Source organism: Ictalurus furcatus, chromosome 12 (assembly GCF_023375685.1).
Source record: "Ictalurus furcatus strain D&B chromosome 12, Billie_1.0, whole genome shotgun sequence".
Classification (NCBI taxonomy): domain Eukaryota; kingdom Metazoa; phylum Chordata; class Actinopteri; order Siluriformes; family Ictaluridae; genus Ictalurus; species Ictalurus furcatus.
Genome location: NC_071266.1, coordinates 10,306,911 through 10,375,276, shown reverse-complemented (window position 1 = coordinate 10,375,276; position 68,366 = coordinate 10,306,911). Strand labels below are relative to the sequence as shown.

The 68,366-nt window shown below is 37.6% G+C and overlaps 4 protein-coding genes and 4 non-coding genes across 8 annotated transcripts; 5 read left to right on the top strand and 3 right to left on the bottom strand.

Annotated features, from left to right (window-relative positions):
* The first annotated feature begins 7,911 nt into the window (after positions 1 to 7,911).
* Positions 7,912 to 12,696, top strand: coq7 (coenzyme Q7 homolog, ubiquinone (yeast)). Its single transcript, XM_053638742.1, has 6 exons — positions 7,912 to 8,067; positions 8,388 to 8,566; positions 9,035 to 9,149; positions 9,888 to 10,027; positions 10,717 to 10,785; positions 12,166 to 12,696. The coding sequence occupies exons 1-6, from the start codon at positions 7,986 to 7,988 to the stop codon at positions 12,241 to 12,243; spliced, it is 663 nt and encodes a 220-aa protein (XP_053494717.1). The 5' UTR covers positions 7,912 to 7,985; the 3' UTR covers positions 12,244 to 12,696.
* An 11,631-nt stretch (positions 12,697 to 24,327) lies between these two features.
* Positions 24,328 to 34,056, top strand: notum2 (notum pectinacetylesterase 2). Its single transcript, XM_053638803.1, has 12 exons — positions 24,328 to 25,925; positions 27,242 to 27,524; positions 28,093 to 28,145; positions 29,645 to 29,740; positions 29,869 to 29,929; positions 30,013 to 30,089; positions 30,771 to 30,870; positions 31,609 to 31,797; positions 31,902 to 32,002; positions 32,295 to 32,442; positions 32,648 to 32,695; positions 33,024 to 34,056. The coding sequence occupies exons 2-12, from the start codon at positions 27,262 to 27,264 to the stop codon at positions 33,328 to 33,330; spliced, it is 1,443 nt and encodes a 480-aa protein (XP_053494778.1). The 5' UTR covers positions 24,328 to 25,925; positions 27,242 to 27,261; the 3' UTR covers positions 33,331 to 34,056.
* A 7,510-nt stretch (positions 34,057 to 41,566) lies between these two features.
* ccr7 (chemokine (C-C motif) receptor 7) lies at positions 41,567 to 43,415 on the top strand. The gene is made up of 3 exons (XM_053638845.1): positions 41,567 to 41,656; positions 41,906 to 41,946; positions 42,180 to 43,415. Exons 1-3 carry the CDS (start codon positions 41,641 to 41,643, stop codon positions 43,221 to 43,223), a joined length of 1,101 nt encoding a protein of 366 aa, XP_053494820.1. The 5' UTR covers positions 41,567 to 41,640; the 3' UTR covers positions 43,224 to 43,415.
* An 8,539-nt stretch (positions 43,416 to 51,954) lies between these two features.
* LOC128616253 (cytochrome c) lies at positions 51,955 to 53,850 on the top strand. The gene is made up of 3 exons (XM_053638833.1): positions 51,955 to 52,058; positions 52,971 to 53,145; positions 53,271 to 53,850. The coding sequence occupies exons 2-3, from the start codon at positions 52,977 to 52,979 to the stop codon at positions 53,414 to 53,416; spliced, it is 315 nt and encodes a 104-aa protein (XP_053494808.1). The 5' UTR covers positions 51,955 to 52,058; positions 52,971 to 52,976; the 3' UTR covers positions 53,417 to 53,850.
* A 12,000-nt stretch (positions 53,851 to 65,850) lies between these two features.
* On the bottom strand, positions 65,851 to 65,922 carry trnad-guc (transfer RNA aspartic acid (anticodon GUC)). Its single transcript has one exon. It is a non-coding gene; the product is annotated as a tRNA-Asp (tRNA).
* A 1,465-nt stretch (positions 65,923 to 67,387) lies between these two features.
* On the bottom strand, positions 67,388 to 67,459 carry trnad-guc (transfer RNA aspartic acid (anticodon GUC)). The gene has a single exon. It is a non-coding gene; the product is annotated as a tRNA-Asp (tRNA).
* Positions 67,460 to 67,666: 207 nt separating this feature from the next.
* trnad-guc (transfer RNA aspartic acid (anticodon GUC)) lies at positions 67,667 to 67,738 on the bottom strand. The gene has a single exon. It is a non-coding gene; the product is annotated as a tRNA-Asp (tRNA).
* A 328-nt stretch (positions 67,739 to 68,066) lies between these two features.
* Positions 68,067 to 68,138, top strand: trnad-guc (transfer RNA aspartic acid (anticodon GUC)). Its single transcript has one exon. It is a non-coding gene; the product is annotated as a tRNA-Asp (tRNA).
* The last annotated feature ends 228 nt before the right edge of the window (positions 68,139 to 68,366 follow it).

Sequence of the window (68,366 nt, the reverse complement as noted above, 5' to 3'; positions counted from 1 at the left end):
TTTGTTAATCTGGTTTGCTAAATTCCTTTTTTTATTAGCAATGTTCATTTGCTGTAAAGCTATTAGCAAACCACTAACAGTTACACCAGAAAGACATTGTTAATTTTTGGGGGGTTTTTTAATCTGCATTATTACAGATTTTATTACAGATACTTCCTGATTTTCCTTGGAGGTGCAGAGCAGGGTTTTGGATTGTGTAAAACATCTACACACATGAAATATTTGTGCACATACAGTAGTGCACATAATTATGCAGGTCTAATTTCTCGCTTGCCCTGTAATTGCACTGAATCCCTAACAAAATAACAGGTTAAGCATCAAATCAAAAATGCCTTCTCTCCTTTTTATTACTCTGTATTACACAGACTATCATTTGTTTGTCTTTTGGCTCATTGGGCAATGAAATGTGTCTGGACGTGAAAATGTTGCACGGGTCCCGTAGCCAAGAGCAGGTGGAAACAAGATGAGGAGAAAGTGTTGAAGTTAAAGCAGACGAGACAGACGAGAGGTTGTGAGCTTCCACCAGATGCATGCCGAATTCCCTCTGTCTCTGAGCGCAGCCTGTTTTGAACCACTTAACAAGGGATGTAGATGAAGAGACACGCTTTTTATTTTTCAGCGTAAACACTGGCATGGCCAGTAAAGTGTATCTCTGTCTGTCTCGCTGACTCTCTCACCCTAGGCTTATGTCTTATATAGCAGGCTATAAAAAGAGCTTGGTGGTTGCAAATTTAAATCAGAATTTAGAGTTTGGTGGTGTTGTTTTTACAAGTCGAGGGGACACAACACGAGGAAACAATTAAATGGAAAGTTCTAGACCACGATTGGACGGATTGTACCGATGTATGTACTGTTGCATAAATGAGAAGACCCTCCTCACATTGTTCCAGCATAGTGTCTACACCCTGCTTCGTTTTCTGTTGCAAAATACGCAACTGCATCTAGACACTGGCAGCTCTGTTTCTCAATGTGTGTCCTTAACCACCCAGATGACCACCAGACCTTAACACACACACACACACACACACACACACACACACACACACACACACACACATATATATATATTATATATGTGTGTGTGTGTGTGTGTGTGTGTGTTAAGGTTTGTGAATACTTTCTGGACGCACTGTATATATATATATATATATATATATATATATATACACACATATATATATATATATACACAGTGCATCCGGAAAGTATTGACAGCGCTTCACTTTTTCCACATTTTTTTATGTTTACAGCATTATTCCAAAATTGATTATATTCATTATTTTCCTCTAAATTCTACAAACAATACCCCATAATAACAATGTGAAAGAAGTTTGTTTGAAATCTTTGCAAATTTATTAAAAATAAAAAACAAAAAAAGCACATGTACATAAGTATTCACAGCCTTTGCCATGACACTCAAAATTGAGCTCAGGTGCATCCTGTTTCCACCGATCATCCTTGAGATGTTTCTACAACTTGATTGGAGTCCACCTGTGGTAAATTCAGTTGATTGGACATGATTTGGAAAGGCACACATCTGTCTATATAAGGTCCCACAGTTAACAATGCAAGTCAGAGCACAAACCAAGCCATGAAGTCCAAGGAATTGTCTGTAGACCTCCGAGACAGGATTGTATTGAGGCACAGATCTGGGGAAGGGTACAGAAACATTTCTGCAGCATTGAAGGTCCCAATGAGCACAGTGGCCTCCATCATCTATAAATGGAAGAAGTTTGGAACCACCAGGACTCTTCCTAGAGCTGGCCGCCCAGCCAAACTGAGCGATCGGGGGAGAAGGGCCTTAGTCAGGGAGGTGACCAAAAACCTGATGGTCACTCTGACAGAGCTCCAGCGTGTCTCTGTGGAGAGAAGAGAACCTTCCAGAAGAACAACCTTCTCTGCAGCACTCCACCAATCAGGCCTACATGGTAGAGTGGCCAGAGGGAAGCCACTTCTCAGTAAAATGCACATGACAGCCTGCCTGAAAGACTCTCAGACCATGAGAAACAAAATTCTCTGGTCTGATGAAACAAAGATTGAACTCTGGCCTGAATGGCAAGCGTCATGTCTGGAGGAAACCAGGCACCACTCATCACCTGGCCAATACCATCCCTACAATGAAGCATGGTGGTGGAAGCATCATGCTGTGGGGATGTTTTTCAGCGGCAGGAACTGGGAGACTAGTCAGGATCGAGGGAAAGATGAATGCAGCAATGTACAGAGATATCCTTGATGAAAACCTGCTCCAGAGCGCACTCGACCTCAGACTGGGGGAAAGGTTCATCTTCCCACAGGACAACGACCCTGAGCACACAGCCAAGATAACAAAGGAGTGGCTACAGGACAACTCTGTGAATGTCCTTGAGTGGCCCAGCAAGAGCCCAGACCTGAACCTGATTGAACATCTCTGGAGAGATCTGAAAATGGCTGTGCACCGATGCTCCCCATCCAACCTGATGGAGCTTGAGAGGTCCTGCAAAGAAGAATGGGAGAAACTGCCCAAAAATAGGTGTGTCAAGCTTGTAGCATCATACTCAAAAAGACTTGAGGCTGTAATTGGTGCCAAAGGTGCTTCAGCAAAGTATTGAGCAAAGGCTGTGAATACTTATGTACATGTGCTTTTTTGTTTTTTTATTTTTAATAAATATGCAAAGATTTCAAACAAACTTCTTTCACCTTGTCATTATGGGGTATTGTTTGTAGAATTTTGAGGAAAATAATTAATTTAATCCATTTTGGAATAAGGCTGTAACATAACAAAATGTGGAAAAAGTGAAGCACTGTGAATACTTTCCAGATGCACTGTATGTGTGTGTGTATATATATATATATATATATATATATATATATATATATATATATATATATATATATATATATATATGTGTGTGTGTGTGTGTGTGTGTGTGTGTGTGTGTGTGTGTATATATATATATATATATATATATATATATATATATATATATATATAAACACACACACTTAAGCAGACAAGATGTATATACAGCGTTCCCAACGTTCCTTTCCTTCACACACTAATATAATACGAGCAATGGTGAAACGTCTGCTGCCGTTCACAGTAACACAGTCTAAACATCTGGTTAACCCTGCTGCACACAAATCCCCTTTCATGGCAATAGAGAAGATTCCAGAGGTTTTCCTCAATGTATGCTTTGCAAAGAATGCTGCATGAATATTTTTAAAAGACCTTTATCTGTGTTCATCTGCATTGCTCACACAGTGACAGTTCGTAAACTGTTGTATGTAGTGAACCGCATACAACACCCATTGAGAGCAAACATTATCATAGCGGTTGCATAGAATGACATTTTCATTCGTCCAGCATCACCACCACACATCTCCAGGGTCCCTAGTTCGATCTTAAGCTCGGATTACTGTCAATGTGGAGTTTTTGCACGTTCTCCCAGTGTACATATGGGTTTCCTCGGGATTCTCTGGTTTCCTTCCACCTTCCAAAAACACATTAAATGGACAGACCATACTAAATTGTCCCTCATACCCAGAATTCCCAGAAAAGGCTCCGGATTCACAATGACCCTGACCAGGATAAAGATGTTAATGACAATAACAATGATCTTTCTCTTAAGCCCTTTATTGTATAATTGCATTTTATCTTGCCCTGTGATGGAGTGGTGTGCCATCCAGGGTGTGTTCCCGTCCCATGCCAGAGCTCCAGGCTCCGGATCCATCATGACCCTATGCAGGATAAAGCAGTTACTGAAAGTGAGTGAGAGAGTGATTTTCCAGGCATATGACCCAAGCCATTTACACAGTATTAAAATGTTGATTCAAAATATTTTGTAGCATATAAACAGCACTTTCTCTAGTTTTCATTCATCTCAGAATTTCCATTCATCTCCAGAATCAGGATAAAGCAGTTTCGGTGAATGAGTGGCAAAGTTCATTGATACCCCCAAAGAAATTTTGAATCAATGCAAACAAATTAACGAGCGAGGAATGTAAATCTGTATAATACAATATGCAAAGCATGTGAGACTAAGGAGTTAAAAATCTTAGCCCCTAATCACACATGATATCTTTGGATGCATGTTTGCAGTGTGCCTACTTAGGGATTTTCAAGTCTTTTCGCATTATAAAGCCAAACTCCAAGTCTGAGTTTTGTATCTCAATTCAAAGTGCAAGTCATGTTTAATTTTTTTTTTCATGACTCAAATCTGAATCAAGTCCAAGTCACGTGACTCCACGCCTCTGATGACTGCCCACATAAACTTGGCTAATAGTTAAAAACAACACGGCTAATACTGTACATATGGAACTGAATACACCAACGTCTGTGTACGTCAAGGCAAGACATGTTACGTCTCTCAGCAGTGGGCAGACACATTGACTCACATTAGCCTGGGGCTCGTGGTCAATGCGCCACCACAGATATTTTCTGTCTGACCTGAACCATGAAACATCAGTGAAGAACGCATTGTCTCCTTCTACCAAGCGCATCCAGAAAACGCAACAACAAACACACCAAATATTCCAGAAATAGCCTTCAGAATCTACTGTATTGCTGGTACCAGATGTCAAACCATATGTTTAATAATCAGTCATACATTTGGATTCTGCCTCACTGTAAGTCACTTGGAATAAAAGATTCTGCCACATGAATATACACTATAAAGCTAAAAGTATATGGACACCTGACAAATCACACCAGTATGTGCTTTTTGAACATCCCATTCCAGATTTATTCCCCCTTTGCTCTTATAATATTTTCCACTCTTCTGGGAAGGCTTTCCACTAGATTTTAGAGCATGGCTGTGGGGATTTGTGATCATTCAGCTACAAGAGCATTAGTGAGGTTGAGGTCATGCGCTGATGTTGAGTGAGGAGTCTCTAGTTCCAGTTCATCCAAAGGTGTTCAGTGGGGTTGAGGTCAGGGCTCTATGCAGGACACTCGAGTTCTTCCACTTTCTTCCAACCTTAATACACCATGTCTTCATGGATTTTGCTTTGAGGCATTGTCATGCTGGAACATGTTTGGGCCTCTTAGTTCCAGTGATGGGAAATTGTAAAGCTACAGCACACAAATACATTCTATACAATTGTGTGCTTCCAAATTTGTGGCAGCAGTTTGGGGAAGAACCACATATGGGTGTGATGGTCAGGTGTCCACATACTTGTATACTTGTGAATTTACATAAAATATAAATTTGCTATCTGATTTGATTCACAGACATCTATGTTCCCATTATTGGTAGACATGTGTCTATGTCACATTGTCACATTTGTGTCACATTTGTCACTATGTCACATTTGTAGTTGCAAACATATTTTTTATTGTGACACAAACATTAAATAAATAAATAAATAATCAGAACTGTGTTGTTTGCAAACGTACAGCAATCACCCCACCCCCTCCACATTATGACAATGACAGTATGCTTTGTTGAGTGGTTATGCATTCTTGTTACAGCCAAAAGTTTAGCACCCAGCTGTAGAGACTGCTGGGAAATGCACACGACGTCGCTGAATTCTCATAGACATTTAATGGAAAACAACATAACAATTAAACACGTCTGCTAACACTCACTGGCCACGCTAAAAACAGCGAACAGTTACACTTTACTTCCGACTGCCAACTCCACACTCTGTCTCACAACACAGGCCAGGAAACGAAGGTTAAGATCGCATACATATACATACACACACACACACTTACAGTACGGCTTCTTCATACCCTTTTCAATGATAAACTCTCAATAAAATAACATTAAAACAAACTTTTTTTGGTTGTTTTTTAAAATTATTTTCACCAACCAACAAACACAGCATGTCGTCTTCAAAAAGTACACAGCTAGAGCACAAATAACAAATGTTGTCCATGGAAAAAACCTGCACACCTACACTGTGAACTAACAACGTAGGAGTGTGTAATGAAGCGTGTAAATGTACACAGTGTTTAAAATCCCCAAAACTGCTGTACCTGATCTAGTGATAGTGACATCATACTACGAAGTCAGTGTCACTGCTGTGCTGAAAATGATCCACCAACCAAGTAATATCCAGTCAGCAGTGGTCTTATGGTCCATTTTCACTAATATGGTAGAGAGGGCTGACTAATATACATCTTAATATTAAGAGATTTTTTTTTAAACAGCCTTGGTGGTCCTGAAGGGCAAAAGTCAACTTTAATATAAAAACGGGTGTCAACTGGGTGTATGCAGTAATTGTTTTGTGCTGACACACATGACAGCTTTTAGGGACTGAAGGGACACTATTATCTCTGTCTTAACAATTTCTGACATAAATGTTGGCAGGAATATTTCAGCTTTTACTGTGAAATTTGGTCAAGGGGGATATATATCTCTTCTGTCTTTATCTAAATATGAGAACAAATGAAACTGTGTATGTATGTATGTGTGTGTGTGTCTGTGTGTGTGTGTGTGTGTGTGTGTGTGTGTGTGTGTGTAGAGAGAGAGAGAGAGAGAGAGAGATAGATAGATAGATAGATATACAGTATACACATACATACATTAAACAGTGGCTTATAGGTATTTACTGCATATAACCGCCAAAGAATAAGGTCATGATATTTAGAAAAATATCACAAAAAGTTACACATAAATTACCTTATTAAAAAAAGTTATGCGTGGCTAGCTTTGTCGCTTCACAGTGCCATGGTCCCTGGCTCGAATCTGAGCTCGGGTTACTGTCTGTGTGGAACATTTCATGTTCTTTTGGGTTTCCTCTGGATTCTCCGGTTTCCTCCCATCTCCCAAACACAGCTGGTAGGTGGATTGGCCACAGTAAATTGCATTTGTGTGATCGAGCGTGCGTGTGTGTGTGTGTGTGCCCGTGCATGGTGTCCTGCTGGACTGGTGTCTAATCCAGGGTGTATTCCCACCTCACACTCTGTGTTCCTGGGACAGGCTCGGGATCCGGTATAACCCTAACCAGGATAAAGCGCTTACTGCAGGTGACTGGATGAATATGTTGAATATTGTCGGAATGAATGACACCTCTATCTATCTGTCTGTCTGTCTATCTTTCTATCTATCTGTCTGTCTATCTATCTCTGTCTATCTATGTATCTGTCTGTCTATCTATCTATCTATCTATCTGTCTGTCTATCTTTCTATCTATCTATCTGTCTATCTATCTATCTGTCTGTCTGTCTGTCTGTCTATCTATCTGTCTGTCTTTCTATCTATCGCTCTCTATCTATCTATCTATCTATCTATCTATATGTCTGTCTATCTATCTATGCATCCATCCATCCATCCATCTTTTATACCGCTTTATCCTTTTCAGGGAACCTGGAGCCTATCCAAGGGAGCATCGGGCACAAGACCGGGTACACCCTGGACAGGGTGCCAATCCACCACAGGGCACAATCACATGCACAATCACATACACATTCATACACCCATTCATACACTACGGACACTTTGGACCGTCTATGCATATCAACATTTGATTTCCGGTCTCCTGCTGTTTTTATCTACTGCTTCTTTCCTGCTGTACTGTAGTGATTTTCTAATAATAGTAATAAAATTTTATAAAGTTGGTTTTTACTGTAGGTTCTTCAAATTAATTATTTAAAAAAAACAAAAACCAAAAAAACAGTGGCTCTAACGACCTCGACATTTTGTTGCTGGCTGTATAGGAGCTCCAACCTGTACAATGCTGCCACCTATCGGCACTATCGCTATTGTTACGAAGGGGGGAAAAAAAAATGCAGACAGTATATTAAATTACAAAAAAAAAATCAAATATTACACAAAGGCAATCTTAGTGGTGGTGAAGTTCCGTAAATTATAGTAAAACCAGATAAATTATAAAACACAGATTAACCAGAGACGGGGCGGAAGAACAAAAAAGTTCCCCTTTTTTAGGACGACGCGCAGTGATTACGTCATCTAAAAAGCGCCTAAATATTGCATATACAACCTTTGCTTAACGGAGCTTAGTTTCTTAAAAAAAAAATTTCCGACTAGTGTCTAGTCGTTATGCAGAGAGCTACAAACTGCGTTTTAGGACGTGTTTTTTATACGTTAAACGTAGGAAATGTTCCTGCTGTCATTAACCGAGGTAACTGTCAAACATGAGCAGTTCAGTGTGTTAGGACTCAAGCCGTGTAGATTAATCAGTATTAATACAATAAATTGTTAATTAATACAGCATCAGGTTAATGGTCATAAAGAGCATTTATCCTCATCAGATGAGACTCTGAATATATTTAACATCTTACCAAAGTTCAATATAGTTTCTGTCCTTTATATATTTGTCATATGATTGTCTTGACCTCTGCAGAAACATGGCACCAGTCTCGTTTTCTGTGTGCATTGTATGATATGACTGCTATATGTAATGTATGTACTCTTAGCTCATTGTGTGTGTGTTTATTCTAGTAAACATCCCCCTGGTATGCAGAAAGTACAATACACTTCCTCCTCCCCGGGACAAAGAGGAGAAAGCCATGCTGGACAGCATGCTACGGGTGGACCATGCCGGTGAATACGGGGCCAATCGCATCTATGCTGGACAGATGGCTGTTTTGGGTAGAACCCAGACAGGTCCGGTTATCCAGGTATTCAATAGTTTAAGGGACCGTGGAGTACTTTCCTTACCTAAGGAGAAGACACAGCTGTGGAGGACGAGAAAGGATGTGAAAAGAATGAAACCGACTTCCTAATACACCGACTGTTTATAATGGGATAGGTTTACCCATTAGCAATGAAATGACCATTTCTTGAATTTCTAAGGCATGGGATGTAACTCTAGTCAGCATGATACAGCACGTAGAAGCGTTAGAACCGAAATGGCTCAAATTAAGGGTGCCGAGATCTTCACGATTTTGCGTGTCATCCAAGCCCCTATCTCTATCCTATCCTGTCAATAATAATACTATAATTACAAGTCATTGATGATTGATTAAAAATATAACTTGCCACCATGCACCGAAGGCACAAACTAAACCAGCATTTGTGTTGAATACAATATTTGTTTAATGTTTAATTTTCAAATATCGAATCACATCAATTTCTGTCATTTACAGCACATGTGGGACCAAGAAAAGATGCATTTGCAGAAGTTTAATGAGATCTTGGGGGAGAACCGGGTGCGACCAACACTCATGCTGCCTTTGTGGAACGTTGCAGGATTTTTACTTGGTCGGTTCGATTCTCACTCTTTACTTATTCTGGATCGATGCAATTTCATGACCTTACACTGTAGTCCATAAATAATTTAACGGTGAAATGGTGTGTGTGTGGTGTTTTGACTTGGAGATGAAATAAAACATTCACTAATAATATGAAAACATTAAAGTATCCGCCTAAATATGAGCGTCTCCATGCGTCATCTCACAACACAATTTTGTTAGAAATCCAGTTATATATTGACTCTTTATGCATTTTGATGTATCTAAATTATTTCTTTCTATAGTCTCTATACTGTTTATTTCCAGTATATCCACATGCTGCTTTACAAACAGTATACTAGTGTCTGTCTGTCATGAACTGCACTATCTTTTCCATTATTTAAAGTGACTATTTACAGCCGCTGTAATGTAGGTGATAACAGGAAGTAACTTGTTTACTCACATTGCACAATTTGAAATGTCACTATAAATGTATAAAAAGTACCCCATCGCTGATTATTTACCGATAACAGCATGTCCCCAAGTGTTTTATTCCTTACTTAGAGTGTATATCTATAGATGTGCCTACTGCTGAGTCTGGAAATTATTGAAGCAGATAAGGAGAGCAGACAGCAAAATCAGCAAACTAAATGCTAAATTATTGAAATATTACTAAAGGAATATACAACATTTTAACGGTATCTTGTTCTGTGTATGTGTATCATCCTGATTAAAAGTATAATTAAGATGTGTGTGTTTGTGTTTGAAGGAGCCTCTACAGCACTTCTGGGGAAAGAGGGTGCGATGGCCTGCACTGTGGCGGTGGAGGAGAGCATCTCTGAACACTACAACAACCAAATCCGAACATTAATGGAGGCAGATCCTGAGAGATATGAGGCGTTATTACAGGTATGAGACAAATCTCTAAAGCCGGCTTGCTTTACTCTGTGAGATTTTGGCATGACTTTGCTGCTCCAGAGAAAAATCACACATCATAAAAGAATTCTTTGGTCGTCAGATTAGCTCTGCGTTCTTAGAACATGTAACATGCTGCTGACTTAGTGTTGTTGCCACCAAAGATGGCCGACGACAAGCTTCTGCCAATGTGAGGAATTTTAGATTAAAACCTCATAGAGTGAGCGCTGCTGTGACCCTCGTCTAAAACCCACCAATGGGTGGATGGCATAGGATGTCACCAAACTCACTGGATGGCTACAAATACATAAACGAAGCACACTAATAGACAGAAAAATATCCTTATTACATCAAGAACGTTCAAGGATCACACTGATTGATGACCTAAACAGTAATGACATTGTTTTCTTTAATCAGAGGTTTATTGTTATAGGATCTTGGTCATATAATCCGACACAGAGAGCATGTTATCACAAATCTGGTGTAGAATTTTACTGGGATCTCGTACAGTGTGACAAGTAATAGTGTTAAAACACTAAGGCTTAAATCGCACTGTGTAAAACCAGCCTTAGTTAGCGAACACCTCAATCTCTGTTCACTTCTTAAAGCTGTTTGTGTGCATGTATGTGTGTGTTTGCAAACTTTAATGAACATTAACCTTGACCTGTTTTTATCTCCATCAGCTCATTAAAGAATTCCGTGACGATGAGCTAGAGCACCACGACACTGGGCTGGAACACGACGCTGAATCGGTGAGTCACGGTACACGAAACATGCCTTCAGTATCAGTTCTCAATCTCCATCATTTTCTTTTCTTTCTTTTTTTCTCTTTAGAGTTTTTGCCATCCTTTTTGTTTAAAAAGTACTTGATAATTCAATTTATTTGCATTTATTATAAAGGAAGGCCCCTCTGAGACTGCTTATTTTAAGAGTGGCTTAACAACAATGAAACAAACTAATAATAAGGAAATACAGTATGTTCACTTTCATTCACTTTTTATCCAACATGATCAACAAGCGAGACAGAATCCAATCTACACATTTAGATAATTAAACACGAGCATACAGGCTGCTATGAATTAACATGGGATGTTTTTCAGTCACTTTTTTCTTTTTCTTTTTTAATCTCACTACAAAAAAACAACACTCCATGTCTAAACACTTTCTCTGATCCAGTAACGAATCCCAAATAGTAAAACTTTTTAATATTATTTAATTAAACAATGAAACGGTTTCAAACTAGATGTTACTTGAAAGATGTCTTGGGTGATTGTATATAGCTCAAATACAAAATTGTGTATCGTGTAATATTAGCGTAATAATAATAATAATAATAATAATAATAATAATAGCATGACAAATAGCTTACGAATGTAAAGCAGACCAACAAATACTGCCTTAATGTCTATAATACTGCAAAACTCTTAATTTGTGATTTTGTTCCCAAATTACAAAAGGTTCATACGTAGATAGGAAGCTAATTTGGATGAATTAACACCCAGTTTCGTCTACTTCAGGCATTCTCGTTGCTGATGTAACTCAGTATTCCACGTTTAGCTCTGCATAGAAATCAGGAAACGCCACAATATTCGCAGGAGCTTGAGATTTGGGCCAAGACGCTTCATCACAACACACATTCAGCCGAAGCCCTCTATGATTCACGTGCGTCTAACATGAGTACAGCTAAAAGGTCTCGTTTATCAACAAACATCACTGCAAAAGACTTTCATGCAATTGCATTTTTGCCAATTCAAGTAGTTTTCCGCAAAAAAGCGCAAAAAAAACTCCACAATTTGCATCGCAATTTTTGAAAAAAAGCCACAGCAAAATCGAGCATTTTTGGCCGCAGCAATCACAAGAACACGCCGCGAAATCCTGTACGGACTGAATAAAGTGTAATATGTGACAACTGTACAATTATACACAATTTATTTAATGTTTATTCCACACGCAATCGGTCGGATATTCAATTAACCGTGCACATCCTTCTTCGAAATAGGGTTCTGAGAAGCACTGGGGTTGAGGAGAGATTATGCATCCGTGTAAAATTCCTTCTCTGTAGAGAATAGTGAGTTGCTACACCAAAGTATAATCAGTTGGGGTATTTTTTCTTTGTTGTGTGTTTCCTCCAGGTACCTGGATATTTGGTTCTGAAGACTCTAATACAGGCTGGCTGTAAAGCTGCAATTTACATCTCGCAGCGGATTTAAATGATCCTTTTGTTGTCCTGTGTCATTTTGTCATTTTAACTAGTCCAGTGTTGAGTATGACTTGAATGAGTGTGATGTTGAGTGACGGGACGCAGATCCTGCACAGGCTTGTTGTAAAGAACACATCTGATGTTTGGGATAACTTCAGCAATCAGCTGATGCGCGGAGCTTTGATATCGGTTTAGTATTGAAAATAGAAATACGGGACAGATGCAGCCGTTATTTTAATTTTTATTTAATATACTGAAGTTGCATTTATTTGACTGACTGATTATGGGCCATACCAGAATTTTCATCTGCACAGGGAAAATAGATTTACTTTTTTTTCTCCAAGGATATTTCATTACCCATCTAATAAAATGTATGATTGTAATTGTTTTTGTTTTGAGATATTTATGTAGCTGTACGTTACACTGCAGTGCTGCTACACACTAATAAAGCTGAACCAACATAGAATTTTTTTCAGAACACTGAATTATAATATTAGTGAATTATCTATATCCAGGAATGGTTACTGGACTATACACGAAGGCCAAAAGTATGTGGACACTTCATCATCACAAAGTTGGAAGCACACAATTGTGTAGAATGTATACTGTAGCATTACAATTTCCCCTTCAGTGGAACTGAGAGGCTCCATGAAGACGGTGTGTTAAGTTTGGAAGAAGGTTGAAGAACTTGAGTGTCCTGCACAGAGCCCTGACCTCCACAACCCCACTGAACACCTTTGGGATGAACTGGAACTGGACCCTCCTTGACATCCCAACATCAGTGCCTGACCTCAACCTCATTAATGCTCTTGCAGCTGATTGAACACAAATCCCCACAGCCACGCTCCAAAATCTAATGGAAAACCTTCCTGGAAGAGTGGATGGTATTTTAACAGAAAAGGGGGAAAACCATTTTGAATGGGATGTTCAGAAAGCACACATGGGTATGATTTGTCAGGTGTAAACATACTTTTGGCCATATATAGTATCTAACTATTTAGGCTCTTAGAAAAAGAGGTTTAATCTAGAAGCCTTTAACTATCCAAAGAACCCTCAAAATCGTTGCTCATTAAAAAATTAGTGACTACTAGCTTTAAGATGTTTTAATAAATGAGCATTATATTTTTCCTTTCACCATAACATAACTTGTTATACACTCATCTGGTTTATTTTTATGCAGAATAAGATCGAACGTGTAAGGCCTTCTAACATTCATTTCACATCAATGCCTCCAAACAACTCTGTTAAAATCTCTGAAAATGTAGTTTAGTGTTTCATGACGCTTTAATCTCCAAATATCTCCTTTACAGCTTTGGTGTGTGTTTGAGGTTGTTAAAAAAAACAAAACAAAAAAAAACCGTTTGACTGACATTGTACTGTATTGTATGCTGTGAGTGATGCGCCATCTGGTGGCACGCAGATGTATTGTAGTTGCTGATGTTCTCTGAGCATGCTACCGGCCCAAAAGAGGGTTTTGTTTTGTTTGTTTATGTCTGTGTTCCCCTGTGGTGGAAATATTACGAAACACATTGACTTTAGTAAAAAATACTGAAACTATAGAGTAATAATTCACAATGAAGAAAATGACTGGTTTTAAAAAACCCTCTTGAGTAATTACTTTACACGTGACAAATTTTTACAACTGCAATTGATACAAATAATCTGAAAATGTTTATCTAAGGAACACATTTTTGATCAATTTCAACCCCAATTCCGAAAAAGTTGGGACAGTATGGAAAATGAAAAGAAAAAAAAAAACCCCCAAAGAGAGCCACTTGAGAATTCAATTCACCCTGTGTTATATTGAAAACACATTATTAACACATTATTCGACGTTTTACTTTGTGAATTTAATTTATTTTTGAAAATATACACTCATTTCAAATCTGATGACTGCAACACACTCCAAAAAAGTTGGGACAGTCGACTGTTTACCACTGTGTAACATCACCTTTTCTTTTAATAACATTTATTAAGCATTTTGGACTGAAGACACCAGTTTGTTACATTTCCCCCAATTCATCCATTATGCATTTCGTCAGCTGCGCAACTGTACAGGGCCTTCATTGCCTTATTTTGCGCTTCATAATGCGGCACACATTCTCAATCAGAGACAGGTCAGGACTGCAGGCAGGCCATGTTAGCACCCGCACTCTCTGTTTACGCAACCATGCGCTTGTAATCCGGGCAGAATGTGGTTTGGCGTTGTCCTGATCTGGATGGCAGCCTATGTTGCTCCAAAATGTGTACATATCTTTCTGCATTAATGGTGCCCTCACAGATGTACAAGTGACCCATGCCATGGACACTGATGCACCCCCATACCATGACAGATGCTGGCTTTTGGACCTGGCGCTGATAACAGCTTGGATGGTCCTTTTCCTCTTTGGCCCGGAGAACATGACGGCCGTTTTGTCCAAAAACTATTTGAAACATTACTCGTCGGACCACAAAACACGATTCCACTGTGCTACTGTCCATCTCAGATGAGACCGAGCCCAGAGAAGTCAGCGGCGCTTCTGGACAGTGTTGATGTATGGCTTCTGCTTTGCATAGTAAAGCCTTAACTTGCATCTGTGGATGCAGCGTCGAATGGTGTTGACTGAGAAAGGTTTACCAAAGTATTCCTGAGCCCATGTCAGGATATCCATTACAGACTCATGACTGTTTTTAAGACGGTGACGTCTGAGGGATTTTCGGCCTTGCCCTTTACACACGAAATTTCACCGGACTCCTTGAATCTTTTAATTATATTGTGCACTGTAGAAAGTGAAATGTCCAAAATACTACCGATTTGTCTTTAGGGAATGCTGTTCTCAAAATATTGATCTTATTCGCTGACGCATCTGTTTGGAGATTGGTGAGCCTCAACCCATCCTTGCTCTTGAAGGGCTAGGCTTTTTTGGAGGCTCCTTATATACTATTATTAGACGATTGCCTCACCTGTTTCACATCACCTTCTTATTTCAACTTGTCACATCGCTATTAGTCCTAAATTACCCCTGTCCCAACTTTTTTGGAACGTGTTGCATGCAACTATGCAGTTGATTAGGTAAAACATCAAATACCTTGTCTTTATACGTTTTTTGTTTAAATACAAGTCAAAGTACATTTACAAAATCACTCCTCTTTGTTTTTATTAGCATTTTCCATACTGTCCCAATTTTTTCAGAATTGGGGTTGTATGTGAACTAACTAAGTGAGCTATACTGAAATGAGCCCCACCTCCATTATTAACAGTATATAACAAAAGGGTGGCAAGCTAACTTAGCCAAATGCTGTTGGGGTTTCAGTACCTTGCTACGTCCAAGTAACTAACTTGTTAGCTCATGTTAATTCATCCATCTTTTAAGCTACATAATTAGCTATCTAGCAAAGACATTTTATTCTGAATGTTACCTATAGGTTGTAGCAACATGTATATTTAACACAACAGGCAATTGCTGCTGAGCATCAAAGTGACATTTTAAGTCTAAAGCAGAAGATCTCAAGTCTAAATTTTAAGTCTAAATTCAAAAGATCTAGCTAGCCCAGTCAGCTAGCTTATCTGTTCATGTTTCCACAGGTTGGGCGTTGAGCTGTGAAATGTTGATATCTCCACAGATTTTGGCTCAGAATTTAATTTCTTTAATTGGCTTACAATCTTTTTAGGTTAAATGCATTATTAATATTTTTTGTACTCTGACCAAATGACCAAAAATAAACATAGCAAAGTTGAATATTTTCTTTATAAAGCTGCTAAAAAACAGACCAAACTGGTCAAACTGGTAGACCATCTTTTTCAGCTTTCTTAGTAATTGTCAAAACTGATAAAGAAATGTTTTCAAGAGATTTTAGCCAATCGTCGGGGTCTATGAGCTCATGTATGTGGAAGAGGGCAGATAGCACTTTCCTCCGAGTGTGTTGCGTCCTGTGATGCAGTATGGGCGGCAGCTTAAAACGATGTGATTGGCTGGCTTGACATATCTCAAAGGAAGCATATGTTAGCTTTCACGCTCCTTAGCAGGTAGCTGTGGTATGACTGGGGAGAGCTGACTGGTGTGTGGGAATTGTCCAAGACTAATTTAGGGAGTAAATGGAAGGAAATCCATTTAATAAATGGAATTAAACAAAAAAAATAAATGCCTGAGATTTTCTAATTTCCTTACTGTTGTTTTTTTTTGTTTGTTTTGTTTTTAAACTGCTGTACTTCTAGCAGTATATTCAACTGTTTCCTTTCTAGCTGGCCAGATGGTCTACCAGTTTGAGCAGCTCGACCAGGCTGGATTTTTCAGCAGGGTTATATTTAGCTCTGCGTTCTCAGTTCACTTTATTTTGTGTTCTTATTCTGTAAATTGCCTGTTTTTTCACGATTGAATTTGTTCTCTATGTTTTTCATCTTGAATTGAGGCTGAGAGAAGAACTTTAAGGTTAAACCACTGTAACTCTTCCTGTAAAAATACCCTGGCCACTGCCATAAAACGTGGGAAATCCCTAAATGACTAGCTAAAACTCTGTACTAATTTACAGAACCATCTGAATACATTTCTAAAATTTACTTCTGTATGAAATAAATAATCCTGAATGTACATGTAGTTGTTTTGCAGGGGTTTTTTTTAACCCTTCTTGTCTTGTACTATGTAACACAGGATTCAGCATTTGGATGACATCACCCTTCTGCACACACTAAGCTGAACTACTCACGAGCCGCTCTCCGTATATAAATAAACATCATGCATACCTTCATAAATCAAGACACCCCCCTTAAGCTCCTACTGAAAAACAACAGATGAGCTGGACAAGAGCAATTAAGGTGGCCTTGTTACTGGTAATGATTTAGAATGCGTATCAGCTCACTGACGGCTTTCCAGCTCTTCTGAGGTGCTACATTCCTTCACTATGTGTGTCTTTTTTTCATATTTTAAACGTGAACAGCTGCCTCTGTGTACTGCTGTAAGTTCATCTCTTGGTTCAGGCTGCTAGACACAGCACTGCTGAATTCTCAATTCCGATTGGTCAGAGTTGATTACATTTCTATAACGGTAGCTCTGACAGCTGCAAATCACAGGTTTATATTAATGCGCTTGTTCTGATATGTTATCGTTGCTACAATAACAACTCATCCACTGGGACTTGTATGGCAGACGCTGCATATACTCCAAGACTAATAATGACCAGATTGGTTTTTTTTGTTGTTTTTTTAAAATTGTTATTTAATAAAGAAAAACGTATCATCGTTATTGGTATGGTTTTCTGTAAGGAGAAGTTTATTTAAAATTTATGGAAGGAGTCTCCAGTGTCAGCACTTTGTAACAGTCATGACATGAGAACATCATCTGGACTTTTCTCGATTACAAGCTGCAGGGTTTTTTTGTATTCGTAAGTTCAAGAGAAAATGAAGTACTAACTGTTTATACTGTACAGTGCCCTCCACTAATATTGGCACCCTCGGTAAATATGAGCAAAGAAGGCTGTGAAAAATTGCCTTTATTGTTTAACCTTTTGATCTTTTGTTAAAAAGAATCACAAAAATACTCTGCTCTCATGGATATCAAACAATTGCAAACAAAACACATGTTTATCCAATAATTATATCTTTGTTAAATATTGGTGTGCAACAATTATTGGCACCCTTTTAGTCAATTCTTTGTGCTACCTCCCTTTGCCAAGATAACAACTCTGAGTCTTCTTCTATAAAGCCTGATGAGGTTGGAGAATACATGGCAAGGGATCTGAGACCATTCCTCCATACAGAATCTCTCCAGATCCTTCAAATTTCAAGGTCCACGCTGGTGGATTCTCCTCTTCAGGACTGGGATGGCCATGGCAGGACCTTGATTTTGTGGGCAGTAAACCATTTTTCTGTTGATTTTGATGTATGTTTTGGATCATTGTCCTGCTGGAAGATCCAATCACGGCCCATTTTAAGCTTTCTGGCAGAGGTAGTCAGGTTTTCATTTAATATCTGTTAATATTTGATAGTCCATGATGCCATGTATCCTAACAAAATGTGCAGGTCCTCTGTCAGAAAAACAGCCCCAAAACATTAAAGAGCCTCCACCATATTTAACCGTGGGCATGAGGTACTTTTCCATATGGCTACCTCTCTGTGTGTGCCAAAACCACCTCTGGTGTTTATTGCCAAAAAGTTCTATTTTGGTTTCATCTGACAATAGAAGCCGATCCCATTTGAAGTTCCAGTAGTGTCTGGTAAACTGAGATCAATAATTCACAATCGTTGGCAAATTGCTGTGGTATAAGTGGAATAAAACACTGTTAGATGGTGTTTGTTCATGAAAAAGAAGGACAGAAGGCTCCATTCCTGTATCAATTATCAAGATTAAAACTCAGTATCACTAAAATACAGACCTTCTCTGTCTTTAGGCCTAGCAGCTCTGACCCCAAGTGTTAATTAAACTAAATTTCATGTTAAATTTAAAGTAAATTCTGTCACTATGAGTATCCCATGATGCCATATGGGCTGGTCAACATTTCCTCTGTTTTCCATTTGGAAGTTAAGCTGCTAGGTAAAGGGCGCACTTATATAGCACTTTTATCCAAAGCACATTGGCGCAAGTGTGTCTCATTCACACACACCAATGGTAGCAGAGCTGCCACACAAGGCGCTAACTTGCCATCAGGAGCAACTTGGGGTTCAATGTCTTGCCCAAGGACACTTCGGCATGTGGAGTCACATGGGCTGGGAATCGAACCGCCAACCCTACGATTAGTGGACAACCCGCTCTACCACCTGAGCCACAGCTGGTAATAGTTTAATAGTACATCTCTCAGTTACTCTTGCATGTTCTCCCCATGTCTGTGTGGGTTTCCTTCAGGTTGTCTGGTTTTCTCCCTTCTCCCACTGGTTTCCTCCCTTCTCTCAAAAACATTTCCCACAAATTTAACATTCAATTACACTGAAATACAGATTTTAGGCCCAGCAGCTCTGAAAAATGTTACACGTGTAAGTGTTCATGAAACAAAATTTGCGAGTGCATACAAGACTCATCACAAGCTTCAGTCAATATGAGTATGACTTGATGCTATATGGGCTGGTCAACATCACTTCTGTTCTCCATTTGGAAGTTAAACCACTGTGTAAATGTTTAATAATCCATCGATTAGGTTAGTTGTTTATTGTTTTGCATGTACTCCCCATGTCCGTATGGGTTTCTTCCAGGGAATAGTTTCCCTCGAAACTAGGGAATAGTTTCCTCCCACCTCCCAAAAATACGTCAGTGGGCAGATTGACTACACTGAAATGCCACTAGGTGTGAATGAGTGTTTGAATGATAGTGCCCTGTGATGGACTGGCGTCCTAACCAGAGTGTATTCCTTCCTCACATCCAGTGTTCTTGGGATAGGCTCCTGATCCACCTTGACCCTGACCCGGATAAAATAGTTACTGACGAAATGTATGAATGAATAATCCCTAAACTGTTCACCTTCTGATCTGTGTTTTAGACACTAACCATTCTCTGATTCTTGGTAACAGATTATGTGTTCTAGATATGGTTCCTCAACAGCCCGTCAAGATTTCTGCAACATCTTTGCAGTGTTACGAGTGCTCTTACAGCATACACCTACATGAGAGCAGGACGTCCAATCTAACGTTAAGCCTAGGCAGGGAATTATTATTATTTTATTTTTTTTAGATTAATAGTGTTGACATTTTCATGGTGCAAGGCTTTTAAAAAAAAGCGACAAGCTTTGTACAGAGACATATCTGGCAACCGTGAAGGGTGACAAAATTATCATTAAATAAAACCATGAGTGATGACTCCAGGCACACTGCAGGTGTTAATAAGAGCAAACCATAAAAATTAACATCTATATCTACCTGTTTTTAGCACACACTTCCTGTACATTTAATACCAATAATCTCCTGGCTAAATTTGTTCATGCATTACATATGCGTGACTATTGTTCATGGTCTGCTGCACGACTGCTTTGCCTAAGTTCACCTCTCAGAAGAATCTGCGCTGACATTCAGCAGGAAACCGGCAAAAGCGCTATGAAAAGTCAGACTGGCTTGGTCCTCAGACTGTGAAAAATCGCTGCTGTAAATTTTGCAAGCAGCGTTAATATAAATCCACAGCCCTCATAAAAACTTTCGGATGCAGATCATTGTGTTTCTTGGCTTCGAAAGCGACCATCAATCACTAAGCTTAGGGTCTAAAGCTCATACTGCCTCTCAGCATCCAGTCCGTGTGCATCTTTATGTCCTATTTCCAATTATAAAACGTATGTTATATATCTCTATAATTCATATCTCATTGGTTTGTGCTGTAAATAAAAACCCATTTTAGCAGGTTTTTTTCTAACAGTATTCTTAACCAATAGGCATAGCTTTAAAACATATTTGTCATAAATCATTTTCCAGTTTAAAACATATTTGTATCAGTAAAAATGATTTCGGATCATTGTATATTTTCATCGACTACCTCGATGACACTTATGGCTCTACCTAAAAATGTCTTCCATATAGACGCAGTCCAAAGGGCAAAGGATTCATTTATAAGTCGTGCACGCTAACATAAACACTGTCTGTCAGGTAGTGATAAATTTAAAATGAACTACTGGTCCACTTTGAGGTGTGGGTGGTGCTCAGCCTGCTGTTTCTCAGAAGCTTGGACCTTTCAGCAGAATCCGGTCTGTAATACACATCATAAAGAACCTGTACACTTTTTTTCATATCTAGGCCGTCCCGTGCATGGACATGTGAGATGAACAGCAGTGCTTTGTCCTTAAATAGAATACAAATTTGTCCTCCATGAGGCAATCTCACTTTCAGCTTGAATTCAGGTGTCCACACGGATTGCAAGAGGAAAAGTACCATGGTTGACGTGTAATTAAGTGGGTCATTTACTTATATTCAGTCACTGTCACACTTACACATAGGTGAACACTGTTTCACTCAGTGCTGCTCATAATTATTCAAACATTATGGCTAGTAAGCATAGTTGGCAATCTCAAATTATTCAGAGGATTTTAAGTTATTTTTAATAGTACTTTGTGATATTATAAATTTTTAGATTTATAACGTATATTGAATTCAAGTCAACTGAACTGAATAAATTTAAAAAGAGCTCACCAACTGGACACAAAATCTTTCTTCGGTTATATTAGTACATTGTTTGCATGTCCACAAATGCATTGATTAATCTTCGCCATTTTAACACCACCTATTCTAATCGAGATATAATCAGCTTCAACATTCGCTAGAAGTGCAGTAAGCTTGCGAATGAGAAGTTAGCATGTGCGTGGTCCGTTGCAAAGCTGTAGCTCCATCACTCATGCAAACATGACATGAAAATGCACATTAGTGTCATTTGGAACAGGCGAGCACATGAGTGGATGTATGGATGTTTGCCTTTGTAAGTGATCACACTGCTTGGGGGCCAGCAGTTGTGTTGGCACGTTTTGGATCAGCTGGGACAGCTTATGTTAGGTGTTTCAGAGCGACATGACCCTTGCGGCAATCAATCAGTGGCCATGACAGTGCGAGTGGTCGCTGACTCCAAGGCTGCGTGGCTACTTGCCTCTGTCATGAGCCTCGGCTGTCTCTTGGAGCTATTCGGCCGAGCATATGACCCAGTTAGGTAACTGCTAATCATTACCACAGGCCCCTGCATATGTATCCTTCCGTGGCCTGAAACAGTGAGCGAACACTGGTCCTGCACATGGAGGTTAGGACCGGCTCTTGCTTTAGACTACATTAAGCAACTTGCATAACCTGCATTGATCTAATTTTTTTTAAACTGCACATATCATCAAAGAACACTGACAACAAATGTATTGAATTCTTAAAAAGCCATTATGTGCAGACGAGGTGCTGCTACCCCTCACCGTTCACTTTCTTTTGAGCCACACCATGCTCTCTAGACCATCGATCCCACCACAAATTTAACCAAGATCACCTGCCATAACGACTGATGTTAGCCACAACACATCATTAGTGAACAACTTGTGCTTTGCTTTAATCCTTTAAAGCTTTAGGTGCCATGTCATGAGATTGACGCACAAAACTACGCAATCCCTCATCATCATCATGCCTCTAACTGCAGGTGCCCTGTGAACGGGACAGTCATCTCCTCCTAGTCATTGCACACATTGTGCATATTTATCTCATTAAAAGTGCACTTGAAAACTGTTGACAAGCCCAAACATTTAAACATTTTAGATTATGCTAGCCTTTGATTCCAACCAAATGTTCCAATGCATTAAACAGCCTTGTCATGCACCGGGCATGCAAACTGCAGAGGTTTAAGTCTCGGGTATTAAGTTTAGATATTGATCACGACCTTTTTGCATTATGGAGTGCCAAAAATGCAATTTATTACGATTCCCAGCAGTGTGGCATGCTTTGATGGGTGTCAGCTGAGAAATGTAGCTTGCTTGTAGAGCAGCGATGACACACACCTCGTCCTAGACAGTACGTGTCAGCCCATGACCTTTAAAAAGGCATTCCAGCTCAAGAGACTCAATCTCTTTACAGTTAAATGATAGAGAGAGAGTGTTTTATAGAGGTCAATTAATGTAAACGTTAAGTGTATCAATAAAAGAAAGTGATCGTAAGTGGCAGAAATAATTTTTTTCTCCTCTGCATCATGCCTCCATTTTTATGCTTTGCATTTTAATTGAGACCTTCAAAGTACTTGTTACAAATAGCAACTGTATTATCCCAACAATAAAAAAAAAAACTTGTAAGAATCGTGTCGGTTTGTGTCATCTGCAGTGACCTTCTCATGCTACACAATGTAGTTAGTGCTATAGCTATCCATGTGCATTTGATTATAAACAAGCCCCAAGCCTGTAGTGTGGAACTTGAGGATGAGCGCCCCTACATCTACCTGAGTAAAATGTTTCAGTAAGGAAAGTCTTTAATGTCTAAATACAACTCCATCTAATGTGAAAAAGCATGTTGAGGTAAGTCTGCTAGTTTGTTAATGCAGGTTAACATCGATTGCAGCATAGCTAACATAATCGCCTAGGTAGAAGTCATATTCTAACTAATGGTATATGTTGGTTATTTACATGACATTTTACTTCTGATTAATTTATTAGCAAACTATGTAGCAGTCATGCACATGAGCAGCAGTCTTACAGAGATTGAATGATGTTTTCAGCAAAACAGTGTAGTTACTTTACAATCAAAAGCATCTTCTAACAGTTTTAAATAACTAAAGTTACTTATCACATGAAAACATGGCAATTACATTAGTTAAAAATTTACTTTTTTATATTTTAACACTTGAGTACTTTTAAAAAGTAGCAACTTTTTTGACTTTCACTTTAGTCCATTTTTGGCTGGACACTTCCATTTAATTATAATTTCCCTGTAATTGTTCCACCCCTGGCTGTAAGGCACTACTTGTGTGATGTGTATGTAAGAGCATTGTCATTTTATTTCCCTTTGACCCACTGAGGCATCATGGGCATCTGGTCATTCTTGAGATAAGCGTGTGTGGGTGTTTCAGCTCCAGCCATGCTCCAGAGTCTTCACTATTGATCCCAAGAGCTGCTGTCTCTTGCCAGCTTCTGCAAAAATCTGTTGAAGCAGATATCAAAGACATAAAAGACCGGCAATGCCATCTAAATGCTTTTTTTCTTCTAAACATTCTTGCTTGATTTACACCAGTTTTTTTCTCTCTCTCTCAGGTTTTTAAGTGTTTTGAGGTCTGCTTAACAGATTGTTGCAATGATTTCTGGGAAGACAGAATGAGGCTTGCACGCGTTTAAATAGCAAAAGAATGAATGCTCGGTAGATCAAATCCAAAAAGCAATGTCATTGGATGACTTGTTTAGATATTTCGTTACTCGAATATTTTCATGTATGTGAAATATTTTCTGGCAACGCTTTAAAGCACTCAGATATCTTATCACGATAAAAGTACAAAAAAAATATCTTAGCATCACGCAACACTGTAAAACTTGTTTTTAAAAAAATGTCAAATCTAAAATTGGTTAGTGCATTAAATAACAGCATTGATATGAGATTCTTGAAAAAAATTGCATTGTTTGGTTGCATAAACAAACAAACAAACAAATAAAATGAATCCTACCATACAAACTTTTTTATCTATACCTGCTGAGGACAAATTAAAATTTTACTGATCTATTCACAAGCTTCCCCAAATAGAATATTAATCAAAATATTTCACTTCAGTTCAGACTGTGCACAGAGGAAACCAAAACTTCCACCTCGGTGTTCTCAGTTTTAAAGATAAAATCAGAGGTTAAAATAAAGTTTCTGTTTTGTTCTGCTGTTGACTGAATCACTTTTGCATGAAGATTTGCTCACATTAATCAAAGTCAGTAGTGAAAATCTGATGTGTTTTTTGACTTAAAAGTATTTTTTATTAAAGTTATAAAATCCTGTAATAATAATAATAATACGGTTATGTATGTGGAGGCCAAGTCTATGTTCACAAGATTATAAAATTGACACAAAAATGTTTTTCAAATATGATTTCCTGTGCACCACAAATTAATATAAATGCTTGTAATATAGTTGCTTATGCTGTTTGTTTTTTTTTGGTTTTGTTTTGTTTTTTTTGTTTTGTTTTGTTTTTAGGGGGTTGGGTTTTTTTAAAGCATGCTGTTTTATTAAAGCTAATAAAAGCTTCTTTGGGTGTTATAAAAGATATCAATTAAACAGATTTTTAATTGTAACAGATTAGCAGCTGCTTTATATTTTTGAAATGTTCAAAATAGGGTTTTTTCCCCCATATAGATGACTAGAGGTGTGAAATTCTACTTACCATTAAATGCATAAAACATGCATAAAAAATTAGGTCTTAGCAAGTGGAAATATCTTACATATAGGCAAATCTATCTAATATTCATCTTTATGAAGTGATTATAAAACAAATATAAGAGTATTCAGCCTATTTCTACATATATTTGCTAATGATAAGCTTGAAATTGTTGTGAAATTGTCTAAAAAGAAGCAAAATTGTATTTATAAAACAATTTCCAGCTTGAAATTAGTAATAAATAAATAAATAAATAAATAAATAAGTCCAGAAATAAGCTAAGTACACTTAGTATATTTCTTATATAATAATCTCTTAATGAGAAATATTTGATAAATTTGGCTTTATTTAGGGTACTTTCACTATGTTATAATGTATTGGAGTGAAGTATTCATTAGACATCCAGGAAATTTGTTCCTTGTTGATGACTGGCATTTAAACACTATTTAACTCAGGACCTGTTGTTTCTCGAGTGAGTGTGTAGTAGACGTTCACTCCACTGACCTGTTGCATGCCATGTATCTGAAGGGCCGTGCAGGTATTTCAGCCATGTAGGTGTTTAAATCAAAGCCGGCCTTAGCCGTCAGTGAGGGAGGAGTTGTTGTGGGACGCAGTTCGAGGGGTAGGGCCTGCGTTTGAAATATGGTTGGTAGAGTGCGTGTTATCTTTTCTCCTCGGCATCAGGCGTCCAGCACCGGTGTGTCATCAGTTACAGCCCGGAGCTGGCACTGACTCAAAGTGTGTGTGGGGTGGGGGGAGAGATGCTAGGAAATGCAATCCATATGGTGGCACTATAAAACCTAGCACATCCATATCCATAGTCCAAGATCATCGCTGCACTCTTCAATAAACCATCAAGTCAATAACTCTCAATTCTTCACAGCGGCCACGGTGGTCCACACAACAGAAGACTTCTCCAGAGAACAAGGTGACCAGGACCGGGTGACTATAAAGGGTATGTCTCTTTTGCTGTAAATATTTTATCCCAATTCATTATTATTAGGTATGATTAATTACACTCAGTAATGTCACAATGCCAGTTGAGTAGTAACAATACTGTAAGTCAACGTGAGTGGACTTACCAAATGAAACCCAAATGAAATGAAAATATGTTGAATATTGATTATCACCCAAATCCTAGACACAATTATTCATTTTAAGTTCATTGTCTTATTCTCTTGGTGGATAACTTTTCCCAATTCAAGACCATTTAAATGTGTAAACTATCTTAAAAAAATTCTATCTTTGGCAAATGTATCTACTATTTCTCACTTCAAAATGATTCTATAACAAATATAAGACTATTACACCCATTTCTAGAGCTTTTCCCACTAATTTTATGCTTCATTGTCTTGTTCAGTTGGTGGATATCTTTGCGTAATTCAATCATTGATTTCTACAAACCCAAACTCAATGAGTAACAAAAAGAGTAATGTTCTTATATTTGTTATCTATATAATATACTATTATATTACACTACCGGTCAAACGTTTAGACACACTCATTCTTTATTTTTATTTAACACAAATGGAACTATGGGAATTATTTTGTGATAAAATAATCCAAAATAATTTTATATTTTAGCATCTTCAAAGTAGATGCCATTTTTGCCTAGAATTTCCAGAAATGTATTCTTGTCATTTTCTCAACCAATTTCTTGAGGAATCCCCCTGAGATGCTTGTTAAACAGTATTAAAGGAGTGCACACCTATGCTGGACACTTATTGGCTGCTTTTCGGAATATTTCACTCCAAGTCAAGTCATCCATTTTAAAAATATATATTTATTTTTTAAATAAATTGTTAGTTTTCTAATGAAAGAAATAAATATGTTGGCACAATTGTATTTTTTGTCTACAACACCGATTTCAAACATTTAATCATACACCTTCAGATCAAAAGGTTTTTAAGATCATGAGAAACATTTCAGTCAAGTGTCTCCAAACTTTTGACCAGTAGTGTGTATATATATATATATATATATATATATATATATATATATATATATATATATATATATATATATATATATATATATATATAACTTTGCTTATTTCAAGTGTTTACTTCTAGAAAGCCAAAGTCACATTTGAAATAGGTTTTATGCACTTAGGTGTGTTATCTCAGATTATTTTTATTATTATTATTATTATTATTATTATTATTAGGTGTGAGGAATTACTTTGTCATATTATAAAGTCAAGTGAGCAGAGTTGTCATAGTCTTGAAAACATTGACAACTTCTTCTACTTCTTTTCTTTCTTGTTCAAAGGAGGTCCTGCTGCATTTAATATGAAGATCCTGTGTCATGTAATATTCCTGCTCATGCTGGGAGGCATTTATTGCCAGAACAACCGAAATGCCAAACCAAGCGGTAGAGCGGCTAAAAAACCCAGCAGTCCGTCTGCAGAGGTCGGCCCGGATGATGACCTTGCAACAAGTTCTGGCAAAGAGACGCGTGCGGGGAACCAGCAGACAACATCCACTACCAGTGAAATGAAGCTGAACCTCCTGAGGAACACGCCGGCCACGTGCAATGACGGCACTGCGGCTGGGTGAGAGCACGAGATCGTCAAAGAGAACAGGGTGGTGTTATATGAGCAGAGAGCCGTTATCAATAGCAACGTGTTTTATTCCACTTATACCACAGATGGTTTTCAATGCAAAATTTTATTTATTTGTTTATTAAAGAGTAACATGGTGTAATTTTTATCCATTTATGGTTACATTTAATGTTATCCACAAAACAAGCAAGTTCGTGTTATCACTTGCATTTTAGCAGCTATAAACCGTGATTCCCTCACCAGCCTCTGTTGAAGTTAATAAGAAAAAAAAGCACAACTTGACATGTTACAGAGAAACCATAAAGCACATAGTTGTACATTCTGAAGACTTCTGTTAGCTACAATATAGTTTAGTGATACACAGTGATATACTTTTTAAATTAAACATAGTGTACGTGTTAGATCAAATGAACTAATAAGAACAGATGTATAAATGTTGGATGACAAACAGGCTCTATTACGAAAACGTCCTGATATGGGAGATGACCTCAGTATGTCCTAGGCTCATCTGTAACCTCTTCCTATTCTATCCCATTCTATATTTATTTGTCGTCCACAGGTTTTACCTAAAGGAGTTCAAAGGAAGCAAGAGGTGGCTGATATTTTTGGAGGGTGAGTATTTAAAACAAGGTTAATTTTGTCAAGAGGCCATCAGAGGGCTTAAACACTCTGCTAGGCGTTATTTTGACCACTGCTCATCTTCTTGGAGGCATGCTCTTTTTTGTTGTTGTTTTTTTGGACTGTGTGATGATGTGTTAATTCAGTTGCATTAAATGTATGATTGATGGTGTCAGCACGGGACGAGAAAAGAAACCCACCATGTAGCTGGATTGGAAAACAATAATAAACCTGATGAGGTGCTGTAGTGGGAGAGTAGAACTGTATTTTTGAGAGAAATTCTTTACTCAGTTAAAAAATGCAATTCCTTAAATAAATCACTCCTTTGGTAAAAAGTTGAAGCTTCAAATTCTTCACGTGTGTTGAAGTAGAAGAGTATAAACAATGCCTGGAACATGAAAAAATCTTATATATTGCTCAATAGTTTACAATAATTCCAAATTATTTGGCATCTGATTGCAAACAGATGATTGGATATACATACATACATACATATATATATATATATATATATATATATATATATATATATATATATATATATATATATATATATATATATATATATATAAATTTTCCAGTTTCAATATGGAAGATAAACATAATGATTTCTCTTTTTTTTCAATTTGGTTTTATACAATTTATCTGCCACATCTAAAACTACAACAGTTACATAGCCCTATCTGTGTAAAAAAAAAAAAAAGAAAAGAAAAGAAAAGAAAAATATAAAACACCACATATTTTTGTATGAAAAAAAGTTAAAAGTTAGCATTGACCTCTGTGGGTTAAAGTAAAAGTAGAAGAAACATTCACACATCTGATTTTAGTTACTGGTAGTAAATTACTTTCACTTTCACCAAGGAACCCAGGTATATAGGGAAAACATTAGAAAAGGCTAACAACAGCTTTATTCCTAATCTGTCAAATGTTAGCTAGCATGATACTAACTAGCTGAATGCTAATAGCTATCTCCCACACTAAGCACAAAGTATGTAGCAGCAGATAGATTACAGTAATGGGTAGTAGGTCTCATTCTCGCTATAAAACCTGTTGAAGTTTAGATTTGTTAGGAATTTAGATGCTGTCTGATGCTAAAATGTCACCTTATGACTTTACAGAGAAATGTCGTGATGTACGCAGAGATTTTTCTTTGAAAAAGTATTAGGTGATGGTTAGGTGTATATGTACAAAATGTAAGCGCAATTCAAATCTAACAAGCAACTAAATGACAACGTATTGATAATTCAATACATTATAATGTATGAATTTTATATTCAAACATCATAATGTAAATCTTTTATACTCCTAATCCTCCATTTAGTGGTGTGAGAGTGAACACTCTTACACATTCCTGCACCAGCCATGCCTCTCGCTGCTGCTTTTACAGCATGGCCCAGTGCAGGTGGTCCATACCTCGAGATCCTGAACAGCAGTCTAATGGGGCTTTCCTAGTCAAACCGGATGTCCGGCTAATATTAGTGAATTATTTTTAGGTGGTTGGTGCTGTTACAACAAAGAGACCTGTGATTCCAGATATAAAAATATCCCTCGCCTGATGAGCTCAACTGACTGGCCACAGACACGCAAAGGTAGGCTGCTGTCTATCACTTGCTGTAGCACTAACATGACACGCCAACGCTCTCTGTGTCTCTGTTTCTCATTTAAGCGCATCAGGCTTGAAACCTTGTGAATCTGTGAAGGATTTTTTTATTTTTAGGAAGTGGAATCTTGTCTTCACAAGCTGATGAGAATCCGCACTGGTATAATGCCAACATTGTGTAAGTGTATCAGTGTAACTAAGTGTGTAAGTGTAGCTGAGAACTTCCTATTTTTAATGTCATTTTCTGTCTTTTGTGGCCAGGTTTGTCCCTTACTGCTCCAGTGATGTGTGGAGTGGTAACAAACCAGCAGCAAAGATCAAACAGGCGAAAGAAACAGGTGACACTCAATCTTCTATTAGTATATGGATATCCAGTCAATTTGCTTAAAGCTGCAGTGAATTGAATGTTTTATTACAAATATCCAATAAGATTACAATCAGATTCCAATCAGATATCCAAATTTATTACAAAAATCCAATCCAATAAAATATACTCCAAACCAGGGGTTTACACTCTTTAATAGGAACACATGTACACCTGCTCATTCATGAAATATGTGGGGGTTCTTGGCAGACAGGTCTGGAACCCGATGTGATCTTCTGCTGTTGTAACCCATCCTCCTCAAGTTTTGATGTGCGTTCTGAGATGCTTTTCTGCTCACCACAGTGGTTTTTTGAGTTACTATAGACTTCCTGTCAACTCAAAGAAATCTGGCTATTCTCCTCTTATCTTTCTCATCAACAAGACGTTTCCGGAAGCAGCAGAACTGCTGTTCACTAGATGTTTTTGTTATTCACACCATTCTGTGTATGTGAGACTCAGACTCTACTCTAGAGACTGTTGTATGTGAAAATTCCAGGAGATCAACAGTTTCTGAAATACTCAAACCAGCCTATCTCGCCCCAACATCCATGCCACAGTCAAAGTCACTGAGATGTTTGATGTGAACATTAATTGAAGCTTTTCGCTGGTATCTGTATCATTTAACCTTTTTATGTTTGTGTCTACTCCATGACAGAGTACTCCTTCATGGGATCTGTGATCATCCGGGAGCTGATCAAAGAGCTTGCATCAAAAGGACTGAAACAGGCCAAAGTGGTGATGCTGGCTGGAACGAGGTAATATGTAAGGAATAACACACAACGGGACGTGCTGTTATAGAAAAGTAATCTGACACTTGCTTTTTAATCTATTTATGTGGAGCGTGTTCCATAACGTATTAGAATGAGCGCATCGATATAGCAAACCATCAGAGCTGCTGTTATAGGAAATGAATCAACACCCTCTGACTAATCAGAATCAAGAATTCAACAGCACAATGGTAATTTTTAATTAAATTCGATGGCTTATCAAAGTGCGAGCTATGTTCAGTATTGTATCTCCTTATGCTTGGTAAGGCCGAGATACGTATCAGTAGCAATGCAACTCATTATAGCTGTCAAGATGCATTTAGATCTCAATAACACGTTGCTGGAAACAATAGACGCAGAGGCATTTGGTCAGAGGGCTTAAACACTTTCTCCATGTATGGACCAGCTCCTTGCTGGCACCATCCGAGCAGCACACATAACCCTGGCAGAAGCTCTATTTTCAGCCCATGCTATCGTCCACCACGAAGATGTATACTGCTATGATATAATATCTATGTATAACCATGCACAATGGGACTCTGAATTCTGAAGATTCTTCCCAGATTAGCGGCATGTTTGGTCAGCCAAACATAGCCATACACACAGTGCATCACACCAATGAGACATCCCATGTTGTCTTCGATCCCAGTTTGAATTATTTTTGTTGCATTTCTTTGGGATAGAATCTGACTAGTATGAAAAGTATTTGCTCCATCTTTTCTGCAGTGCTGGAGGTACAGGTGTGTTGTTGAACATCGAGAAGGTGGCCAGTCAGCTGGAGCAGCTCGGTGCAGATGTGCAGGTTCGAGGCTTGGTCGATTCCGGATGGTTTTTGGAGAGCAAGCAGCAGAAGACCCCAGATTGTCCAGACAGTCTCTCTTGCACTCCGGTTGATGCTATCAAAAAAGGGTTACGGTAAAGTCAAACGCTCTTGTATAAAGTGATTTTCTTAATCCTTACACTTTCACACATAAGTCATGTTTTTAAATTAGAGTAGTAACTCTTTTTTTTCCCTACAGAATGTGGAATGGAGTTATTCCAGACAAGTGTAAGCAGCACTACAAGCGAGGCGAGGAGTGGCAATGCTTTTTCGGACACAAGCTGTACTCCTTCTTGAGCTGTGAGTTCGTGCACAATCACTGGGCCAGGGATTGGGCTTGAATTGAGAACCCGGTATACAACATTTCGTGGTTTCATCTGATTTAAGGGACAAATCAGTGAACATTTTACGGTGCTAGATGAAAGTACACACCAAAATTTCCTTAATTTTCATTACTGTGATCAGTAGGTCTTAACAGGTATTTTCCATCATTAAAAATGGTCACAACTCAGGCTTTTCCTGCAGCAATGAATCAGATCAGATGTGAATTTCAGTGGTGGAAGAGTACAATTTAAGAACTGTTTTTTTGCAGCTCCACTGTTTGTGGTTCAGTGGCTTTTTGATGAGGAACAGTTGCGCGTGGAGAATATTTACGTGGGTGGACAGTCTCTTTCCGAGCAGCAGTGGACCTACATGCAGAATCTCGGGAAAGAACTGAAAAACTCCCTCAGAGATGTCACGTAAGTGCAGTACTCTCACAAAGCTACACTGTGGTTCCTTATCTCACATTTACACATGTGATAGAATACAATCCACTGAAGAAAACAGTTTGCAGATAAAACATTATTATTATGAAATTATCATTATTAAGTGCTACACTAAACATGTAGTTTAGTAAAGCTATAATGTAGCTTCTAGAAAATCATGTGTGCCTTTTTTTTTCAGCGCTGTGTTTGCCCCATCCTGCCTGTCCCACACACTGATAACTAAAAGGTAAGGATACTGCAGCTGCACACGGTGAGCTCATGCTGCTGTTTTTGACCGCGCATCCATCACATCGCATTCTGCATGTCACCAAAATGGCACCTAACACTTTCACACACCTAGCTGGTGGCCCCTCGCTGGGCAGCGAAATGATAGTACTGACCACCCGGGGTTTATGTGGGTCATAAAACGACCTCATGAATTTATTTGTATCTGTTACAAACACATTCATTACATTTAAATTAATCAAACAAGGAAAATGTTAGAGAATATATCCTATCCTAATGAAAATCCTTATATTGGCCATGTTCTAATTGATCATATGATCTTATTTCAGTAACTGGATGGACTTCCAAGTGAAGGGCACGTCTCTATCTCGCGCTCTCCAGTGCTGGGACAGAAGCCTTCAGGAGGCCAACAAGAACAGCAAGACAGCACTGAAAGGCTGCCCTTTCCACCTGATTGACACGTGCCAATGGCCACAGTGCAACCCGACGTGTCCGGCGCTTATCGACCAGGTTACGCAGCAAGAGATGACCCTGCTCCAGGTGCTGGCCAGTATGGGTGTGGACCTGCAGAAACTTGGTCTGGACACACGGCGAGACAGCAGCGCTTCCTCCAGCATGATTAGCAACGGTGGCTAAGGAGCGATAGTTGAGTGATAGTAGAGTTTGCTCAGTGGCAACCCTTAGAGTCACTCTTTTGTGTTCCAAAGAGGATGAGATCTTTGAGCCGTGAATATGTATTTGGATTTCTGTGCCAAACGTGTGCAAGTAGGATGGACTTTTGGGAATGAAGCATGAGTTATGATTATGTATCTAGTCACAGTTAATCCATAGTTAACCTGCAACTCGTGTATTAGGAGATTAGGAGGGTTGAAGAGACATTGAATTCAAACAAGACATCTGCTTTATTCAAACAAGACATCTTTGTACAGGAAATGCCTTGCCTCAAGAGGAAAGAGAGCATGAGATGAGAATAGCAGTGCATTCTAGAGATCTTTTCAGACTGGATTTAATAATATACACACCTGGAAACCCTGCTAATCAGTACTCCATACTGTACCCAAGGTGCATAACATGTTCGGGTTTGGTAGCTCATATTGCTAGCCTGATAGTCAGACCGAAATGACATACCTAAAGGTTTTCTATTTATTATCTTTTGTCTTAGTTGAGAAGAGTGTGATATCCTTTCAGTTATGAATATTTACTGGTATTAAATGCCACATAGTAAGATTATTTATATATTATATATTCCACATTTTCTTGTATTTCCTGAATATCAAGTAAAATATATTGCATTATCATGAATGTAAATCAAGTGCCTCTGACATTTATAGGCTGCTGAACACTAATAAATGTGTAATAGAAGCTTCTGTGTCGAATGCTGTTTTTCTTCTTAAACCTATTAAACTTCACACTTGTATCGTAAGAGTTAATGTACCATTTTGTATAAAATAGTAAGGTAGAAATTATTCGCATTTACTATATTTAATATTATTGATGTAAAGTAAAAATTAAAAAACTGGAAAAAAAAATACTGTAATAATGCATGAAACATAACCAAATACAGGTAAGGCTTTCTTCAATACATTAAGATATCCTATAAAAATAAAGAAATAAAAACCTAATCATGTATTCATAGTGTCACATTACTGCATAATAAACCTATATGGGGTTTTTGTAACTTTACTTTAGAAAAAAAAGTTTATATGTTGAATTAATTGGGACCCTGTCCAGGGTGTACCCCGCCTTGTGCCCCATGCTCCCTGGGATATGCTCCAGGTTTCCCCATGACCCTGATGGAAGGATAAGCAGTATAAAAGATGGATGGATGGATGGATGGATGGATGTTGAATTAAAAGTGAATCCTAATCATACCATCATGAAAAAAGCCGTGACCACATCATTAACCTCGTACATTTTATTCTTGTTTACCTCAAATAAAATAACCATTATTTGTGTACTAGCTATGTTGTTCATGTTAATAAATGTGGTACTTGTTGTATAATAAATAATAACACTGTGGTATTTGAGTTCGGCTGCAATGCAAAGGTTTATAATCATTTTACTGATTTAAAATATATAATTGTTTACATGGTGAAATGTTCTGTAAGCAGACATTTATTTAACATGTATGGAAGGAGTCTCTAGTGTCAGCACTTTGTAACAGCTGTAAGTTTCCCGACATCTTCAGGATGTTACACTCTGTTTGTTCTTGGTAACATAACAAGCTATGTTTTCTTTTTTTGTCTCATTATCAAAAGGCTTTTGAGGGAATGACCATTTAAAACTGCTATAACGTAAGTGAGAACAGGAACTAACTTGTTTTGTGGACATTCCATAACATTAAATGTAACCAGGTATGATGTGAAATTCTTTAATAAGTAAAAAATATGAAATTGTAGAAAAATTGTTGTGGTATAAAATGGAATAAAGCAACATTGGTATGGTAACAGTGACTCCACTTCATCACCCCATTCCATTGCTGATTATTTTTCCTATAACAGCATGCCCTAAGTGTTTTATTCCTTACTTAGCCAACACCTTGTACCGCTTACATGTTTCTTAATTATCATATATCTTTCTAATAAATCATAAATATGTATATGTAATAGTGACTATAGAATTAAGTGTAATTTTCTTATACTGATAGATTCTCAAATAAGAACTGCATGTGAGTTTGGGGTAACCGTGGACAATCAACAAATCATTTTCCTCTCACATTGCTAATCTTGCCAATTTCTCCTTTACAACATACAACAGCAACAACAACATGCAACAACGTACAATAACAACATACAACAACAAGATTCATCAATTTCTATCCACACAGGCCACTCACAGGTGCTTGTTCAGTCCCTTGTCATTTCAGGACTGGACTACTGCAACTCACCCTCTGCAACTGATCCAGAAAGTTCTCCCACACCACCCCATTGCTCTGCTTCTTCCACTGGCTTCATGTGGCTGCCTGCATCAGATTTAAAACTCTACAAAGCCAAAAATGGACCAGCACCCACTTATCTCAAATCATTATCACACCTGCACCGCACCACACTCCTTCCGGTCTTCCAGCACTGCTAAACTGGTGCCACCATCTCTCAGGGTACCAAAAAGGCATGCATCAAGACTCTTCTCTGTTCTGGCACCCAGGTGGTGGAATGAACTTCCCCTTAGATGTCTGAACAGCTGAGTCAAATGACATCTAAAGACCTACATCTTCCTGAAGTACTTAAATTAGCACTTTAATTTATAAAAACTGTGTTGGCTGTGTGCATTTCTTACTATATTACCTGCCCAACAGAGTTTTTTAGACTGATGGTATTCTTAGTCCGTGACCTAGTGAACCAGTATCAGGATGTATTTATTAATAGAGACTTCAAAGCACTTCTGCAAGTGCCAAATGCCACAAGTGTAAATGTGTAATGTTGCTGATTCTTATTTGGACAGTTAAAGGAAGAGGAATGATGATGATATGATTACAGATGAAATGAGGATACACGTAGTAATTATCCAGTCTATTAAAAAGAAGCTCAAACATTAGAGTTCTGTGCTATTAGTCTGAAGGTTGAGAATGTAATTCCCACAAGTCAGTAAAAGACCCATGAGTAATTTAGTGAACCATGAAATGTCTCTCATTTGAATTTCTTCAGAGCTCACAGAAAAATGTGATTTGAATCACAGGGTAAGTTTTGTGTAGTCATGCTGTGCCATAGACGGCTCTGTTCCATGTAGGAGTGATGATCATCTTTAACTGCCCTAAATGTGTTTCTTTAAAAAAAAAAGAAAAATGACTACTTTCTGTTCCTCTGAAAAAATTTCACATTCGGTTCCTTGTTCTGTTTGGCTAAAAAAATATGAAAACAAACTATTTTTACCAAAAAAAACCCCCCTGATTTTATTGTTCTAATTTGTGTTCTGAGTGTGTTGTAATAATAATAATAATAATAATAATAATAATAATAATAATAATAATAATAAACAGAAAAAACGCTGTAAAAAATAAATTAGTAAAATATGCAGATAATAAAAATGCAAATAATAGAAGAATATAACAATAACAGAAAATATATTCATGTATTTTTTTAATGTAAAAAAAAAGAATGAAAGTACAACAATTAAAATAATACAAACATAATATGAAGTAAGCTAATTAAATATGAAAGTAAAAAAAAAGTTAGTGCCCTCCACTAATATTGGCACCCTTGGTAAATATGAGCAAAGAAGGCTGTGAAAAATTCTTTAATGTTTAACCTTTTGATCTTTTGTTCAAAAACATCACAGAAATTCTCTGCTCTCACGGACATCAAACAATTGCCAACACAACACAGGTTTGTCCAAAAAATATCTTTGTTAAATATAGGTTTGCAACAAAAATTGGCACCCCATGAATTCATATGAGAAAAATATATTTGAAGTATATTTCCATTGATATTTTACATTTTTAGTACACGAAATTGGTCAACCATGACTTTTTATTTTAGAGGGGTATAAATTTGAGGTAACACATAGGCTAAATTTGCTTAGTCATTCATAACAATGGGTAAGACCAAGGAATATAGCTGTGATGTGGGGCAAAAGGGTGTTGAGCTTCACAAAATGGGAAGTGGCTATAAGAAAATAGTACAAGCATTGATCGGGTTCTATGGTCAGATGAAACCAAAATAGAGCTTTTTGGCAATAAACACCAGAGGTGGTTTTGGTGCACACAGAGAGGTAGCCATATGGAAAAGTACCTCATGCCCAAGGTTAAATATGGTGGTGGCTCTTTAATGTTTTGGGGCTATTTTTCTGCCAGAGGACCTGGACATTTTGTTAGGATACATGGCATCATGAACTATCAAATATCAACAGATATTAAATGAAAACCTGACTACCTTTCCCAGAAAGCTTAAAATGGGCAAAACATACCTCTCCTACCATGACCATCCCAGTCCCCTGACTGAAACCCATAGAAAACCTGTGGGGTGAAGTGAAGAGGAGAGTCCACCAGCATGGACCTTGAAATTTGAAGGATCTGGAGAGATTCTGTATGGAGAAATTGTCTCAGATCCCTTGCCATGTATTCTCCAACCTCATCAGGCTTTATAGAAGAAGACTCAGAGCTGTTATCTTGGCAAAGGGAGGTAGCACAAAGTATTGACTAAAAGGGTGCCAATAATTGTTGTACACCTAGATTTAAGAAAGTTTTTTTTATATATATAAACCTGTGGTTTTTTTTTTTTTTTTGCAATTGTTTGATATCCATGAGAGCAGAGTATTTTTGTGATATTTTTTTAAACAAAGGATCAAAAGGTTAAACAATAAAGAATTTTTCACAGCCTTCTTTGCTTATATTTATTGTGAGCAATTTATTTGTAAATATTTCAAAATGGTTTTATTAAAAATATATAATATATGAGAATATCAAATGAAGAAAATATTTCATATATAATATAAAATTAAATGTAAATTAAATATATAAAAACATATACAACTTATAGGAAACAAAAGTACAAAAATTTTAATAATATAAAAGTAATGTAATGTGCCACTAATAATAATAATAATAATAATAATAATAATAATAATAATAATAATAATAATAATAATAAAAGCTCGTTAAAGTTTGAAGTAATTTTTTATAAATGTTTTTAAGCATCAGACATATATGAAGGACAGAATGGAGAAAATAATAACAAAATAAAGTATATAAATATATATTATATAATAATACTGTTAAATATAGAAAAATGTGTAAAATAATTCAAATGTAAAGTAATGTGACAGTAAAAGTAAGACAAATAATAAAAAATAGATATTTATTTTAGAAATGTTTCTTAAGCAGGTTTTCTTTCTCTCTTTTTTGAATCAGTGACAGATGGAGGCTGTAATTAGTCTCACAAATGAAAGTATTTTTACCCCAGTGAAAGTGGCTTGCAGAAAGGAAGCTGTACTACTTTGTCAGTAGTTTTTTTTTTTTTGTTTTTTTATAGATTCTCTTTTTCTCTTTGATCTCTGTGTCTCTTGTTTCTGCAGCTTTTAAACCCTTATCTGAGATCAGACCTGCTAATCGTAGCTTGTAGATAGAGCCACTTACTATAACTATACTATTGTTTCATTCACGATGAATTAATTTCCTTTTCTGTTGGTTTTTTTTTTTTTTTTTTTTTGCATATTGCTGCAAATGCACAGAGGATGTTGTCTGAACTCTGAAAGCATTTACATGAGCCTTAATTCTACAGTATTCTAGAAATAATATTCCAGAAAAAGAAAATCTGTGTATGAAAAACCATGCATAGATTTATGTCCACACGAGTGAAGATTTGCACACTGTTTTTTAAAAGTGTAGAGTGCTGGCTGCATGGTCTCACCTGGATTGTGGTTTCTGCACATTTTCCTGTCATCGTCCCTTTCTTAGCAGCTCTCTAGTACACACACCAACCACAGCTGCATGCGTGCAACCATGTGTGTACCTGTGCACACCCAAAGCAAAGGTTAGGATGGTTCAGTATTCAGGAGGGGGGATGTAAATAATTATGAACCCACGACTGTTTGACAGTAACTTTCATGTCGAGTGTGTATCAGATTAAACAGAGGTGTTAGATTTGTGAACATACACACAGATATTCAGATAAGTGTTAAAGAAAGTTTTTTTATTTGTCACATCATCACACACAGGACCACACAAATAGGGAAGCCTTTCCTTTGACCTGATACTTCTGATTTATGCAGTCACCTGGGGTTTTTTTTCCAAGAGCCCTGCTTCTTGATAAAACTAATGTGTGGGAACAAGATCGTTAAGACCAGGAAATTAGGTCATTTAGTTGTGGCCAAATGAAAACTTTAAGGGTTTTTTGTTTTTTTTTTTACTAACATTTTTATTCATTTTCTCATTCTCATTTTCACAAGGACTTCTTTTCTCACTCAATTTTCATTGTCCAACCTTATATTAATGAAAAATCCAGCCTAAACGCTGAACTCCAGTTAGAGATCTACGCCATGACGTCGTTCTTAATGTGCAGTTAATGTGTTTGAGGTTTAATGTGTTTGAGCAGTGTGTACAGATGAGGAGATGAGAGAGCTGAACAGGACTAAAGGACTAAAGCGCCGCCGCATCACTCTCTTTAGGTAAAGATGAGACAAGGGCTAAATCCCACTGGAAACGCTATCAACATGGCATTGTGGGTAATATAGGAAACCAATCAAAATCAAAATAGCCAAACATGTCAATAAAGGACGTTTAACCTAAAAAAAAAAAAAAAAAAAAAGTAAACTCAGGATTTCATTACAAAATAAGTCTTTGACATCATTGAGGATTCTAAAATTCTTAGGTATTAGCTTGATTCAAATATGGAGGACATTGAGCTGAAAACACAGCCTACACATGAACCACAGCTGCACACACGAAACCAAACGTGTACCTGTGTGCACCCTTGTGTGAGGCAGGGGGAAAGATAAAAGGCTTAAGTAGCATTGTTTTTCCAGTGCAGCCATCATATTCTCTGCCCTACTTTTACACTGTGGGAAAGTTTACTATGATAGTAAACTTTGCAGCTGTACCAGGTTAACCTTTTGTTATTCAGTTAATCTAATAGAGAGTTATTCATTAAGCTATCATGGTACTTGGAGCTTCTGCACTTCTGCTGCTGTGAATAACTCCACATGGACACCCTAAAGAGCTGCAATTTGCAAAACAGTTTATGTCTAAGTCTCACCCTTTATTCTGCATATATAATCTCATCTAGATATTGTCAATTTGTACTTATGAGTTGCTGCTGTACTCACATAGACATAATGTATGCTCATCCCAGGACCCTCATTCACAATCTGCAACACACTTTGTAATGTTCGCATTGTTACCCAGAAGATAATGGGTTCCCGTTTGCGTCTGGTTCCTCTCAAGGTTTTTTCTTCACACTGCGCCCCGGAGTTTTCCTCACCACTGTCAGCTCTGGCTTGCTCATTAGGAATCAAAATCTACATCCAGATTTTTGTAAAGCTGCTTTGTGACAATATCTACGAATAAAATTGAATTGAATCAAACGTTCTTTGCACTAACACACCTGACTCAAGTTTGAGTTTGAGCTTGATACCTGTGAAGTGGTACAGAACGGCTAAATATATTTTTGTGGATTATATCACATAGAATAGAAATATCACGATTGCTTTGTTACCTCATTGTGTTCACCTGTTCTTGATTAGTTTGTTTGTTAGTCATACTGATTGTTTGTTGTGAAGTCACCTTTAAGTCTGTGCCTTAGTGGGTCCTGGTCCTCATTGTACTTCCTTTGTCACCTCTTTCTCTCTTTTTTGGCTAAGAATTATGTTTCTTTGATGCTGCCTGTCAGTGTTTTGACCCCTGCCTTGGACTCTGATTACAATTGTTGGATTTACCCGAATAGAGCACACACTGAGTTGAAGCACTAGGAGAATTTACATAAAATATTCAATGAGGTATCTAGTTTCTCTAAAGAATGCAACAATTACAACAAAATCTGTTACAGTGACCATAACAATAGGTTTGTCAAAACATCGATATTATACTTTTTTCTATCCCAATCCACGTTAATTCTGCCATCTTCAAAGTCTCAAACAGTTTTCTCACTACATAGAGTTGAAATTTATACCCAGAAAGTGAAAGATGAGTTTTTGTTCTATTTTCGTATAAAACGATTAATGTTTTGACACCCTTATTCTTTGCATGCTTCCTACCAGAACTATTCAGGAACAAATTCATAATCAGTTACATAATAGTTAGCATACACAAACTCTGTACAGATAAAGTATTATTGCCTTTGCTTGTTTTTATCGAAACAGTATGAGGTGAGGTAAAAAACCCTTTCCTCTACTCGTGGCTTCAAAGACAGGAGATGTGGTTCCTCAGTGAGAAGTGTTAGAGAAAAAAAGCATTGCTGATCACTGTGTTCTGAGCAGTAGTACGACGGACGTCTAACACACACTCATTCAACAACAATGGTCTCATTCACGGGTGAGTACAAGCCTTTTAAAACCAAACAACTAAACAGTCAAGCAAAATTTACCACCATAGTCTTTGTCTACTTCTAGTTTATTCTACAATAGATGTGAAATTGTACAAATAGTGCATATACAATAGACAGGTTTACAGGAAAAGGTTTATCTTAACAAAAAGAGTTTTGTTAAAAGTTTGATAAAAAATATCCCATAAATGATCTAGAAATTGATCTGTTTTCTAAATAATGTTCTCTTTCATCTGTAGCCTTAGGTCCCGTTCTGCTGATGTGGTCCTGCCACTTTCAGGTAACATATTTAGCACCATGAGGTTATACATGGTTGCACGTGCACTTTTACAACTGATATAAAAAAAAAAAAAAAAACATTTTTACCTCATGGAAACTGGAAAGAGACTGAAATGTGAATGTAAAGATTGTGTTTTCATTTTAAAGGCATTTTCTGTTATAATAGCCTGGATGATTTAAAGATGCTGAAGCACTGCATTGAGTGAATCTGTCAATTCACCCACTTTTTTTCAGACAAGCTGGTCCAACTTGACTACTGATTCTACAACCGAAACAACTGAAGATGATTACACGCCAGATTATGAGAAATATGAGACGGTGTGTGCAAAAGTCTCCAATCGATACTTCAGATCGTGGTTCCTACCCACAATCTACAGCATCATCTGCTTCCTGGCTCTCCTAGGAAACTTCCTGGTCATCCTGACCTACGTCCATTTCAAGCGGATTAAGACAATGACGGATATCTTCCTGCTGAACCTGGCTGTAGCCGACCTGCTCTTTGCGCTATCGTTGCCGTTCTGGGCCACCAGCATCATGACCAAATGGCCGCTCTGGCAGTTTCTGTGCAAGGCCATGTATGCCATCTACAAGATCACCTTTTTCAGTGGCATGTTCCTGCTCACTTGCATCAGTGTGGACAGGTACTTCTCCATCACCAAAGCTGTTTCCGCTCACCGCTGCCGTACCAATGCCGTTCACTACGGACGCATATCTTCCCTGGTCACTTGGGTGATGGCTGTGTTCTTCTCCTTGCCTGAGATAATCTACTCCAACGTCAACTCCAACAACACCTGCGTGGCTTACAGCAACGGACACGAAGATCTCCGCATCTCCATGCTGGTCAGCCAGATGGTGCTGGGCTTTGTCCTGCCGGCGCTCGTGATGGTCTTCTGTTACAGCTGCATCATTAAGACCCTCGTGCAAGCCAGGAGCTTTGAGAGAAATAAAGCCTTAAAGGTGATCTTCGCCGTCGTGGCCGTGTTTGTTGTCAGCCAGCTGCCATATAACGTGGTGATGGGACTGAGCACGTACAACACCACCGTGTGTGACCTCGATAACAATCTCCTCTATGCCATGGACGTAAGCCAAGGTATCGCCTTCCTGCGCTGCTGCCTGAACCCCTTCCTATACGCTTTCATTGGAGTGAAGTTTCGCAATGATCTGCTGAAACTAATGAAATTTCTGGGCCTCTCGAGTTCCAGTCATGTCATATACTCTGGTAAGAGGAAGTCCTCGGCCGGGCTCTCAACCACTGACACCACTTCATTTTCCCCATGAACCAATGACTTTTCCTCTTTTTATATTTGCTTTACTGTTTCATTCATCATTTCTTTTTCATTTTGTCTTTTATTTTACATTTTGTTCCATCATATTTCATATTTTTCTGATTTTTATATATTTTTCTTATGAAACAAGAACATTTTTATTGTATTTTATATTCTACATAAAGTGCATTATTGTATGTGTGTGTGTGTGTGTGTATATATATATATATATATATATATATATATATATATATATATATATATATATATATATACATACATTTATTGATGTCTCTATATCAACATTTTATGATGTTTAAAATACTGAATAAAGCTTTTTTTTATATGAATCAAATACCCGTAGTGTTAGCTCGAACCCTAAGCAGACACATTTTACACATACACTGAAAGGGCAGTGCCTCTGTTTTCTTGCAACGTGTTGTAGATGCACTCTGTCACAGTTTTCATCTGCTCAGTGGTTTGCAAAAGGACATTAATTTATGCAATTAAAAACAAATGAAAATTCAGGCTTAAAGTATACATAGTATAATTTAGAGAGGCCACTCTATTGTGAGTAGTTTAAATATGGCTTTAATGACTTTAATACCACAAAGTATTATTAACAGGTTTTAGCCACATTCATAACTACATACATTTACTGTTGTCACTTTAGTTCACGGAATAATATTCTCTATTATGAATAACTGAATAATAAGCTGTACACTATGCACTGAAGATAAAAGGATGTTACATTCATCATTAAGTAAGGTCACATTTATCATTAAGTAAGGAATAAAACACTCAGTATCATGCTGTTATAGGAAAATAATCAACAACTGTGTAGTGTGATAAACCAGAGTTTAAACACCTTGTGATTACACCTTCAGTTAGCGTTGAGAATTCCGCTGCATTGTGGTATAAACTGAACTTTTTCTGAACTTTTTTAAACTGAAAAGATTTGTTGCAATTACTCAGTAGAATGGCATGAAGTCAGGCACCTATGTGCTACATGTAGAATGGCATTAAAAGTCACACCTACATTCTACATGTATTCACAAGTTTAAACCAACATGAAGATGAAAGAAACCATGCAAGTAGACCAGTTTAAAATAGAATCACAGCACAGAATGAGAGTCGAATCAGTATTCTAGATGTCTTACTCTGTCATCACCTCAAGCTTCAAACTTCCTTTTTTTGTGTTAACCAGCATGAACACATGCCTAAAGCTAAAAAAAAGTAGTCCTTTAACGTATTCTAACATGGAGCTGCAACCACAAACCCACCTAGAACACTGCTGCATTTCTGACAAAAATATCTGCTTGTGGCCTTCTCTGTACAAGTAACAATGCAGAGACCATTTACATTTTCAGAGGTTTGTACTGGGACTGTTTTTAATAACTTTCTCTCCCCCGCCAAAGGAATTCTGACCAATTCCACCCTCTTCCGAAAGACTTCTGACCAATCCTACCCCTACCAAAGAAATTCTAACTAACCTCACCCACTCCTGAAGAAATTCTGACCAAACCCAACAATTTCCAAACAAATTCTAACAAATCCCACCCCTTTTGAAGAAATTCTGACCAAAATCACCCCCTTCCAAAGAAATTGTGACCAATCCCACCCCTCTTGAAGGAATTCTGATTAATGCCACCCCTCTCAAAAATATTATCCCTTCAATCCCCATAAGTGAATACTGACTGACTGATCCCACCCCCTGCTGAAGGAGGTTTGACCAATTCCACCACTCTTGAAAAAGATTCTGACAGATCTACCACCTTCAGAAAGAATTCAATCCCGCCTCTTCCCAGAGGAAGTCTGACCAATCTTGCCCATTCCTGAAGGAATTTTGACCAATCCCCCTTTCTAAAAGAAATTCTGACCAATCCCCCTCCCTTTCTAGAAAGAATTCTGACCAATCTCACTCTCTTCCTCAGTTATTATTGACTGCACCATCTACCAATATTTTCTGATAAACCTAGTGGTTTTAGTTGTTGAAATATTTGACATGAATGATGTTGTTTATGGCTGCAGTACAGTTGGCATAGTGCAATTGTGTGGTGGTACCTCAGTGGTTAAGACCTTGGACTTCTGATCAGAAGTTTGTGAGCACAAATTACAACACTGCCAAGCTGGCACTGTGGGGCCCTTGAGCAAGGCCCTTAACCTTCAACTACTCAGTTGTATAAATTAAATAAGTGTAAGTCGCTCTGGATAAGGGCGTCTGTCAAAAGCCATAAATGTTGGAGAGACTTGTAGAAACCATTAAACATTGAATACCAATGAGCACTGAAGCTGTTCTGGTGGCTCAAAATGTTACTAAGACACTTGTTTTTCCTTTATTGTTTGTCTGTATATTTCACAACTGACATTTGTGCTTTTGGATGCATGAATTGCATGAAAAATCTTTTACTTTTTACTGCATGCACACTATTCACAGTGTGGTATAAGAAATTGAAGGCTTGCGTTCAACTTGCGCTTTTACACTTGGCCACTAGAGGGAAGAATTCCAGTGCTGTAGTACTGAAGGGTTTTGTGTTTTTTTAGTTTTTAAATAAAGTTCTGTACACGGACAGCAGGTACCTCAGTCAACTGCCTACGGTAACATATCAGACTCAGAGAGAGATAGAGTGAGTGAAGATCAATGCACAGAGGCACTTTAATACAAAATCCAAACATACAAAAGTGAAATCACAAAGCAGATGCGTGTCTTTAACCAGGCAGATCAGACCAAAGCACAACCAAAGCACATGTAAAAAGTAAGGTACAATCCACAGAAGTAAACAAGAAATCAGACAGTGGGTCAGACAAAGGATCAGTGAAATAACGTGGCTCAGAACTTATATCCTGTGGAAAGACTTCACACTGAATGTATGTTGCAGGTGTGTTTTTATGAGTGGCGGTCTGGGAAAACCTGTCGGATATCACTGCAGCTGAATTCTCCAAATCAACAGAATGTTTTTTTCTGCCTGTAACATACTACATCTCCACTTTTAGAAACCTTAAATATGTGTTGTGACCTGCCCTCCAGAGAAAAAAGAGGGAACATTCGTTTACAGCTGCTATAGCAGTTACTTAATTGTTTTGCAGGCATTCCACAACGTTACAACCCGCTAGCTTTGGGATGGGAAGTTTGTGTGTGTGTGTGCGTGTGTGTTCTGTGCCATATTTTGTGTGCAGGTCCGAACTCCCGCCCAGAGTTTCCAGCCTGCCCTAACCTGCCTTGCTCCCGCCTCCCAGGATGACATCATTGAGCGGCGGCCATATCTGAAGAGGAGGAGGAAAGAGCTGAGCTAGAGATGCCGATTGGAAAACAGAACATGACACTAGAGAGCTTGCTGGGGAAAACATCTGAGGAAATGCACCGCCCCCTAATAAATTATTTAAAAAGTACTGGTATAAGTGAGAGAATTTAGTAATCTATAGTACGAATAACTAGTATATAGCTATTTATCTCTTTATTTTCTATTATTTATGCAGTATTATTTTGGTGTTATTATTATTAGCGTTTTTACCCCTATTTATTATTATTATTATTTTATTTTATTTTATTAATTTTTTTATTACAATTTTTTTTTCCTGCCAATCTACTGCCCACACTCCAGTCCAGTAGGTGGCGGTAATGCACCTATAGTGGTTTGCCAACCGCCATTAAAAACAAGAAGAAGAAGAATGAGGATGGTGTAATGTGTTGTTATGAGATTGTTTGGTTTGGTTTGGTTTGTGTTGTTTGCCCTTTCTATATTTACAATTCTATATTCTGACTGCTGTTCTGGGTTTTGACTCTTGCCTGGGGGTTGACTGTGATTTTGGCTGTTCCTGTATCTCTGTACTCTTCACCAGGTTTACTGGCGGTGGTTGTGTGGCTGCCATTTCTTTTGGGAGAGGGTCCTTTTGTCTCTGTTTTTGGCTTAGGGAGTTAGGGAAGCATTTATATTTTCTTTGTTATTTTCTTTTTAGGTAAGCTAGCTACCTAACAATAGAATCCTTTTGTTTATTATTTTGGCTTTGGCCCACCCTGAAGTTATGCCTGGTTTGGTTCTTTGTAGAGTTATATGTATATAATTCTGTGTTTTACAATATACCACAAATTTTTTTTTGAACAACCTTGTTGTGTTGTTATTCCTGGGTCCCTCATTTTTAAAGGTCAAATTCCATTGAATCCCGAGCTGGTTACCCTGTGCGGCCTAACCTAGACTGGGCCGTAACAACAACATTAAATGTATACATTAAATAAATGGTACGCATTGTCATATTTTGATTAACAGAAAAATCCAAGTCATTGGAAAATTGATGTTGTATAAAAGGAATAACACAATTCAGGACATTTTCTTATAGGAAAATAAACAAATTTGTGGTAGTAAAATAATTATTTCCTAATTCTTTGATTACACTGATTACTTTCCTATAACAGCACACCCTCAAGTGTTTATTCCTTACATAAACATGCTTTATATTTCACTATGGTGAAAAGAGAGACAATGATCTGTGGAAGGTGTGGGTTTCGACAATAAATCATCACATATATCACCATATATGCAGTTAAATGTCTAATTTTGAATACTCTTAGGACAAAATGAATGTTTATATGGATGTGATATAAATATTCTATAATTAGTCTTTATTGGTCATTATTGTTTATTTCTTGATAAATACCTCCAACCTATTTCATATCCTCTTTTGGATGCTCTGAATTTTTAGCACCTCTGAGTTCTATTTACTGGTGTAACTCAATAACAGATGCCATTTTAACTCACTGTTCTCTACTTTCCAGTAATTCTATGTGTGAACCGGTCACAGCTACAAAAGCATGTTTGGTGCAAAGATCACTAGCTGCAATAGCATTTTAATGTAGAAAGCAAAGAGGCATCTTGGAAATACGGTCTGGTAAGGTGACATAAGTAGTTTGACAAGCACTGTAGGTCACTTCCTGTTTTCAAATATGCAGATGGTCATGTGACTAGCAGGAAACCAGGAATGTGATGTGTGCGTTATAAACCAAGCACAGACACAAGCAAAATTAGTTTGTCTCTCTTTCTCCTGCTATACTGCACTGAAGATGCATCTTCTGTAAATTGCTTTATAAATATCATTCATTCAATAGCTCATCTTCATTAAGTGCTTTATCCTGGTCAGGGTCATACTGGATCTGTAGCTTATCCCAAGAACACTGGACAGGAAGTTTGGCCAATTTAGATCAGCCAGTACACCTACTGCATGTTTTACACCTGAGTATTACAAAACACTGACATTGGAGACTCCTTTCACAAATGTAAAACAATAACGTATTAGAACAAGCACCTTAATAAACTGTAAACCTGTAATTTGCAGCTGCACTACTGTCTAGAGCTGCGGTTATAGAAAATTACCCAACACCTTCTGACCAATCAGAATCGAGAATTTAATAGCAGTAATACAAAATAGTCTTTTATTTTTTCAGTTTCTAAATTCCACTAAAAAGTTTTAGCTCTCAATGTCATATGTGAAGTGTGTGAAAGCTGAAAATGTTTCTGGAGCATATGATTATGAGTCAGGTTCTTCAGCATAATTAACTGATGTTGAAATGTTGGTTTCTTCCACGCCAGACATAATTACAAGTAATTTTAGAACAACATAATGAGCTTGACACTTTAGTATAAAGCGAAATTAAACAACTGTTTAAACTCACACCTGTTGGTATTATGTGGAAACTTATTCAGATCTGTTGTGTGTGATCTAAATGCTCAGAACCGTGTATGTATTTGCAGAATAAACATCCTGTGATGTGCAACCAGATCAGAGAAACAACAACTACACTTATTTTCAGTCTGATTACACTGAATTCATTTCCCATCATGAAACATGTTCGCAATAAAATTCTACTACATTATATTTAAAATGTAAATGTACATTACCTTTGAAGATTACGGTCAAAGTTTAATGTGCTTGTGTGTGTGTGTGTGTGTGTGTGTGTGTGTGTGTGTTAACCATAAAGCAATTAAGGGTAGTATGGTTTTTCCCCTAACAGACAAGGTCAGCAAGAGGACAGAAAACATCCCAACCTACACACACAACCTCCAGCAGCTCAAACACTTTATGTTTTGCATTTAAAGTTGTATTTCTTTTTCACAATGCCATAACAGAGTTATTTTTGTGAAAAGTATTCAAAGTTTATACGAATTGAGGTCTACTGAGTTATTTGTGGGTGGCCTAGTTGTTCCTTTGTACAGAATTTTACACCCAGGGTTCATTTACATGCAGCTCATTAATGAATTCCTGCTAAAAATGAGTTGCCTGGAAATATTTACTTAGACTCTAAAGTTCATTTCCTGTGCACCTGTTACAGCCCTGCAGAAACACTTTCCATGATATGGTTTTAATATTAAAATAGACAATCTGTTATGGGATTTATGGATTTATGGTGTTTAGTGGTTAGTGATTCTCAGACCATGTAGAACTATTGCACTGTTTAAAAAAAAAGAAAGAAAAAAAAAGCCTTTAACTTTACACTAATTTACTAGCAGCCAGATTGCCAGATATTTACACTGATACAGCAACTTTTGTTGCCACATTGTACTGTATTTTTATAAACTCAGCATAAAACTGTATTTTTACAGGATTACATATTGATATCAGTATATTACTGTAGAAAAAAAAATGAAAGAGTAAAAAAAATCCTAGCAAAGCAACTGATTAAAACTTTTTAAATTAGTTTATATAGGAACAAACCCAGGATATCTAATTACACAATAACAACTAGCTAACTGAAAAATTACTCAATAAGAAAACTATTCAATTGAAAAGGGGGGAATCCATAAAAAATACAAACAGCTCCCTAGCTAAGCTAGCATTCCCTGCTCTTGATCAGCATTAACTCTGGTTTAAAGATTTGCTGCACTTACCCCTAAAATAATTCAACCTGTGCTTTTATTTTTTTTTAAATCAAAACTTAGGATGGCAAAAATAATGAAAGACATGAAATGTGAAATTTGAGCCAGGCAAGGTTCCTTTGCTGCTTCAGCTAAACACATTTAACAGCTAGTTTTTAAATAAAGCTAATGATACTGTATGTTTTACTCTGTTATTACAATATAGTCACAGCAGTATTTGTGTAGTATATTTTAGCAGTATATTTTAATCAGCAAGTACTATGAATATTTCCCCAGAATACAAGAAAAACTTTAAAACAACTATATGACGTATTATACCGGTGTGCATACAACATATTGTAGACATGCAGAATATATTGTATCCAATATTGTAGAAATTACAGAAATTCTTTCACAGTGTGAGTTAAGCTGGTGTATTTGACTAATATATGTATTTGTGTCATACACTTGCAAATGTTGCGTGACAAATAATGGTATACAGAACTAGAACTTTTTGACACAGCACAGATATACAGTATATAAGGACAAAAGTAGGGCTCTACATGTAAGTAGAGATTGTGTCAACTCCCCCTGTCGGACTATGTGTCCTACGTGACATTGTACTACTTCCTTCTCACACACAGCCATGCGATCTCGTTACAGACACACACACACACACAAGGTTGTTGGAGAAAAAAAGGGGAAAGTGGGGATCATTTAAAGGGCACTGAGTTTGAAATGGATGCTAGAGGACACTATGCAATATTTCCAATGCACTATACACTATGGACTTAAGTATATAATACCTGGATTTTTGTAAAGCAGCTATGTCTAAACAGAAATAACAGCTCACTTTGTAATGCCTCACAAGTACCTTCATGAAAAACCGCTTATTTCAAAACCTCAAAATATGTGGTCTAATGTTTTTTTTTTTTTGCTAATTTGCATAATATGCTAATAGTAAAATGAAACAATGTTTATTCCTTGTCTTCATTATGCTTCAAAGCTTTTATTTATTTATTTTTTTTTTTTTTTTTACTGAATTTAGTAGAGGGACCCCTTTTTGCATTGGCATTTAATTAAAAAAAATAATAATAATAAAGAAAGAAAGAAAGAAATCTCCAACTCCTATTTGAGAACACCTGATTTTATTTGGATAGTATGTTTTTATATTATTATTATTATTATTATTATTATTATTATTATTAAAATGGATAAAAATGGGTTAATGTAAAGCTGCTGTGTGACAATGTCTATGGTTAAGTGCTATAGCAATACAATTTAACTGGATTATCAGTGGTATACCAATTGTAGGTCCAATTGTAGTTTCCCTGTGTGAACACACATTACATTATGCAAATATATGCATACCTTATGCAAATTATCCTGTTTGAGAGAAAAATAAGTATGACAGCAGTCCCAAAACCATTTCAATATCAAAACTATACACTACTTTTAAGGTCCAGCACATATTTTACATATGTAATAAAACTGTTTTTGCCTTGTATTATTAGATATTGTCAGAAATGTACAGAAATAATAATAAGAAGAAGAGGAAGAATTATTATTATTATTATTATTATTATTATTAAGTTGTTTATTTTTTGTTTGTTTGTTAGTTAGTCGTTTGTGCCGGGAAACCGCGGATCTGGCAACTCTGAACACCTAGCCCAGACCAGTTGGCTCTCCTCTGGTTGTCAGTAATCAATCTCACTTTTCCATAGAAGGATAAACAGACGCGGCGCACTCGCATACTACTGTACTAAACAGTGTGTCTGCCTACCGCAGCTACCGTTACGGCACCTACCGGTGTTTTATACAGTACATACTCTTTAGTGCGATAGGGTGCGTATCCTACGTTGAGGCACGTAAGCGCTTGGCGGTGCGTCGTGACGTCATTTTTACGAGCCTCTAATATCTAGTGACCTTCCTCAGCGCTCGTGCAGTACAGTGTCCGGTAGGTGAAAAACTGCTTCGAGGCAATAATCTCGCCTGTTTAAAAGGTAATTTTAGTTTGTATTCTTTAAATAAGACGGTCTATATATACATAATGTTCTTCTTACAGATACACGGCGTCGAATATTTAATTTCTGTAACGTCAAACAGCAGTGTTCTTAAAAGTAATTTTTTTTTCGATTAGCTTGCTGGCTGGCTAGCTGCGCGCGAGCCGGTGTTTTCCCATTCTGTACAGCCGGCTAAGCTAACACAAAATTCAGTTATTATAGCGCATTATGTTGTGAGATTTGATACAACTAATTTAATTTAATTCTGGAAAATGTCAAGGTTTCGGTCTGGCGTAATCACCAACGCCTGGCTAGTTTACCGGCATTTTTTCCCTTTGTAACCGAGACCTTTTAAACCGGATTAGCTTTTCAGCATCGAGGGTATAAAAGAGGCAATATTATAAAATGAAACTGTAACAATAATCACTTCTTAGATTAATATCCAGGAGTGTCGGTTAAATTCCCATGTCCTCGCTTAGCAATTATGTGCTGAGAATGGTATTCACACCCGACCTTGTGTCTTGCTAGCATGACTAGCTAGCTAGCTACGTAACTAGCCACGTTAGCTAATCTAAGACCTCTTTATAAGTCATACCAAATAGCTGACATTTATTTTTCTTGGTTGCAGTTTACAATCTGTCTGGGAGTTTTAAGAGAGAAATGATTGGCATTTTTCTAGCTCCCTGGGTTGTCAGCATACCGGCTTTTACTGTGTAATCCTCTCTAAGTTTTAGTTTCATTTTAAAGATTGGCAAGATGTACAGTATATGAGACCACTATGTGTACTTTTTTTGCCCAAAAGAAGGATGAGTACGAGGAGAGGAGAGGACTAGTGCTTTCACCTTGAATGACCTAAGGCTGTCTTGATTGTAGCATCATGATACCATTAACTAATCCAACTAATCTTTTTAGGACACAATGGGTGACGTTGAAAAAGGAAAAAAGGTCTTCGTCCAGAAGTGTGCCCAGTGCCACACGGTCGAGAACGGCGGCAAGCACAAGGTCGGGCCCAATCTTTGGGGTCTGTTTGGACGTAAGACGGGCCAGGCAGAGGGCTTCTCCTACACGGATGCCAACAAGAGCAAAGGTAATTTGGTGTGGAAGTCATCACAAGCTGGATTTCTTTATCTCAGTGTTCACCTTGGGCTTTCACTATGGTTTGTTGTCTTGCTTTGCATAGTCTAATGACATTGCGTGCTCTGTGTTTTCTAGGCATCATTTGGAGTGAGGATACTCTGATGGAGTACTTGGAGAACCCCAAGAAATACATTCCTGGCACAAAAATGATCTTCGCCGGCATCAAGAAGAAGGGCGAGCGCGCAGACCTTATCGCATATTTGAAGTCTGCCACATCGTAACGCTTTTCTATCCATAAAGGGCGTGGAAATATTTAAATTAAGACCTCTGTAATGTTTTTTTTTTTTCATCTTTTAACAATACCTACTTGAACAATTTAAAGTATCACTAAAAATCCTGGACTGTTCAGTTATGGACATAGAGTCATGGCACGATGCTGATGCCCCACTGTTTCAGCAATGCGGGTTCTCGTTACGTCTTTCTGTCCTGCTTTTCACAAAAGCAGTAGGCTGGTTAATTTAACTGTAATGTCTGTATATGGATTGAGTTTCAGTGTGACTGATGATGTGAACGTGTTTAGCGTTTGCCATGGTAACCTGTGTACCAGATGAAATTAAAACCCATCGATAAAAGTGACGAGTCTTTTCCCTTTCCTACTTCTTGCATGTTTCTATAGAGATCTTATACAATAAAAGGGAACCCATATATCTGTGAAGCCTTGTATGGTCTTGTTTTTAACTTAATTTGGTGTTCAAAGTTTAGAATACAAAAATGTGGAAAGCTACAACGGTGTTTTCCTATCAGAAAGAGTTCCACTGTAAGGATTCAACGCATAACCCTTTCAAGGGGCTGTTATCCAGTGAACCAAGAAAAAAATTCTAATTGCCCTAATGGTATTAATTATGCAGAACATGAGAATGGAGTGTGTTATTGGGAGTGACATCACAGCTTTGATTTGGCTGTAGATCTGCACAACAATGGCATTATTCACGGTAACACACAGCCTTGAGCATTCATTTGCATCCATATCACCATATAAAAGAGTAAAGTATAGAAATGACAAATATAGTTTCAAAGGCATATTGATGAGCTAAAACATGTGTTCACCTTCAGAGATATGTTTGTCCAGTGTCCTCTAAATTTCCAGCTTTTTATATTTAGTAGTATTTGGAAGGGCACATTAAGTTATTAGTATGGTTCAGTACAGCTGCATTATTTATTACATATATAAAGGACTTAAAAGTTTAAAAGTTACTGAACCCTTTACGATTTTCTATATATCTGCATAAAAGGGGGTCTACCATGAATGTCTTTGGACTGGGGATGGAAACCGGAGTACCCGGAGAGAACGTGCAAACTTGGCGCACACAGGGCGGCAGCAGGAATCGAACCCCCAACCTGGCAGCGTGAGGCGAATGTGAAAAACTTATAATTAAAAGAAAACAAAAACTTTCATATATATATTAATATACATATGCATATATATATATATATATATATATATATATATATATATATATATATTACTAGAAGTGTGAACTTGGACCTTTGATTTAGGATATTAATTACTAATCCTGTACTGTTAATACATTTTAAAGGTACATTATAAAGTTACTCTATGAGTACTTTATTTGTGATTCAATGATTGTGGCTGCTATCCTTAAAAGTTAAACATTTTTTAAAATTTCCATCACTGCATCTAAGAAATCATCGAATTGAAAACGTTATCACATCTCGTACAACATTCAGCCAATTTATCATTTTATACATTGCTTTGCTGACTGGCTGCGTTTTGCTCTTGAATGAGTAACAGGGTTCCATGCTAATGAGGACATTGAGGACATTCTAATCATCTACATAAATTAATCATTTATTTTAAATCTACAGTATATTTACATATATAAAGGACGACTTGTGGAAAATTGTCATTTAAAAGATGTTAAATGTATTCACTTATTCATGCAAATTTAATACGACTTTTTTTGAGGTGTTTTAATAATTATATTTGAAGGTAGTTACAGTAGGCTGAGACTGGCACAAATGCCGCTTTGTGAGTGCTGTAGATTTTGTGTTTTATGTTTTAATTTATTTATCTGAAACTTGAGAATAGTTTATTGTGAAGGACACTTTACCCAGATTTAAATACCTTTTACCTTCAATTTGCATACATATTTGTAAATGTAATATCAGTGGGTGCTGCAACTCAGACTCTCCTAATCAAACCTTAAACACATTTTAAAGAAGTCCTTATCAGTTCGAGTGAAATGAGTTGACTTTCTCAGATTGTAAATTCCACATCAGAGTGCCAAGTCCATTCAGGCGTCCCGATTGTAAAACACTGAACACAGCTGACCAGGCAGGAATCGCTGCTTTCCGATGGACAGGTGACTGTATGTGTCTGAAAACACATCATACCTCGTTTCCCTACAAAAACGAGGTATAAAAACAGGCAGCAGCCTGCAGAAGGGGGCGAGGCTGCATTTCTGGCAGGGCTATATATGTCAGTCCACCTTTAAATGATGGCAATGTAATGACATAGATGCCTGACCCTAATCCTAACCCCTAACTCTTATGGGCAGAGGGACACAGGTGGCCCCGCCCCATCCTGAGGGCTGCAGCTAGGTCTACTTGATAAAAACTGCAACTTACTGCAGTGCATTGTGGGATTTTAGTGAACATACAGTAGCATGCTTTCAGATAGATTTTACTGATCTGTAGAAAGTTAGGTATGTGTCTTAACACATTATATTATTGATTTCTTATGTTGTTGAGTGCCATGAAGTTGAGAATATCATTTATGCAAATGTTTAATCTGAAACTATAAAACTATATAGTACTTTTCAATTTTTTTGTCTGAAATGTTGGACATGTGCTTTGCATAAGCTTAAAAATTAGACAAAGAATACAACAATCATATAAAACAATCATAAACAATACCTACACGGATAAAAGAACTAGAAGATTATTACGTAATTATAATTTATTACATTATTACATATTACATTATAATAATTGTAATAATAATAATAATAATAATAATAAAAGCAAACAAGGAATCACAGCAAATAAAAATGTTAAAACATGTAAGTATAATTAGTAAATAACAACAGTACAATAGTCGATTTTTTGTACAAATAACCTGGAAGATATGTAAAACATACTAAAAAAAAAGCCATGCTCTCAACACAAGTGTATTAAGTAGCTGCGTAAACCTGTTCAGAGAACTGACTTCCAGACTGCAATGTATGTGTTTGGATAGGCCTCCTGTCAGTTTTTTTTATAGACACTCAGCTTGATGGGCCATCATATATCCTGGGGGCGGAGCTTCATGTGATGTCACACTCCACAGTAGTGCTTAATGGCTCATATGAAAGTAGACACTTGGGACTTTTTGAATTTCTTATTTTACCTAGTGTACTAGGTTTAAATATTATAATTTTATTGCGGCAGTTGGATGTAGTGTTTTTTTACTATCAAGAAAGCTTTCATTTTTATTTCTGTACCCATGTGATTGTGGAGAGGTGTGAATTGTTTGTCAAGCAGGAGGCTCACACTCCCTCCTGTTTCCAATCCCCCTGCTCAGCAGCAGCTAAACACAGAGTCATGATACTCTACACACAGAAACCCAACAGGTCCTGACTAATTTATACCAGACTTGCAGTGATAAAAGAATGAATTTGTTTATGAGGATTAAAAATGTCTGATAAGTCGATTTCCATTTTGCTGGTGGAATGGAACACCAGTGTAGTGTGAGAAATGTTAAGAGGCAAAGAAAACAACTTAAAAAAAATGCCCATCCTACTAAACAAACATTTGTTTACTTAAAAAGAATGTCAATAAAGAAATGAATTCTTAAACACAAATTAATGTTATTTTTGCATAGGCATAGTTTCCCAAAGGATATTTTTTCCTTCATGAACAAATACATTCTTAAAGCCAAATCAATTTAATTTTAATCTTATCAATCTCATTACAATTAATCTAAATTTTAGATGAGTAGTTTCCCAAAATGCAATATTTATTTTCTATTTTACAAAGGTTACAAAGGTGACCTTTAAAGTATGTATAGATACAGTGCATCAGGAAAGTATTCACAGCGCTTCACTTTTTCCACATTTTGTTATGTTACATTTGCTATGTCCATTTTACATTCCAAAATGGATTAAATTCATTATTTTACTCAAAATTCTACAAACAATACCCCATAATGACAAGGTGAAAGAAGTTTGTTTGAAATCTTTGCAAATTTATTAAAAATAAAAAACCAAAAGAAGCACATGTACGTAAGTATTCACAGCCTTTGCTCAATACTTTGCTGAAGCACCTTTGGCACCAATTATAGCCTCAAGTCTTTTTGAGTATGATGCTACAAGCTTGGCACACCTATTTTTGGGCAGTTTCTCCCATTCTTCTTTGCAGGACCTCTCAAGCTCCATCAGGTTGGATGGGGAGCATCGGTGCACAGCCATTTTCAGATCTCTCCAGAGATGTTCAATCGGGTTCAGGTCTGGGCTCTTGCTGGGCCACTCAAAGACATTCCCAGAGTTGTCCTGTAGCCACTCCTTTGTTATCTTGACTGTGTGTTCAGGGTCGTTGTCCTGTGGGAAGATGAACCTTTCCCCCAGTCTGAGGTCGAGTGCGCTCTGGAGCAGGTTTTCATCAAGGATGTCTCTGTACATCCTTGCATTCATCTTTCCCTCGATCCTGATCAAGTCTCCCAGTCTCCCAGTTCCTGCCGCTGAAAAACATCCCCACAGCATGATGCTGCCACCACCATGCTTCACTGTAGGGATGGTATTGGCCAGGTGATGAGTGGTGCCTGGTTTCCTCCAGACATGACGTTTGCCATTCAGGCCAGAGTTCAATCTTTGTCTCATCAGACCAGAGAATTTTGTTTCTCATGGTCTGAGAGTCTTTCAGGCGGACTGTCATGTGCCTGTTACTGAGAAGTGGTTCCGTCTGGCCACTCTACCATGTAGGCCTGATTGGTGGAGTGCTGCAGAGATGGTTGTTCTTTTGGAAGGTTCTCTTCTCTCCACAGAGACACGCTGGAGCTCTGTCAGAATGACCATCAGGTTTTTGGTCACCTCCCTAACTAAAGCCCTTCTCCCCCGATCGCTCAGTTTGGCCGGGCAGCCAGCTCTAGGAAGAGTCCTGGTGGTTCCAAACTTCTTCCATTTACGGATGATGGAGGCCACTGTGCTCATTGGGACCTTCAATGCTGCAGAAATGTTTCTGTACCCTTCCCCAGATCTGTGCCTCAATACAATCCTGTCTCGGAGGTCTACAGACAATTCCTTGGACTTCATGGCTTAGTTTGTGCTCTGATATGCATTGTTAACTGTGGGACCTTATATAGACAGATGTGTGCCTTTCCAAATCATGTCCAATCAACTGAATTTACCACAGGTGGACTCCAATCAAGTTGTAGAAACATCTCAAGGATGATCGGTGGAAACAGGATGCACCTGAGCTCAATTTTGAGTGCCATGGCAAAGGCTGTGAATACTTATGTACATGTGCTTTTTTTGTTTTTTATTTTTAATAAATTTGCAAAGATTTCAAACAAACTTCTTTCACGTTGTCATTATGGGGTATTGTTTGTAGAATTTTGAGGAAAATAATTAATTTAATCCATTTTGGAATAAGTCTGTAACATAACAAAATGTGGAAAAAGTGAAGCGCTGTGAATATTTTCCGGATGCACTGTATACACACACACACGAAAATCAAGTTTACGTCCCCGTGACTAGGGTTTGTAATCTGAATTATATTAAATGTATTTATTTATTAATTGTACCTTTCTTCTTTTATTACATAGCTGCAATAATTAATTTATCTATACGGGCAACCAAATCAATATTCACTTTATATTCTTTACCCTTATAGACATAATGATTAACATGGAAACAAAGTATGAAGTTCTTCGGTTTTTAATTCTCTATGCTTAATGAGACATATAATATACCATAATTTATTTACAGTTAAAGCATGGTGGCTAAGTGTATGTGATTGATATCAGATCAGCGATCCAAATACCAACCATTATCTTTGTTGTTGGTTTTTTCTCAGCACCTACCAGATGTTAATAGCTCCTAAAGAAAAGCTCTGTAATGCACTGACCACACACTCACACGGTCAGAGTGGACCACAGAACTTTTTCTGAGGAGCCATGTGTTCAGGTGTGTTATACATTACATTACATTATATCCAGTGTTGCAGAGTAGCTAGCTATAAGTAATAGTGTAGCATGAGAAAACTACCCTGCTTGATATAAAAATAAACAATTAAATAAATAAATAAGAAGGTGAGCCTTCTCTGTATCTGTGGCTCTCTTTGACGATGTCAGGTCCTCACTGCAGAAATGTGACACATTTTGCTGTTAATATACCACAATACAGTTTCTAATGTCTGTCATACATCTTTTTTTTTTTTGCTTAATCTTCTCTGTGACTAATTTTATTGAGCTAAATATACTAATTTGCAGTTATCTCTCATTATATCTACGTATTCATCGTCTTACTGCAATCAGCTAAAACTACTGCGATCAGCTAACATTACTGCAATCGGCTAACATTACTGCGATCAGCTAACATTACAGCGATCAGCTAACATTACTGCGATCAGCTAACACTACTGCGATCAGCTAACATTACTGCAATCGGCTAATATTACTGTTGATCAGCTAAGGTTGGAGACTGAACCCAAAATATTTAACCCAAACAAATTAAACAGGAGTCAAGGCACTTCATGGAAGAATGGATAGAAAACATAATGGAGATTAAAAATTAGCATTGATGTAGTGTACATTCAACTTTGTGTATATGAACTGACTGACACATTTCTGCAGTGTGGACCTCATAAACTTTTGATCCCAGTTATAGCCAATGTTAATCATGGAATGTAAGTTTTCCCACATAGTAAATTACATTCTGCTACCACGTTATGTCGCTGTTTCTATGCTGGATTTGACCTTCCTTCATAGCTAGTTACAGCCATGATTTCACAGCCAGTCAATTTTCCTCAGTTTGACAAGATAGCTTTAGAATAGTTAGCTACTTTTTCTTAGTGTAGCTACTACTACTTTAACTACTTTATCAGAATGGTAATCTGAACATAGTTTATCTAATTTTAAATCACGAGAAGCTTGAATTTGACATATTAAAAATAACTTCCTCAACACTGATTACAACACACTAGCCATAGAGATTAAAAAACACAACATTACATTATGTTCTTAATGTTATAGATTTGTATTAGAAGGCAATAGGGTTCAGTCAAGGTCTGGGTCACTCACACATGGCTCCATGGATCCTGGGAAAAAACACAGATGGCAATCTTGATTTGAGTGACATGATGTTCCTTAAACACACTCCTTATTAACAATTTCACAATACAGCAAGTAGATCAATGTACCTGACCACAAAAATAGAAATGTTACACATAATGAATCATTTACACCATTTACACCTGAAAATTATGAAATGTATGAATGTTTACTAGGCCATCAACTCTTTATTAAGTTATAAGTAAAGTAATGTATGTTTACATTTCACACTGAGCATTATGGGTCATTCATCAACTTTTATTACAAACAGTACATCAATATGTTAATACAGCAAACCAAATGAGTTAAGAGAGAAAATAGTCAAAATGACAGTGTTATACTAATCAAACTATTCTTTTTTTACACTTTCATTTAGGGTGGCAATGAACAATCAAATAAATTCTTAAACACATCTTAGACATTTTTAGATCCCAAAGTGCAAACATTGAATTTGTTTACTTTTTCCACCCTCAAAGGTACATACAGATGCCTTTAGGATTTAAGTCACCTACATTATACCAGGTTAATAAAGTAGCCTACAAAAGAGCTATACATTTTATGTCTTATGGAGCAACATTGTTACACTCTTTTATACTTCCAGAACATTTTTAGGAAGCAGTGAATTAGGAATGAAGCAAATCCACCAACCTGAGACTGCTCACTTTAGTGTCCAGAGCTTTAAGATTTTAAGCATGTTGCATCTCCTCCTCTTTCAAAAAAACAAACAAAAAAAACCCTCCAACTTCACAGTGCAAAAAAAAGCTATTTCCGAGTTGTTGTCTGTTCTAATCATGTATCAAGCACTCGTTATGTTGCACACACCGGCTGCAGACTTGCTCGTGCGGACCCCCGCTTCTGTGCGGTTACTTGAAGGAATGTCGACGTGGAGCTGCCAAACGGGAGCGCGCATGCCTTCGGCGTGAGCGCGCTCTGACTGTGTACACAGAGCTGCACAGGCAAGTAAGATGGGTAGGGGTTTTTTTCTTCCCAAAAACTATTTACGGACTGGAGATATTTACTAGCCTACGTTACTGTGTAATATATATATATATATTTAAATGATCATGCACAAACACCAGAACACTATATGATACTTTCCATATTATTTATTATTATTTTAGGGCTGTTTTTTTTTTTTCTTCCATTTGGCACATCTAGTATTAATTCCATTGAGCGTATTAAAGAACTGAAGTAATTTATAAGTAGCCAATAGAAAATGTTATGTGTAAAAAAAAAAAAAAAAGAAGAAGATAAAAGATTCGAGCTCTGCTTTTGAGATAGAAATTGCGGGGGGAAACATGGACGTCTCCATGTTTGTTTTTTGTCATCAACGAGCTAGCCAGCTAACAGTGATGAGTGATGTATATTTTGCTCCTCAAAACATCAAACTGTATAATCAAGTGTTATAGATGTAACTATTGAACATGTCTGTATGTTGACTAATTTAAAGTATAATTTATCTGAAAGGTAAGGAAGTGCTACTTTGTTTAGTCCTGATGCTGCACGCATCCATGTTAATTTGACGTCACTCCCAATACTCGTAGTTGAGAAAACTACCCCGAATTCCAGCCGTCCACGTGGTGTAAAAGAAATCATAATTCATCAGACCAGGCCACCTTCTTCCAGTTCTCCATGATTCAGTTCTGATGCTTACGTGCCCATTGTAGGTGCTTTCGGCGGTGGACAGGGGTCATCATGGGCACTCTGACCCGTCTGCAGCTACGCAGCCCCATATGCAGCAAGGTGCAATGCACTGTGTGTTCTGACACCTTCTATCATAGCCAGCATTAACCTTTTCAGCAGTTTGTGCAACAGTAGCTCTTGTGTGGAATCGGACCAGTCGGGCTAGCCTTCACTCCCCACACGCATCAGTGAGCCTTGGGCGCCCATGACCCTGTCGCCGGTTCAGCGCTTGTCCTTCCTTGGACCACTTTTGGTAGGTACTAACTACTGCATACCAATGACACCCAACAAGACCTGCCGTTTTGGAGATGCTCTGACCCAGTCGTCTAGCCATCACAATTTGGCCCTTGTCAAAATCACTTAAATCCTTACACTTGCCCATTTTTCCTGCTTCAAACACATCAACTTCGAGAACTGTCTGTTCACTTGCTGCGTAATATATCCCACCCCTTGACAGGTGCCATTGTAACCAGATAATCAATGTTATTCACTTCACCTATCAGTGGTTTTAATGTTATAGCTGATCTGTGTATTTCGAGTGTTCGCTAAGGTCATACAGTAAATATATTGCAAAATTTAGCTACTGTTAGCTGCCTTGGTTTATGCCATCACTTTATTCTGTGCGGCTGTGGTTCAGGTGGTAGAGCGGGTTGTTCACTAATCGTAGGGTTGGCGGTTTAATTCCCGGACAACATGACTCCACATACCGCAGTGTGCTTGGGCAAGACACTGAACCCCAAGTTGTTCCCGATGGCAAGTTAATGCCTTGCGTGGCAGCTCTGCTACCATTGGTGTGAGAATGGGTGAATGAGACACAGTGTAAAGCGCTTTGGATAAAAGCGCTATATAAGTGTAGACCATTTACACGTAATTCATCACACTCCATTATACAACCTTTAGCATGAAAATCAGCTTCACGTTTTTTTTTTCAAAGCATGAAATTCAATTTCGGTTCAGTTTCACATCATACACATTCAAAATACAGTAGTAACACTCAAAATCAGATTTTATGTTTAAAAATTTTTTTTGCATTTAAATGACTCTAGTCTTTTGTGGTTTTATTTTGGCACATGATTAATTTATTTTCACTTTATTTTCTCACATTTAGAGCATGTGGTTTTATTTGATAGTTGGATTGTGGTCATAAAAGTTTTCCAGTAAAAATAAATAAATAAAAGCAAATGAAAAAGGATGTAATATATTTTTGTCCACTAACGCTTTGTGGCGCTGTTCCATCACACTCTGTACATGAAGCTCACCTTTTGTATTTCACCTAAAACTCTTCATTTCCTAGTAGTATGTTGTTGTGTGAGTCGGCAGCACCGCTAAGGCAAGTGTTTTTCTAAATAAATTAAGTTTTTCGTTTAATAAATGATTGACTGTACGTTGTGTATGCAGTGTAAGAGTAACCACTTAATAAGCAACTCCTATATTATGGTCTTTTTCCCATGATCTATATGCTCAACCATGAAACGTTTTACACTGGTTGTTAGTAACGCTTTATAACGCTTTATGTAAAAAAAAAAAAAGTAAGTGTTATAAAGTTCATCGGCTTTTACGTTAGCTGAGTGTTTCAGAGGTTTTTTTGAGTCTTTTTTGCCTTTCAAATGATTTAACTTGTAATTTTTAAAATGTACTTATTTATTTTTCCAGTCCACATTGACATCGGTGATTTAGCAAAATGTTGAGGGACAGGCATGTTTAGTGATATGATTTTAAAAGAAAGTATTTCATAATGTCCTGTCTTAGAACAAAGCTTTTTGAAATGTTTTGTGGGGCCAAATTTAACAACTTCAGCCTCATCTGACATCCATATGTTGCAGAAAAGTAGAATCAAATTTGCCTCATTCAGTTGCCATTTTAGGATGTTTGACTGGAAAGCACAGTATTGTAATTAGATTGCATTGCATGTGAATAGTTTGAAATGTGATTAAAGGAAATTTATATTTGATATAGGATGAATCGCAATGTTAGCATGACAACTGTAGAAACATTTAGTTGGCACATCGATGTACATATTGGCGTTAACGGTTGTGGCTGTGCTTTTCTGTTTACATTTAATCTTTTAGGGATTCCTGTGCAGCGTCTAAAGTTGCAGAGAGCGTTTTCCACCACTTTCGCCTGGCTAGAGAACACTACAGTCAGTACGTTTACATGGACAACAATAATCCGATATAAACCTGATTAGACAATACTCTGATTAAGAAACTACCATGTAAACAGCAATTATTGATGACCTTAATCGCCCTAAAGTCATACTCGAAGTAAACAAATCAAATTAAGACATGTGGAGTATTCCTATTTTAGTCGCATTATCGAAGTGCATTATCGACAAGTTCACACCTTAATCACACTATCAACGTCGTGTGGGAGTTTTCACCGCATTTTTCAACAGGTCACGTACACACACGGCAGTGCTCAACCGTTTCACGGCAAATGAGAGAGCACTGCTTTGTTCGAAACCGCGTACTTTCCTACATGTATTTTGGCTACTATATAGTAGGTAAAAATCATGTATATGTGGTTTCAGATGCAGCCCGTGGCTTAAAGAAGTCGTCTATTGGCATGTATTACATGACAAATAATTAACTGCACTTGGAGCTTTCATAAAATTAAAAATGAAACAGCCATAACTGTATACGGTACCATAACGAAGACGAACTGTATGTTGAAACGTGAAATTCTGGAGGGAACGTCAGATATCATGGCGTGGGGACGTAATGACGTGTGCCGTTAATCGATCTCTGTTCTATAACATTTAAAATGGGAACATGAAAGGAATATTGTAAAAGCGACTCATGTAAACACCTTAATCACAATAAGGTCAATAATTAGATTATTGCAGTCCATGTAAATGTAGTGTGTTCCTCTCTTTAAAGTCGTTATGCTTAAGGTATGGCGAATTTAATGTGTGCACATCCTGAGTGGCTGCCTCAGTGATCTTGACCTAGAAGGTGGGATTTTGTACAGGTTTGGTGGAATCTTGAAGCTGAACCATGTCCAGATTGAGGAGCCTAAAGTTCCTGTTTGGATCCCAGGAGGAGGGATACCATTTCCATCACTGGAACATGCATATTTTCAATTATCAGACACACAGCACAGCTTTCCTCTGTTGGATATAGAAACCACATGCATTCTGCAGTCTTTCGCTGCTCTCTGCACCATCAGGTGTCTCGGCTAAGCCTACAGCAGACACAGGTAAATGTTTCACATACACAAAAAGTAATGAACAGAACACTGTCATCTTTTTTTTTGCATTCAGGGTCTAATCAGTTATGTTACTCTCTGTAATATGTTTGCTATAGAAACCACATCTACGCCACCTCTGCCCCTGCTGTCCTCACTGAGGAGTGACCGTACTGGACCTGAGAAGACTGGTGAACGGGTGTATGTATTGGACCATGAACGCTGGACATCAGCAATGAAGAATGCCATCGACAGTCTGCTAAATAAGCACCACAGTAAGAAGTACATTCTCAAGGTTGTGGACCATGAATACACTGCCATGGTTCCCAACTCCTGCAAAGACCCAGACAGCATGCTCCACCCAACATTGCACAGTACATAAAGCATTTAGCCAAGCAATTGAAGAGCAACTGTAGATTTAGGATCTTAATTAATCGTAACACCATATTTATTTTTTACATGTAGGGCATGCGGTATTATTGTGTGTTCACAGGTAGAAGGTGGGAAAAAGACTTGCGTCTCCCCGTCGGGGAATCGAACCCCGGTCTTCCGCGTGACAGGCGGAGATACTGTCCACTATACTAACGAGGAGTGAGTGTCAAATCTTCAATGTGAACTTATGAATTGCAAGTTTCCATGTTCGATGCATTTTAATATCAAAATGTCATTTTGATATTATGTCTCTACTTTCAGGGCTCAGCTCACCAGTAAGAGCTGGCTCAAAATAAAACCCCTCTTGAGGACAAAACAGATTTTATTTCTATGCAGGTAGTCAGTTCTGTAAAAGTGTCAGTACTTTGTTTTTTTACAAAGCAGACAAATTTGCTACTTCGCCATGTTTCTACCATGTGCGCTTACTTCTATCAGACACTCCAAAGCAACGCTGCCATCTACTGGATGAGCTCTGATTGGAGACCATAATTCAAGTCTGTGAACGAGCGCACAGGTTCTACTCATCGTTCAGATGTACATTTTCAGAGCTGCTCATCTTCTGCCCAGTCTGAGCTCATGCCCTCATCCTCCACACGTCCACCCAAGTTGTTTCAGTTTCCTGCATTCCCTCCTGCTGATCCTGCCGTTAAAGCAGGCACGATTCCAATCAGAGTGTCTGAATCTCAGACAGAGCCAGGCAGATAATTACCATACAGTCTGGTCCATAAAGTATTTGGACAGTGACACAATTTTCAGAACATTGCCTCTGTACACCAACACAGTGAATTTGAAATGAAGCAGTCAATATGTGATTGAAGTGTAGACTTTCAGCTTTAATTCAAGTGGTTTAACATAAGGGTTTAACTAAAAGTGTCCATTTAGGAATGGAGTCCCTCCATTTTCAAAAGCTCAAAAGTAATTGGACAAATTAACATAATTATAAATATTAGGTTTATTTTTAATACTTGAATGCAATTTTTTTTCTGTCAATGGCTGCCTGAAATCTGGAGTCCATGGGCATCACCAAATACCAAAAAAACACAAAAAAACAGTTTCCTCCTTGAGATGCTTTGCCGGATCTTTACTGCAGCCGCCTTCAATTCCTCCTTGTTTGTTGGTCTCTTTGCCTTCAGTTTTGTCTTCAGTAAGTGAAAAGCAGATCAGTTGGGTTGAGGTTATTGGACATTTAAGAACATTTCATTTCTTTGCCTTAAGAAACTCTTGGGTTGCTTTCGTGGTATGTTTTAGGTCATTATCCATCTGTACTTTGAAGCACCGTCCTGTCAGTTTTACAGCATTTGACTGAATCTGAGCAGAAAGTAAGTATGGTGTGCACTTCATCACCATTGAACAATGCCATCGACAGTCTGGTAAATAAGCACCATGGTAAGAAGTACCTTCTCAAGGTTGTGGACCATGAATTCGTTGCCATGGTTCCCAGCTCCTGCAAAGACCTACACAGCATGCTCCACCCAAAACTGTGCAGTATGTAAAGCATTTAGCCAAGGACGTGAAGAGCAGCTGTAGAATTGGGATCTTAAATAAATATTTGTAACACCACACTCATTTTTCATATAAAGTTTTGTTGTGTGTTCACAGACAGAGGGTGGAAAATAATGCATTTCTCCCCGTCGGGGAATCGAACCCCGGTCTTCCGCGTGACAGGCGGAGATACTGTCCACTATACTAACGAGGAGTAAGTGCTAAGGGTTCGAGTGAAACTTATGAATATTATATATATATATATAAAATATAATATTGCACAGTACACAAAGCATTTAGCCAAGCACCTGAAGAGCAGCTGTGGAATTAGGATCTTAAATAATTGTAACACCATATTTACACATGTAGGTCATTTGGTTTTATTATGCTTTCACAGAAAAAGTGGGCAAAAATCATTTGTCTCCCCGTCGGGGAATCGAACCCCGGTCTTCCGCGTGACAGGCGGAGATACTGTCCACTATACTAACGAGGAGCTGTTCTAACGAGAGAGCAGAGCGAAGTAGCAAATTTGGTTGCTTTGTAAAAAAACGAAGCACTGATACAAAAAAACTGACTACCTGGAATTTGTTTTGCCCTGAAGAGGGGTTTTTGAGTCAACTTTTACTGGTGAGCTGAGTCAAATGATGTGACTCCCTGAAAGTAGAGGATCCTGGGTAATGGGAGAACCTTGAGAAAAAGATGAGGTGGAGGAAATGGCACTTAAAGACAAACAAAAGACGTGTGAAAATACATATACTCAATGAACAATGAATACTATACTTACGAAAGCTTGTAATTCATAAGTATGCCTTAGTACTTACTCCTCGTTAGTATAGTGGACAGTATCTCCGCCTGTCACGCGGAAGACCGGGGTTCGATTCCCCGACGGGGAGAAATGCATTATTTTCCACCCTCTGTCTGTGAACACACAACAAAACTTTATATGAAAAATGAGTGTGGTGTTACATTTATTTAAGATCCCAATTCTACAGCTGCTCTTCACGTCCTTGGCTAAATGCTTTACATACTGCACAGTTTTGGGTGGAGCATGCTGTGTAGGTCTTTGCAGGAGCTGGGAACCATGGCAACGAATTCATGGTCCACAACCTTGAGAAGGTACT

Coding starts and splice junctions, on each gene's coding strand:
- ccr7 (XM_053638845.1), top strand. Junction 41,947..42,179: donor TGTGGTCCTGCCACTTTCAG/GTAACATATTTA, acceptor ACTTTTTTTCAG/ACAAGCTGGTCCAACTTGAC.
- LOC128616253 (XM_053638833.1), top strand. CDS start 52,977: ATGGGTGACGTTGAAAAAGGAAAAAAGGTCTTCGTCCAGAAGTGTGCC. Junction 53,146..53,270: donor GGATGCCAACAAGAGCAAAG/GTAATTTGGTGT, acceptor TGTGTTTTCTAG/GCATCATTTGGAGTGAGGAT.
- coq7 (XM_053638742.1), top strand. CDS start 7,986: ATGCAGAGAGCTACAAACTGCGTTTTAGGACGTGTTTTTTATACGTTA. Junction 8,567..9,034: donor AGACAGGTCCGGTTATCCAG/GTATTCAATAGT, acceptor TGTCATTTACAG/CACATGTGGGACCAAGAAAA. Junction 10,786..12,165: donor TGGAACACGACGCTGAATCG/GTGAGTCACGGT, acceptor TGTTTCCTCCAG/GTACCTGGATATTTGGTTCT.
- notum2 (XM_053638803.1), top strand. CDS start 27,262: ATGAAGATCCTGTGTCATGTAATATTCCTGCTCATGCTGGGAGGCATT. Junction 27,525..28,092: donor AATGACGGCACTGCGGCTGG/GTGAGAGCACGA, acceptor TGTCGTCCACAG/GTTTTACCTAAAGGAGTTCA. Junction 30,090..30,770: donor CAAACAGGCGAAAGAAACAG/GTGACACTCAAT, acceptor ACTCCATGACAG/AGTACTCCTTCATGGGATCT.